Source organism: Microtus pennsylvanicus, chromosome 9 (genome assembly GCF_037038515.1).
Source record: "Microtus pennsylvanicus isolate mMicPen1 chromosome 9, mMicPen1.hap1, whole genome shotgun sequence".
Classification (NCBI taxonomy): domain Eukaryota; kingdom Metazoa; phylum Chordata; class Mammalia; order Rodentia; family Cricetidae; genus Microtus; species Microtus pennsylvanicus.
The window spans coordinates 36,837,387-36,909,475 of NC_134587.1; positions in this window are offsets into that span (position 1 = coordinate 36,837,387).

Genomic DNA, 72,089 nt, shown 5'->3' on the forward strand with positions numbered 1-72,089 from the left:
TTGATTAATTGACTGTATATTGATGAAGCCCTCCTAAATAGAATTACCTAGTTAGTGGTATGTACCTGTAGGACCAGGTCTGCAGTTGAAGTAGACCTGACAAGTTAAATTTGTATTCACGTCAATAATAAACCATTTTAGCTATGAGAGGGTAGTAGAAACTATCCCAAAGTAAACACAGCAAGATTTTTATAGCAGAACAACTTTTAGAAATACATAAGAAGATTGTCTGATAAGATATACATTGCAGGATCATGGGTAAAACCTATATAATTAACAATGTAACATTTTTTAAAGGCAGCCCAGTCCTTTGGGTTATATAGTTCAAAAAGGTGACATGAGGTGTAGGGTTTTTTCTCTCATGGCTGTTTCTTGTTGGATACGGAGCAACGCTGTAGATTTTGAAAATCAAAACACCAGAAATACAAGAGCAGGCTATCTCAGACTCCATGAGCTGCTCAGGGAGCTTTGGAGCAATCTGTGTTAGGAGAATAAATAGGACCTTTTAGAGGGAGATCTTGGGGTGTGGCACAGAGCTGCAACAAGGTGGCTTCCATGGGCAGAGAAAGAACAATCTGTAACAACTTAAAGGATTATAGATCTGGTGGAATAAATATATGTTAATGGAAGAAGATGAAGTTAAGAAATATTAGATTGGAAATTCTATCCCTTAGGTGAATGTTTGGAATTTTTATGTGAACAGTTTTGGCAGATGAGAGAAGGGCATTTTATCCCAGGGAGAGAAAGTTTCCCTCCCCGCCAAAAATAGGCAGGTGGGAAAACAAACTATAGATAAATAAAACTTATTTACGTTTATTTTTTACCAGTGATGTTGGTGGATCTAAATTGATCTGTTGAAGCTCATAAGAACCTTTATTAAGAGGCAAATATGTTAGAAATATCAGCTTATTATTATATGTGGTCTGTATTGAAATTTGTGTTGTAGAATAAGCACGGAGTCTCATTTGAGTCATAATAGAAATTTGGAATCCAAATTTAATTTTGGTTAAAGGCAATAGTTGTCCCTTTCTTGTTTAGAGTACTGTATATACATTTAGAAATTAAAGAAATGTCTCCATCAAAATCAGGAAAACTTTTTTAAGTTTTACATTAAGAAATTTGAAAGGGAATATAAAATACTAAGCTTGTGACTAAACAGTATATCTAGCCATAGCTTTATAGGGGGCAATGATTATAGGTGTTAAATTTAGGCTTGAGATTACTTTTGGAAAGGAGTAACTTGGAGAATTTGCCCTGTCTTTTTAATAGATAAAGGAAGGTAATTGACTCCCAAATATATAAAATTAAAATAAAGTCTTTAGCAGAAACCAGAACAATGCATAATTTTGTTTATTATTTGACCTTGGTTTACAATTATCAGGTGGACTTTTTGAACGGTTAGTTATAAGTAGCAAAGAATACCAAGCACCATTGTAAAGAGAGAAGTTAAAGAAAACTGAGAAAAAAATTCAACCATTGTAACAAGACATTTACTTCCTTCAGATTAGTAGCATTCTACTGGTGAGTATTTTTTAAGGAATTGTCAGTTCAGAAGTATCTCTGGGATGCTTCCAAAAGGGACCTTTTCAGGTTTCCTCTGGAGAGTGTTTAGAGGAATTCTGCTCACCACCCTCTTGGGGACCTGGCTCCCTGAAATCTGCAGCATTCTCCAATGAGGACTCAACTATAGATTAATGCTAGAGAGATCTCTCTACTCATGGATCTCCCAGGAATAGTCTCTTCTAACTAAGACTGTTCAGACAAGTGCTACCTCTTCTTCCTAGATAGGCTTGTATATCTACCTAGCTAGTTCCCTGACTACTCAGTGTCAAGTAAGCAGGATCCTTCAGATTTCCAGCTCTTCAGACACCATCAAGACCCAGCATATGGTACTACTGCCAGCAAATAAAAATGACTAAGGGAAAACAATTTATTGATGGGCGATTTTTCCTCAGTATGTCTCTTTATTGGTCCCTCTTCCTTGTACTCTAGTCTAACTTCTTGTCCTAACTGTCTATAATTTCTTAGTTCTAATCTTCTTTATTAACCCTGATTTCAATTACAATGTTCTGTTCTTTTTTTGCCCAGTAAGGAAGAAACCAGAGAGGTATAAGCAATAACAATTTTTTATGAGGCATAGGTAAATGCAACCATTCTAGTGGTCCTGACTGCCACAAACAGTGAGTGTATACTCAGTAGAAACTGTAACAAGATTTCATGGTTTATTGTAATCTACAGGACAGAGCCTTTGGGAATTAGGTTTCTCTTCAATAAGAGTCAAGGAATTTTTTTTTCCTTTAGGTGTTAACTTCCATGGTGATACACAAATTAATATAAATGGGTTAATTTAAGATATAAGAACTAACTAGAATTATGCCTGACCCGTTGGTAATTAATATAGTTTTTGTGTGATTATTCAGGTCTGGGTATCTGGGAAATAAATGCACAGTATCTGATTTTGGAAATCTGCATGGTATTATGCCCCACATAAGAAAAAGATGGCTGAATTTAGATTTTTTTCCCAGGGGACACCTGATGTCCACATAACAATATTTATTGTTGGATAGGAAATTGTAATACCTCTTGAAAATAGGTTATACCAGCATGAGAAATTAATATGTCATCTATATAGTGAATAAGGTATACATCATAGTACTTTTTACAAAATTGTGAGAGGGCTGGATCTACAAACATGTTTGACACAAGGTTGGGCTCATTATACTGTCTTGTGGCAAGGTTTTCCATTTATACTGTTGATAAGGTCTCTGAAAATTAGATGAAAGTCTACTAAGGACAAATTGCTGACAATCTCTGGGGTTCAAAGCTATGGTAAAGAAACAATCTTACACTTCTATTACAATGATATTAGAATTTTTGGGGAAGCCCACTGCAGATGGGAGACCAGGTTGCAATGCCCTCATAGACTCCATACTTTTATTTAAATTTCTAAGATCCTGTAACAATCTCCCCTTGCCTGTTTTTTTTTTTTTTATAACAAATACTGGGCTGTTCCAGAGGCTGGTGGAAGGGTTAATATGACTCTTTTGAAGTTTCTCTAACACAAAATAAATAACTTCTTCAATCTTGTCTGCAGTTAAAGACCAGTGTTTAATCCAGATGGTAGCATCAGACTTTCAAGTAATGGATCAGCAGTTAGAGGAACAGTGACATCTATGATATACTTTGGTGTCTCAGACTATACCTATAATTTTTTAACTTTGGAATAATGGGCTAAGTTTAGTCTTTGGCATGTTTTCCCAAGATCTTTTTACGATTAAACTTCATCTGTAACATTTGTGCAGGTACAATGTCATTTGAAGAAAGTAATATCAATCCTAGTAGGTCTCTACCCCATAAGGTAGCACAGGGATGACATATGGGTGAAAAGTCACAGAGTTTTCTCCATCAGACCATTCAATATTCCTGAACTCCAAGCAGCAATATTTGCCTGACCTACCTAGCCCTATCACAGAAGAGGGAGTGACACCAAGATTTTGGTTAATCCTTTCCTGAAATGCAGGAAATGTCTGCACCAGTGTCCAGCAAACCAAGTCTCTCTCTCTCTCTCTCTCTCTCTCTCTCTCTCTCTCTCTCTCTCTCTCTCTCTCTCTCTTTCTTGGACTTTAAGGGTTTTAGACACTCTAGAATCCTTTATTTTCTGAAGCCAGAAAGCCATATCATTTGAACCAAAATCAGCAGCTCCCCTTGAAGATTCAGAAACTGCACTTCCTGTAATCTGATAAGGAAGCAGCAGTAGCTATGCTATTCACTGCCCTGCATGAATCTGAACCGTTTTTGTGGGGGATTGTATAATAATTTTATTTTCTCCCATGAAGTCAGGATCAGTTACACCCTGGAATCACTTAAATACCTTGTACAGAGGTGGAGCTCTGACCTATGCTTAAACCAAGCATCCCTTCAATAGGGGAGCTGTAAACCCCTGTGACCCACTGCTTGCTGGAGTAAACAACTTGTTTCCCTACGCTTGCAGCTGCTCTGAGCAAACAACTTGTTTTGTAGATGCTCTGAGCATAAGACCCTCAGGAGTTCCTGATGACAGGAGAGTGGTTTCTGGTGGGCTTGCAGCTGAGAGTTGGTGTGGCCATTCGTTAAGGAGAAACTATATAAGCTGCCCTGGAACACAATAAAGAGGGCATTTGGGGGGCATTCTTGACATTACCCATGTCTGTGTGTGTGTGTGTTTCAATCTTCAGCCCCTTCCCAGCCTGCAATCCATACCACAGTGCAAAGCTCATAGAACAGGTGTTATGCTGCAAGAGTAAGGCATGATTGTTTTGGGGAAGGTTCAATGCCCTCCCTACTATATCTAGGCTGAGGAAAGCATCCATCCAAAGAGAATAAGTACCCTAAAAGCAAGTACAAGCAGGAGTATAAGTCCTGTGTGCCCTATTTTTAAATTGGATTATTTGTTCTTTTGATGAGCGGTTTCTTGAGTTCTTTGTGTATTTTGGAGAGCAGCCCTCTGTCCGATGTGGGGTTGGTGAAGATCTTTTCCCATTTTGTAGGCTGCCCATTTTGTCTTGCTGACCGTGTTCTTTGCTTCACAGAAGCTTCTCAGATTCAACAGGTCCCATTATTATTTTCACTGTGCCACTGGGGTTATATTTAGGAAATAGTCTCTCGTGCCAATGTGTTCAAGTGTACTTCCCACTTTCTCTTCTATGAGGTTCAGTGTGGTTGGTTTTATGTTAAGGTCTTTTATCCATTTCTACTTGAGTTTTGCACATGGTGATAGATATGGATCAATTTTCATTGTTCTACATGTTGATAACCAGTTATGCCTCACTTTCTTGAATTTGTTGAATATTCTTTTTTTTCCATTTTACATTTTGTTTTTGTTTCATTGTCAAAAATCAGGTGTGTGGATTGATTGATATCCAGGTCTTTGATTCAATTCCATTGGACCTCCTGTCTGTTTTTATGCCAATATCAGGCTATTTTTGGTACTGTATCTCTGTAGGAGAGTTTAAAGTTAGAGCTTGTGATGCCTCCAAAAGTTCCTTTATTGTACAGGTTTGTTTTGGCAATCTTGGGTTATTTTGCTTTTATTGATGTTGTAGGGCCCAGTGATGCTTTGGATAGCATCACCTCTGAGCAAGTAGTCCAGGGAACTGTGAGGAAGCTTTTTTGACTTCTGTTGTAGCTTCTGCTTGAAGGTTCCTGCCTGCTTAATTTCCTACCCTGTCTTCCCTCAAGGTTGGACTATTAACTGGAAGTGTAAGATAAAATCAATCCTTTCATTCCCAAGTTGATTTATTTATGATGTTTTATCACAGCAACAGGAACTCTAAGTTAACACCTATAGGTGAGAAAGTCACTTGTTTAAAGGCATTAAGTGTGGAGACTGCTCTAAACATAAGTCTCAAATATCTTCCCTTCTCCCAAAAGTGTTTTTTAGTTTTTCCATAAACAGTTTCTTCAAGAGGATAATGGATCAACCAAATTTGATGCCCCAAGGGCATTTTGCCCCTATGCTCTGCTTCATAAGTAACTTCCACCAGCTAAAGCACCCAAAGTGCACCAGATGCCCACGTCTGTGCACATATGGAGATTTTTATCTCCCTTCAAAATATAGCACTTGAAACACACTGCTGCCTGCTGGAACTGGACTTCAATGCTTTAAAAAATAATTATTGATTTGAAAATTCAGAACTCATAGAGAGTGGTGAAATGAAACTACTCCCCGTTTTCTCTTATTCCCCAAACTGGATCACTCTTTTTGTTACATTATTCTAAAACAAAAAAAAAATCAGCCTTAAGGTGACTTCACCTTGATTAAATTGCAAGTTGCTTGAGAAAAGAGCTAAAGGAACACTTTTCTGTCTTGCTCACAGTATTTAGTGCAACATGATGCTGTCTGGCTCAAGGCAGGCTATGTAGTAGGACTACATGATGGGCAGAGATATTTTCAACCATGCTAACATAATAATAACCTTGTTTGCTATTGTATAAAACATTGATTTAACTCACTAAGCTTATCTACAAGTTCTGAGGCAGAGATGGAGGGAACTGACAAAATTCCACTTATTATGTAAGTATTTTTTACCTTTGTACCGAAGGTAAGATCAGATTATAAAACTAGAATACATAGATATTCACGGAATATCTTTTGCTCTGTGAACTTAAAAATCTTGGTTGCCTTGTATTATGCTGAGGATAAGACGGCCCACAATCAAGTAGTTTTGTAGATGCCCATGGCATCCAACACAGAATATTTGATTCCAGCACATAATTGATACCAGTATTTGTTTTATTGTTCTTGGTGATGTTGTTCTATCATCATTGAATTATTCCCATAACCCAGCTTTTTTAGATACTATATTAAAGAGCACTATCATATATATTTGAATCCCTACATCTTCTGTGAGCTTCTCCTAATTGTATTGTATTCCTCTGTATATATTTTTAGGCTTTCCATCTATAAGCCTCTATACTAAACTGTGTCCAATTCTAAAAGAACAATTCTGTGTATTTGGGGGAAACAGCAATACAATGTTATCAAGTTCTCTTTCCTACAATTTAATTATGTGTAAGTACATCTATCAGTCAGAGGGGCAGTCTGTTTTCTCTTTCGCATATCTGATCTTCAGTGGGGTTTTGTTCTGTTTGATGCTGTCATTTCTGTTTTTTTAATGTTTTTTTTTAAGATTTATTTATTTGTTATGTATACAGCATTCTGCCTGCATGTTTGCCTGCACACCAGAAGAGGGCACCAGATTTCATCATAGATGGTTGTGAGCCACCATGTGGTTGCTGGAAATTAAACTCAGGACCTCTGGAAGAGCAGCCAGTGCTCTTAACCTCTGAGCCATCTCTCCAGCCCCCATTTCTGTTTTTTATGTTGGTTGTTTATTGTATATTTCTGTGTTGTTCAGAAGGCTGTAGAACAATTTTACAAATATCTGAGAAGCACAGAGTAAGGTGTAAGTATAGGTCACCCTTCTTAATCTCTGTAGGACTTAATATCTTTATTAAAGGTTGCTTCGATAACAGTGACCTTGGTTTCAATTCTTCACTTGCAATAAATAAATCATTTATTCTCTTCTTGAAAGTGATGCTTCCAATGGCCCTTTTCTGACTCTTTTTTCTCTTGTTTTGAAGGCTCACAAGGTAAACACAGGAACAACAATCTGGTATATTCCACCCAACATTCTGTAACTCATTATTTTGGGAAAAAACAACACAAGAGGAAAAATACAGATAACCCATTTGTTTGTTGTTAACTATTTCCAGGAAATTGTAGTTACTTTGATATCTAGTCTTACCTTTTACATTTCCAAACAAAGGAAATGTTCATGAGCAGCATCTTCAAGACAAACTATTTATGTCTATTACAACATGGTGGATAACAAAGAACACAATCTTCAGTTCAGGTGCTTTACCCTTCATTGATTTAATAAAATTGTACTCCATTAAGTTTCTCAGGAGAAAAATGATTAGATACTGCAAGACTGGTATTTATGAGTATTCGATATAAATGCCAAAAATAAGCTTGCATTTGTAGTGGGATCCAGTAATTAATACAATTCAAGGTTCATTTATACAGGGCATTGCAAAAATTATGTCATTATAAGTCTTTTTTATTCCTGTTTAGATTCATTAGAATATGTCATTCTAGGCATCTTTTAATTGTTTGTTTATGTGGCTCAGATTTTTTTATTGGTGCCACAAGAATTTCAGGTAAAAACTCAATTCATTATCCTCAAAGAGGTTAAATCTGGTATTCTGTATTTAATACATTTGCAAATGTTTAACGCCCCCTGCTGTTGGAATTAAGACTTAACAAATTGGAAATTCAGAAAACCATATAAATTTGCTTACTCAAAACTTGTATATGAATTTCAAGGAAGCATAGTCAATTGCTGTTATGCCTAATACTTCTTTTCTTAGAATATAGTGTATTCATACAGTAATTACTAGCAATAGGGGCTACAGCACACTGATTCATTTCATTTTTTATGTAATTCCAACTTGAGCAAAATTCTGCATACCCTTGATTAAGATTATTTCTGCTTGTTCAAACTGGCAAGTCCTCAAACAACTGTGGTTAAGATGTTTGTTCTAAATTATTTTGCATGTGCTATTTAATATTTTTTTCAAACAAAAAATATCTGAGTAAATTGGAGCCCTGTAAATAGTTACTTAGGGGGAAAACTAGGGTTTTTGTAAGTAATTTTGAATGTAAGCTATCCCTGTATATATCTCATATTTACCTAAAAAAGACAGAAAATATTATTGAATGTACAGAAAATCTTGCTCACAATTTCTCTGATCACTCAGTTTTCTTTGCTTTCTTTTCTAGGCTTTTACGTATATGCACACACTCTTATATCCATTGTTGACAGAGGTTTCTGTTCCACCTGGTACACAGCCGTTCAATCCCAAAGAAACACACAAAGGTTTATATTAATTATAAACTGGTTGGCCTATTAGCTCTGGCTTTTTATTAACTCTTATAACTTACATTCACCCATAATGCTTGTCTGTGTTAGCCACATGGCTTGGTACTTTTATCAGTGATGCATTTGCATCTTGCTTCTTCTGTGTCTGAGTGAAGACTACAGACTGACCTTTCCTCTTCCCAGAATTCTCCTGTTCTGATCACCCTGCCTATATTTCCTGCCAGGCTACTGGCCAATCGGCATTTTATTAAACCAGTACAAGTGCCAAATCATTACAGGTACAAGACCATTGTGCCACAGCAGATATCCAAGATGTACATAAAATATTGGAAAGCTACAAGTTCTTCAAAAAGCATTTCACTAGATATACAGTCTTTCAATATGTTGATGCTCAGTGAGTACTCAGTTCTATAAGAATATGGTATTTTCAGCTATTACTTGTTCATGATGAATACTCTTATGAGCCTATCATTATTCATAATTGATATTTATAACTTTAATTTACACTTATCAAAAAGCTAGTAGAAGTTTTTTGTATTGTAATCTGCTTAAAGCAACTTCCAAACTTATTTTTAAGTTTGTTTTTTCTTATAAATTGCTGCATTAGTTTGCTGTCAACATATGAAAAGGGCTTGATCCATCTTGACCAGTTCATTACTAATCTTTATTATTTATTTGGTTTTTCATACTTCATTGGTGATTGGTTGAGAGTGGTTCTTACTATGTAGACCTTAAAGTTCTGGAGTTTGTTAACACATCAATATGACCCCAGTCTTCCACAGATCTACCTCACACTTTCTCCCTAGTACTGGAATAAGGGTATTTACCAAAATATCCCGACAAAAATATTTTTTACCAATAATAAAATTGTAAAGTGTTTGGAAAATTGGCCATTTTTTCTTTAATTTACTTCAGTAAAAATAATTAATTAATTGTAAGGCCTTAATATCCTTGGAATTTTGTCAGATTTCTTGCAAGCTAACTTTAGGATATTTAAAATGGAGTATTTTAACCATCTTTAATCCATTATTATAATATTACTGAGTTCAAATCACAACTGAGTACTTTGCAAACTGTAAAAAATAATTGTGCTATAGATACTGTAAACAAAGAGAGGCATAATTCCCCCATGGGTCCATGGCAGGATACCCTTATTTTGAGTGTCTCCCATGAAAGACAGCTAAAATTAAGGGTCATTTGTGGGAGAGTATGTATCTAATAGAGTAGAAACCTTCTAAAATATATACCTATAGCAAGGCAATCTAAATTAAATAATCAAATAACAGGGATTGACAACTGGAAATCATGATACATTCTTGTAACAATAACACTTAGAAGGAAGGTGATTGAAGATAGTCAGTGTCCATTCTGAGCTACCCAGGAAGCTTAAAGCTAGTGTGAGATAAATATTGAGATCCTTTCTTACAAACTAATAGGAAGTACCGGTGATATATGTCCCTTTCTTTAGCAAGCAGAATTAGCTGGCCAGGGCTCTGGCCTTTTCCTTTTAAATTCATCACCTAGACTTAAACCAGACCTATTCCGGGCCAATAGAGATCTACACTAGGAAGCAAAGCTGCTCGCAATCTGTGACTGGGAACAGGTTCATCCATTCACAGTTAGCGATTCATTGATGACTTGAGCTGCATTCTCCTTATCTAATTATAGTCAGTTGATTACATAGAGTATCTCCTTGAACCATCTATTTTCCCTTGAATTTCACTGCACTTGGTTTGCTCTGACCTAAATCAACCAAGGTAAAAGGCCAGAGGCAAAAGTTACGTGGGATAATTTAAGTTAAGGAAAGCTGGCTAGAAAGAAGCCAAGCTAAGGCAGAACATGTATAAGTTTGAATGGATAGGGCGGAGGAGCAGCAGGTGGCTATTGAAGTGCAGGGCGTCAGCCCACCAGGAGGCAAACCCTTCCATGGATAATTCTTGGCAAACCTCCCAGCCTCACAAGATCACAAACCCTGCCATATCTGATTTTTCTGCCGTGTCACTTACATGTTTGCTGTTGTTATCCTTCTCTGATATCTCGAGAATTGAATCAGGTGGGGAGATCCCCCACTGCCTGTAAGGTAATGTGTTTATCTCATGAAAACATCCCATTCTACTGGGCATTTAGAGATGTGGATAATTATGAAGATGACTTTCTTCCTCAGTGTACCCTCTAATTGATAATAATGTTCGCTTATACAGAGATTTAATAAATAAAATATACATAAGAATATGTTACACAGCTAAGGTCTATGAGTTATGCTAAAAGCTGTTTAGGATCACAGTTCAGGCTAATGATTAAAGAGAACCAATGAATTCTCTGTGAGTCAGCCTGGCCCTAATTCTCTTAATGCTTAAAAGATATTAATTTCTTGTACCTGTCCCTGCCCTCAATTTCCTGATAGAACAAACTAATGATAGATGGGTATGCATCCTAAGGATCGAAAGTCCAGCCAACTGATTGTCTTTTATGTTGAAAAGTTTAGGTTTGTGATTCCTCTAAGATTCCTAGTAAGAATAACTTCCTTTGGTAGTGGCTGTGTGCACTCTGCCAGCAGGGGAGTAGGCTATGAAAAGATGCTTTCTGTCTGCTCATATTCTGTTAGCCTGCAATAATTTACATAGATATAAGTAATGTAAGCAAAAATATGGGATATTAGGAGACTTTGTGGCTTTGTTTTTAATCATGTAAGGGAGATGAAAACATGTTACTTGCACTCTGTAGGAATTCAGCAAAATTACATACAGACTAGAGATTAGAATGAGCAGATGTGTTTTAGAAGTACCTTGTCCTTGAAGAATCCTTGTGGAAAACAATGATTGTCTTGGTGAGGGGCCTTGTGACCTACCACAATACAATGGCTTTGGTCATGAACACCTCAGACACATAGGGGCCTCTTGTATTACTGTGTATTACACACAATGCATAATGAAGGACTAGATTCATGGAGGCATGTGACATTCCTCCCCACATTAGGACATCCAAATTAAGGATGAGGACCTTGGTATGAAGAAACAGTCTGTGTAACAATCTATTAACACACTTTTGTATGGCTGTTCCATAGCCAGTTCCTCAGTCAGCCTATCAGAAGAGGCTGGTGAATCAGAAAGGAAACCAACAAGAGAATGTGCAAATGTCTTTCATTATCCCCAAGATAGAAAGCATTTTTGTTTGCACTGGTGCCATGGATTCCTTTCAGAGCCCTGTGCTGCTGGAGGATGGCCCCTCCCCACCCCCTCAGGCAGAGAATGCTTGTTCATTTCCCAGCCACCCAGACCTAAGATAATCACACAGAAATTATATAAATTGCAAACTAACTTGATCAATGATGCTAGTGTAGTCCTAGGAGCCCTTACAACTTAAGTTAACCCATTCCTCTTATTTTTTTTTTTTAGTGTCAGTGTTTCTTTTTTTTTTAATTTATTTATTTATTAAGGATTTCTGCCTCCTCCCCGCAACCGCCTCCCATTTCCCTTCCCCTCCCCCGATCAAGTCCTCCTCCCTCATATGCTCGAAGAGCAATCAAGGTTCCCTGACCTGTGGGAAAGGGATAAATTTGGACTAGCTGAACATAGCGGACAATGAGGAAGAATGGGAACTCAAGAACATTCCTCTTATTTTGTATTTTACCATGAGGCTCGTGGTTTACAGTAAGGTTCCAGAAGCATCTGTCTCCTTCCGCAGCTACATGGCATCTCTATGACTCTGTTGACTATCTCTCTACATCTCTGTTCTAATTTTCCACCTGGCTTTACTCTGCTAAACCATTGGCCAAAAGCACCTTCTTTATTAACCAATGGCAATAAAACATATTCCCAACATTCAGAGGAGAATCCAACATAACACCCTAATACCAGACAGCAATATATAAGAAAGAATAACCCTCCATGTGTGATTATTTGGGAGCTGGGTGGTGGACCCCAAAAGAGTGAAGAGAAAAGAGTAAAAAATTAAGAGTTAAAAACAAACATCTACATTTTGGAATTCCAACATTGGCACATGTTTCTTTGCATGGTCTGAGAAATCTGAAAAAACAAAAAATGGAAAAGGACACAGCTCCTTTAAAAGACCTTGCTGTTCAGTCAGCAGGGCAATGCTAAATAGAATCAGCAAGCTAAGTAAAAAATGCTTGTGGCTACTCAGGTTCTGGCTTCTTACAGTTAGGAAAGTTTAATGCAGTTTTTTGGTCACGGACCTCAATTGGGCCATGAGCTTTAGGCTGGGCTCTCACAACCCAAGAATCGGGCAGAGCTAGCTGATACAGACATCCTAGGAGAACCCAGCTGTGATGGAGGTGGGTCTTCTTTCTATGTGTTGCTTTCATTGGTTAATTAATAAAGAAACTGCTTGGCCTTTAGTAGGACAGAAAATTAGGTAGGCGGAGTAGACAGACAGAATGCTGAGAGAAAGAAGCTGAGTCAGCCAGTTGCCATGATTCTCCCACTCCAGACAGATGCAGGTTAAGATCTTTCCTGGTAAGCCACCTCGTGGGCTACACAGATTATTAGAAATGGGTTAGATCAATATGTAAGAGGCTGGAACTAATGGGCCAGGCAGTGTTTAAAAGAATACAATTTCCGTGTAATTATTTTGGGGCATAAGCTAGCCATGTGGGCGGCCGGTTGTGGGGGACGCAGCCTGCCTTTCTTCAACACAGCTGTAACTTAGAAGTTTAAAGTTTGCTCTCACAGTCAAAAAAAAAAAAAGCTAAAAATATGCACTAAAGAGATATAGGCAAAAAAAAAAAAACTTTAAACAGGTTCTAGTGTCTTTTAGGCTTAGGAAAGAAAGAAAAAGGATATGGTTAAAGAAAGAAAAAAGTAATTTACAAAAGTTAAATAAAGTCTTTAGAGAGACAGTAAAATAATAAGAAGAAGAAATAAGCCACATAGCAATGGGAAATACACAGGGAGCCTGAAACCTATATAGTCTTATATTGATTTTGAATTTTTTGATTGATGACAAGCAAAGGGCATCTGCTCAGAAACTAGAAAAGCCTAAACTTTAAAATGGAAGTCAAAAAATATATTTGTCAAATGGAAATCAAAAATGTTTTGGAGGAGAGGATTTGCTTTGTTTTCATAGGAAATGAGAAGCGGTGGGTTCCTTTGATATTGATTCCACTTTAAGCTAGAAAACAACTATTAATCTCATAAAATTTGTACTGTTATGGTCTTTTGTGCATTGATACAAAGCTAAGATTATATAGTTAGATAGATAAATGGTCTTCAAACACGTCAAAAACCTACAGAATATGACATTTAAAATGTTTTGTTAATGTAAGGTTTTTCATGATGATGAAATACTTTTGCTCCTGGCAGTACCAATTTACTTCAGAGAGACTTATGAACATTGAAGAAATTTCATAAGCATTTGCCTCAAGGTGGCAAGATTAGTCATTTGGGGAAGAATGCGTTCAGTGCTTGACTTCATGCTGTATAAATTAGATATGCAGGATCACAGAAAAGTGACTGGTGAAATTTTACAAATCAAAGTGGAATAGTCCTTCATGGAAAAGTTTGCCAGACATTTTGCAGAACATAGAGAAAAGCATCTGATAAACTTTGCCAATGCACAGTGGAACAGTCCTTCAAATTTATCTGCTTCTAAGAAAAGTCTGCCAGATATTTGATCCCTGTAACATGAAAACGAATGCCCTAATGTTGTAGAGAAACTGTGGTCACTGTCCAGGCAGCAAGATGTTCCATTGTAAGGTATATTACAGCCTTCAGTAGTCTTATATGGAGACCAGATAGTTATAGTGACAGTTTTCCTTAATTATGGCAGAAAGTAAGTTAGGTATAATACTTTTATAGTCACTAAACTGTAGTGAATGGTGGAGTGTTTTCTCTGAAATTGCTAAATGCAAATGGACTGACAATTGTAAATAAATTCCTACTTGATAACTGTTTTCATTGTGTATAGTTTTACTAAATTAAAGTCAAAATGTTTCATTTTTTAATTAGAGAAAAAGGGAGAAATATTGTGAATATTATTTTAAGATGTGTTATATTTGTTTATGTTATGGAATATTTGTGTAATGATGAAAAGATGCGTTGCATCCTTTTATGTTGTATTTGTTTGACTCTGTGAAGCTGTGTAGCTTTGCCTGTCTAAAACACCTGATTGGTCTAATAAAGAGCTGAATGATCAATAGCTAGTCAGTAAAAAGGACAGGTCAGACTGGTAGGCAAGGAGAAAAAAGATAGGAAATAATTGAGAGGGGAAGAAGAAGGAGCGAGAAAAAGAAAGGCCAAGCCATTCAACCACACAATCAGACACAGAATAAGAAGGAAAGAAAAGATATACAGAAAAAGAGAAAGGTAAAAGTTCAGAGACACAGGTAGATGTGATAACTGGAGTTAAAGAAAGCTGGCTAGAAATAAGTCAAGCTAAAGTCAGGCATTCATAAGAAAGAGTAAGCCACCATGTGTATTTAATTGGGAAGTAGGTGGTGGGCCACTCAAAGTGTAATGAGTAATAAAACACCAACAGCAGGATGAAGTAATTTTCTTTTTGTACACATTTTGCATTAGCAGTGATAATTCCTATGTAATGACGTAGGGATAAAGAGGGTCTTTTGAATTTCATTTTATTAAACTTTTATTTCACTCTAGATAAAGTAAAATACTAGTTTTTGTTATTTTTTGATATCAGTGAAAAACCATGAGATCAAAATGTATGCTTTATAAGACATAAAATAAATTCATATTTTTTCAACATGTGTGTGTGTGTGTGTTTGATATCTTTTCCTCTATTCCTAGGATGATAACAGGCCCTGGTGTCCAAGGGAGTAAAGCAAACCTCATATGCCCTTAGATTCCTTTTTATTAACACAGGAGTCTGATAGATACTAATTCTTGTAGAGTGAAATTCTTAGTCATTTTACTGGGAATGTTCTTGTTACGCAGAAGAAAAGGAGGGAAAAAATGTCTTTCATCTCTTGGATCAAACACTGAATCACACACACAAAGGATCAAGTCTGGCAGAACCAAAAGAAAACAAATTACCAAGAAGCTATCACAAACACTTATCTCAGGTCCCACCAGCACTAGAAGACATTCAATAGACCTAAAGACAAAAAAAACAAAAACAAAAACAAAAAACATTGTTGAACAAATGAAATGTTCAGTAGAGTCCTAGAATCATATTTGGTAGTTGAACTAAGCTAGCTCTAGTACTCCAGATATGCCTTAACCACATAAAATATGCTAAAATAAAATTATTAAAAAGATTGAAATAAAAACACTCAAGTTCAAAATGACACTAAGAAGAAAAATGTACTGGGTAAAACTGATATTCTAAATATTAGATTATCTAGTATATCTGTGTGCTGAATACCAGTTTCAGAGGATATTCAGGTCCTAAAAAGGATGTGTAGAGTACTTGGAGGGTGTTGGGATGAAGATGGGGATGGGAGGAGTGGGAAGGGTGAGTCAGAATGGCTTCCTGCCAGCAGCGTTTATTGAAAAAGGAATACACCTTTTCTACTCTATAGGATTAAATGAGAGCGAGAGAGCGAGAGAGCGAGAAGAGAGAGAGAGAGAGAGAGAGAGAGAGAGAGAGAGAGAGAGAGAGAGAGAGAGAGAGAGAGAGAGAGAAAGCTGGGATGTGACTTGACAGCAGGACTTGACAAATCCAACAGTGACTTTGACAATAGACATCAATCATATGCTTGTGAAGGGTCAGAGATAAGAAGAGTAGCTTCCTAGTCTTCTTCAAGGTCCAGAGGGAATGGAGGGAACTTATTCAAAAATCTTACCTTGGGAAAAGGACTTCTGGAACTAGACACCCTGATATAATTTAAGAGCAGTTTTTATTCCTCAAGGGGATAAGCACTGAGCTGCTCCCTAATTGTGTCCCTTTTTATTTTTGTCTTACTGTCTGGGCCTGTTCCCCTCAAAGGTCCTGATGCCTTGCTCTTTTCCTATTCTACTTTTCCACTCTGATTTCTCTATACTCATTGACTGAACTATTGCCCTTAATGGCCTCAGGCTCTGCATCTGAATTGTAGGCATTTTTTCATCCTTGGGATCACGCGTGTCTAGTAAGTCTCTAACTTTCCTGCTCTTGGTGTAAGTAGGAGGCCACAAAAGGATTCCTATTGTGCAGCCAGCTGGTGGGTTATTGTTTTTCAAAGAATTATTTTGTTTAATGAGCCTACCATTGTACACATTTTCATCCTTAACCAAAGCAAGCACAAAATTTCTCAAGGGGAAATGCATTACTAGCGAGAATCCTTAAAAATGAAAGTAAAAAAGTGCCGGAGAAGTGAGATCTGCAATGTCGAAATGCTGGGAATTTGTCAAGCAGCAATGGTTGCTATGAATTCCATGCTATCTATCTAATATTTGGATTATCTGAATACTAGAACTGATTGAGAATTGAAAACACAGCAGCAGTAACCATACAAAATGTAGGTCTCCAAAAAACACTGATTCAGATATGTCTTAAGTTATCATATATATGTATATTATATATGTATATACATAAATTGGAATCTTAAAATAGGGAAATGAGAAAAACTATAAATAACTACTCAATATTGTTCAAATAAAGAAAAAATATAAAATTATAGTAATTTTCATGAAACTATGCTCAAAAAATTACATCAAAGTGTTGGTCATAGTCAAAACCCTTACTACAGATAAAACAAAAACTGAACAACATTCAGTAAATCAGTCATTTTATATGCAGTAGTTGAATATAAGTATGGACATAGGATTCTTTATTTAAAACATTGAAAACAAAAGGCATTGGAGAAAATCTCTAAGTTGTTTAAAAGAAAGAGTAAATATCCATCTATAGAGAAGATCCTACTGTACTAAATTTTCCTTACAAGCAAAGTAAAATAATATTTTTAGAAAAAATATAATTCATGTTATGCTAGAAACATGCTATAGTGGTACTAACTTGGGCATCACTTTGACTACACTGAGAAGATACCAAAAGATAACCAGTTTATTTGAAGTGGGAAGACTTGCCACATAAGAGCAGGGTGGCACCTTACTGTGACAGTCATGGAAAAAATGTTCAATGGAAACCTTGATTTTGCTTTATTGTCTTGTACCTCCCTATCAAGTTCATCCACCCTGTTGTCTGCTGTATTCTTTTATTTATATCGGGATATAGTTTCCCAGATATCTAACATGAACTGAAGTCCAGTCTCCCCAGGGCTTTCACATCAGACTGGGACTACAGAATCACCAGCTGTTTGATTGGGCAGCTTTGAGTTTTTCAGCATTCCCACTGTGAAGACAATCATTATAGGATTACCTAAACCCTACTGTGTCAGTCAATCTAAGAGATCTCATTATAATGTATATCCATTCTAGTCTAACCAAATTGGTCCCTCTAGAGAACCCTGACTAAGGTACATGCTAATATTTCTCAACAAAATCCAAAGTAAAGCCAGATAAAATCCCTACACAGGAGTGAGGAGCTGCATATATAAATAGATTCATTTTAAATGTTTCATTTATAACTGATTGAAGAGAAAATGGTGTATTGTGAAGTTTCTTATATTCTGAAGACAGATTTCTGACAACAATAAAACCCTAATGGAAGGAAAACATTGAAAGGAAAATAGTGTTAATATTCTTGCTTCATTCATGAAGAAACAGCATTTACATGAATGAAGATAGTGATAAATTAAAGCTTCATATTGTAAATCCTCAAATTAACAAAGTTTTCTTTAGTCAGTTTCTGTGTTAATATTATTGAATTATCAAACTTGCAGTAAGAAGAAGGCAGAAGTAGATGGAAAGGAAAAACTAGTGCAGTACAAACAAAAATTTAATTACTTAAGATATTTAAACCCAACCATGCCCGAAATTTCATTAAGAGGGAGGGACTTAAATATCATAATTAAAAGACAGACCAGTTCATCTTTGACCAAAAATGTAAATGATCCTTATAAAACATTAATTTTATTTACAATAGGCATAACAAGTAAGAGTCAAAATATAAAGTGACATATAAGAATAACATTGAATAGCATAAAGTCATAGAAGATACAATAGGTAAAATTTTAAAGCAAATATATCACACAATAAGCATAATTTTAAAAGTAAAGCAGAAAGTCTTGTTGCACAGCTACAAGAAAAGTGTAAGACAATCTTTAGGTTAAAGGAAGTGTTACCTCATTAAAACTTATATTTTTGCAGTACATCCAATTATGTAAATGATAGATTTATGAAGGAGTATAGAATTTGTAATTTCCTCATTTCTCCTGATTCTCCCCTATCATGGTTTTTATCTCAACAGGATTAAGTTTGAGTTTCGAATTTTTAAGAAAAAGGACTGGAAGGGTCCTGATTTATCATCACTTGTAGCCAATTTACTGTGCAAATTTCTTCTCGTATTGCACCAACCTTAACCCGTGAGTATGTTGTCACTGTGTTCCCTTACACACTCATGTTGCAGGACCCTACAACCATTGCATTTGAATTTGTGCCCCCCCCGCCCCACAATGCCTTTGCTAGTGCAGTGTTGTTCCTATAATGCTGTTCAAAGGAAAGTCACGTTGTTGTTTACTAACTGCATCTTCCTTTCACCCATTTCAACTCCAAGGACAAATTTAAGAAGTAGCTGGGTACCTAACTGTGATTATATTTTGATTAAGAATTGATGGAAGCTATACATTTTCAGCAAAGGTAAGGGTTTTATATCTTAGATAGGTGTTGACCATGACAGAATCATGGTTTGATGCTCAGAATTAAGCTTCTTTACTACAAAGAGGATTTTTAACAGGTTCCTACAATAAGATGTACAAGCCAAGACACACAATGTTCCCTCTACAGTTCCTGGTGCTTAACCACATAACATGTAGTAATAAGCTGAATGAATAATTTCATGGTGCCATCCTTCCAGCATCTTCCATTCATTGCTATTATGCCTGCACATTTGAAATAAACCAATAAATACTTTCTCTTATAAAAATTATATTTATTTAAGGGGAATATAATGACAATGTAATATAAGATTTAAAATTTTTGTATATAGGAAGAAAACTGTACATATTATAAATTGTATACGTGAAGTAGGATAATTTTATTGAAGTTGAATGTATTTATTTAAAGAAGCTTATTGGAACTGGGTTTAGTCAAGCACACTATAACTTCCAGTCCTCACAAGGCAGAGGCAGATATAAGGTCAAGGTCAAATTGGTCTACAATGTGAGTTCCATAATTGTCAGGGCCATACCGAAAAACCCTGTCTCAAATAAACAAAATGTTTATTGGAAATTTAAGGGAAAACCAGGAATATGTTATTGCTACTTTAGCCACAGATTGGACAAATAAAATAATTTTTTAAAGCCTTAAACACTCTTTAAGACATGAGTCTGGGTATGGTGATGTATTCCTCTCACCTCAACACTTGGGGAGCTATATCAGTATGGTTGAGAGATTGATACTACCTGGGTGAGTTCTAAACCAGACTGGCTGCATAGTGAAACTCCGTCCCCAAACTCACTGTGTTGAGGCTGTCATGCTCAAATAAACAATTGCATAAGATATGAAAACACCTCCAGTGTTGGGTGGCTAAAACTGTATGACTCAACTAAACACTCCTTATCAAAAATCAAGTTTAAAGAATATAAGCATAAAAACTAAAACCAAGAAGGGAGAAAAGATTAGAGTAAAATTCACTATAAACAAGATATATAATGTCACAGCCAACAGATAACAAAGACTATTCCAAAGATAAATGCGATGTCTCACAGCACTGAAATATTTGATTCACCAAAACAATATAATTCATCTAGAAAACAGAACACACCTAAATATGCATTTGTCCAACAGATCTTCAAACCACAAATCATCAAAACTGAAACAAGTCACAATTATAAATGAATATTTCAGAACGTCTCAGAAATTGATAGATGAACCTGACAGAAAATTGATGAGCATAGAGAAGACCTGGACATTATCATCCTACCTACTGTGATTCCCGTTCATACATCATTTTACCCCACAACAGCAGCATTTACTTTCCACCATTTGCAAAACCAAAAACTACGCCATGCAGCACACGTCTCTGTGCTCTCTCTCTCTCACTTTTTATATTATTTGAGTATTCGTTTTATAGGTAGAAAAACTGAGATGAAGACATGTCATGTATCTTTTAAGAGAATGATGTGATATTGAAAACACCTTCTATTTCAGAACTCATAAGATTTGTATTACTACTATATGGCTAAGGACATTCTGCCTCTAAGAAGCTGGATTGATTTCTAAATCTTTTGGATGGGACTGATTGTTATACTCCTAAATCCTGTCTCTCATTCTGGCATAATCTTTCCCTTTCACACTTTCATTCCCTAATGTGTCCTTGTTTGAACCATGTGATTGCTGTTGTGACTGTCAACTTGATTGTTTCTGGAATGAAGTAGGAGATTCTCCTCAAGTTGGATCTGTGAGAAGATTCCCAGGACAGATTAATGAAGGTGAGAAGGTCCTTCTCCAGAGTAGGTGAAACCTGAAGTCTGCCCTCGTGTGAAAAGGTCTCATGAAAAAGCATTCATTTTTCCCTGTCTGCTCTGCTTCTTGCTGGTGAGGGCTCTCTAGTTGTTGACGGTGCCTCTACTGCCCCCATTATTCACCAGCATCAGTAAGACCCTAGCTACTTTGGACTTCATTTGAAAAGCAGCTTTTTCCTTATAGGAGTACATTTTAAGCTAGCTGTGGATCTGCCTTTTTTACACGTTGAGCTTCTGCCAAGGCTGTCATCCATACAATGTCTTCTGTATGATCACAGTATTATACACAGCTTTGGACCAAGAAGTTCACTTTTCTGTAGTGAGTTTTTTTGATTCTGCCAGCCAGCTCCTGAATAATGGCATGAAGACTTATTAATTATGAATTTAATTATGAAAGTTCGGCCTATAGCTTAGGCTTGATTCTAACTAGCATTTATAACTTAAATTAACCCACTTATACCCATCTACATTCCATCATATGGTGCTGCTTCTCTTCCATCTTCTACCTCCTGTGTCTTCTCTGCGCCTCCCTGGGTTTCTCTCTGGTTAGGCTAGATTCCTCCTGAAACCTCCCGTCTCTGTGAAGATGTACTGCTTATCCCTCCTGCCTAGCTATTGGCCATTCAGCGTTTTATTACACCAATCACATCCATACACCTTCACACAGTGTGCAAAAATCCCACAACACTTTACAACTCAAGAGTAGCAGAAGACCCCATGCTGGCAGAATTCTCTGGGTTGCTGTGGTGTCCACAATCTTGAAGCAGCTAATTTTATAGATGACAGGGATAATGTAGTTATAGTGTCAACTAATTGTTAATGTCTTTGATTGTTGAGGCAGGATTCTCCAGAAGGCTGTCTTCTCTAGAAAGTGTGTGTTCTCTAAACCTGCATCTAATATATGGTACTATTCTTCCCATGACTAGGGTTCAAAGATCCTAGAATTAAAGAATAGAAATGAAAATAGTGTTACTTACCATCACTCCCAGTGAATCACTAGCAAACTCTTTGATTTCTGCTCCTGTAACATCATGGTCTGTCTTTAAATCCTGGTTTCAGGGTGGGTAGTTCTTCAATCAGGAGGTACTAAAAATGTTATATTGAAGCAGAAGTTATTTCCTAGCCACTTCAACCTCCTGATGCCCTTGAGCCTACATGTTAGCAAGGAGTTACAGTGTTGGTATGGATGATTGATCCAAGCTGACAGAGGGATTGTGATTGATACTCCACAATGGAGGCAAGAAAGGGTTTGTCTGCAATGAAGTAGAACCATTAGGGCTCCTTTTCAGTTGACATGTCCTAGGAATAAGGTCAACAGCAAAGCAATTCAGCCCGGAATACAAATGTCCTGACCCTTTAGGGATGAAGGTGTGGGTCACTCTTCCATATAATAACTAGACTTGGTAGACTTGGTTGCTGAAAGTGGGGGAGACAAAATGTTTAGTAGTTATACATAACATATGTACATAAAGTTGTATCACCTCTTACAGAGGCAATGATTATAATTTCCAAGAGTGTTTCTGTTAAATTTTAAAGGGATGTTTACCCTCATTAATTAGATTTTATGTTTTTTATTTCTTTACCATGTACTATATTATCAACTGAGATAAATTTAGTAGCTAAGTGTGGTTGCATGTGTATGGTCCTATTTAAGTTATGCTATATTATTTGACTAAGCCATTTGCTTTGTTTGCTTGCGTTAACTTTTTGCTGATGAGTATACCTATTGATTGTTCCTGACACTTCATCCACCACTATTCCCTCTCATCACAACTCAGCATCTCTGGCATTTCAGTATGCACTGAAGCATAGTAGCTCTCCAGGAATTCCCCAGGTTTTCAATATGAGACTGTGATTATTGAAGAAGCTACATGGACTAATACAATAATGTGTTCTCAGCCTTTCCATGTCTGTTTCTAACCCACCCCAAACCTGCCAAGGTCTGTCCTGTGTTATATAACACTTAGTGAGGCCATGTTTCCAAAATCAAAATACAAGTAATTTTACTACTTTATGTTCTCATACTGAAAAACTGACATATCATAAAAAAATGCAAAAGTCACAGGAATAGCTACATTGCCATCAGAGTATGGGCATGCATTTGTAGCAGGTAGATTCTCCATTAGGGATCTTTCTGATGTGTGTTTGTCTTAATCAACTTTCTGTACTGTCCTGGTCTTTTGTTATTTGCAACTTCAAGTCGATGACATCTTTAAAAATGCTATTTCTCTGTGGTTAATTAAAAAGTTATTCAGTTTGTCCTATATATAGACCTGATTTCCTCTAATTTGTCATTTATTTTCTAAAAGCAAACACTTTATATTCTGTCAACTTATGAGAAAAACAGAAATAAAAAAGAAAACTTCTGAAGTTTTGACTGTTAGGTTAAATTGGTATAAATTTATCTTCCTAATAAAGAACCCAGACTGTTAAAACTACTGTTAAAACAAATGAGTGTTTTGACATGAGTGCTTTCTCTACTCCCTTAACATCTGGGTAGTCACAATCACTTCTTGATGTAGGAAACTGAAGTGTTATAATCAAGGGATCTATGATGAACTTGTTATCATAGACCTGGGAACTCTTCCAGATACATTGCAGCTGATAAACACAATAGCAAGTATGCATTTAGTATCTGGATATCTTGCTGACAACCTGAGTGACATGAACCTGAGCTGCCAAGCCTTGACCCTCATCTAGGACATTTTGATGGATTAGGAAGTTCTTATTGCTGTGTGCTGGCCCTTAATAGCAACCTCTTAGTAAGGTAAAAAAATGTTCTAGAGGATAATGAAATAAGACAATCCAGAAAAGTGTTGCGGAGTATTATTTTAATGGGCGAATGTGTGTTACATTTGTTTATGCTGTGGACCATTTCTTTAATTATGTGAAGAGGTGTTACATTTGTTTCCCCGTACCTTTTAAATGGTGCAAAGATGTGTTACATTCGTCTGTGCTACATTTGGTAACTATGTAAAGATGTGTTACGTTTACTTAATGAAATAAAATACACCTGGGCTCAGAGAGGTAGGCTTAGCAACTGGCTGACAGGAAGAAGCAGGGAGGATCTCAGTGTGGGTTGTTTTAGTTGGGGTCCTGTGGTATCGAGTGGCTTCCAGGATACCAGTAAAGAGGGACAATTAGCCGGGCAGTGGTGGTGCACGCCTTTAATCCCAGCACTTGGGAGGCAGAGGCAGGTGGATCTCTGTGAGTTCGAGACCAGCCTGGTCTACAAGAGCTAGTTCCAGGACAGGCTCCAAAACCACAGAGAAACCCTGTCTCGAAAAACCAAAAAAAAAAAAAAAAGAAAAAAAAAGAAAAAAAAGAAAGAAAAAAGAGGGACAATTAGCCAAGTGCCTCTCTAACTCTCTGAGATCACAGATTTTTCACCCTAGCCTTTTGAAGTGGATTAGAATGATAGAGACTTAATTAGAAATATCTGTAGTGGTAGCAACAGAACCATTGTCTGGTAGAGCAGAATCACTATCCCCCTCGCCAGGATGCAGCCTCAGTAACTGGACCTTTAGCAGTTTAAAGTGCAGCCATTGTAACGAAGGTAAATGACAAGTAAGATCTTCAAATCAATGTGTTTTTTTTTTAAATAAGGGTTTCCTGGACCATTGGATGACACAAAGTGTAGGTCTTAGCTACTTTTTAATAATCCACAATGTGAGTTCATGAAAAAGAAGTATTGGAGGTAAAGAGAGAATGCCAGTAACTAATAGGTCACTTGAAATTCCAAAGAATAAATATGTGAGTGTGACTTAGATAACATAATAATTAGGAAAAAAAGAAAATGCGAGATAGGGATTCTGTGTAAACCTTAGAAGGATATACATGCTATGTAGTGTGGATTTCAAAGCTTCTGTTTTGCTAGGGTTCAAAGCAACATAATTCACCTGGACAACAAACTCAAAGTGATTCTCCCAACTCTTAGTGGTAGTCTTAATGAATCCTCACACAGGAGGGGTAGTGTCACTAGACCAGCCCCTTAATGACTTGGCTAACATTTCAAATGCTGTGCAAAAATATATCTCGACATAGAGATTTTGTGTGAAAGTTCAAAGTTAAAGTCATTGTGACATCGTTGTATTTCCATATTAAAAAAGAAAGGTTGATTCGGATATGTCTACTTATTTATTTATCATCCATTTCAATACATTTTCATGTTTGCCACAGATGTTGATACAAACATCAAAAATATCAATAATCTTTGTTTATCAAAAATGTATTATTTGTTTTTTCAATCTCCCAAAAGCTTTCCACTAAGAGTATAATGGTTATGTAGTATGATGAAACAAGGAAATAATTTAAAAGTTACACAGCTGAAAACTTTGGTGCTAATAGTGCTTTAAAATGATGTAGACTTCGCAGCAGTGCAGCTGAAGGCATATGTCTTTGACTGGTGAGAATGCCTAATGGGTAACCAGTAGCACATAGAAAGATCAAGCCTGAGCCCTGAAGGACAGACAGTGTGGGATTTGTGTAGCATCTCACTTAATCACAGAAGACTTTGTTTTGCTGTTTACTTGCAGCAGTGACCAGAAGGAATGGCAAAGTGTGCACTCAATGTTCACCAGCCTTTCTATTTCCTTGACAAATCAGGAGAGCCTGAAGAGGACAAAGTAAGCAACATCCTTAGAGGGAAAAGGAGGGCACATGTCTCACGATTCTAAATTAATGGTGATTATGGCACACTGACAACAGTAAAACTAACAAAAATGAAAACTGCTGCTTTTGATATGTAAATAGCCCCATCTTACAGTTGGCGTTGCCATCACTGTGTCGATGAGGCTCTGTGAGGTTCAAAGAAGACAGATATTTTTGCAATTTGACACTTCTAAAATATGACACAACACTAGAGAAAAATCTATCTTTCTCATAAGTTTTAATCTTCTGTGATATTTTAGGGAGTTTGTCATTAAGAACCTGAGTAACAGAAACAGGCTCCTGAGTTTTAACTCAATGTTTCCTAGAGTGGTCATATAGGAATTCTGAAGCCTAGCTGGGGAGTCCTAGAATCTTATGATTCACTTAGAGGTTTTTTTTTTATATTCAGAAGTCATAACTATAACTATATTACTATAAGGTAGTTTCAAAGAAGCTGAACATTCAAATCATCAAATTTTGTTTTTAAAGGAAAGTACATATTGTACACAAAAACTTGACTGCCATTTTCTGACTACAATTCCAAGGATAAATAAAATTCATAAAGGTCTAAAAATCTGATTTAGACTCACATCACCAATACAGTTCTAACACTTTTTCAAGAAGATATGGTGATTATGATAACTTCAGAGTAAATTGTTTTTGTTAGGAGAAAATTTAATCCTTTTAATTTTATTACAATTGTACACATTTCAGCTTGCATAAATATGAGCACATGAGATGCATGCTTGTTACCCATGGAGGCAAAAAAAAAAAAAAAAGAACATTAGAAGTATTCGAACTAGAGTTACAGATGAAGGTGTGGAAACTAAACCTGGATCCTATTCAAGGACAATAAGTGTTCTTCACCTCTGAACTGTCTCTCCACCCCAGGGTTTCAATTTTTTGCTTAGAGAAGATATTAAGAACATTTGTTTGGATAAAACAAATGGTTGAACCATATCTTTGCCAACACTCCTGTGACTTTATTTATTTAAGATTTTAGTTAGTGTGTGTGCTAAACTGCACATACGTAGGTCAGAGGCGTTCTCTACTTCTACAGTATTAACCCCTAGGATGGAATTTAGAGCATTAGGCTGGGAAGAAAGTACATTTATCTACTGATATCATCTTCTCAGCCTTATATTTAACTTATTTATATTTCAATTTATTTTTAAACACAGAAATTAACTAGTGTGCTGTTGGGAACGGCAGGCCATCAGACCCTGAATTTTCCAAGACCCCTTCCTGCTGGAGTGAGCAGTTTGTTTTTGTGCTTGCAGCTGCTCTGATCTCAAGGCCCTCATCAGTTCCTGATGGCAGGAGTAGTTTCTGGTGGGTTTGCAGCTCAAAATTCCAGGAGCCAGGGTGTGGCAATCAGTTAAGGAAGCCTATATAAGCTGCCCTGTAACACAGTAAAGTGGGCATTCCTGACATTCTTGAGATCACCCTCGGGAATGGTGAGGGTGAATTGAAGATGGGTATATATCTGTATGTGTTTTGTCATCCCCAGTCCCTCTCCCGAAAGCAGTTTGAGGTGTTAGAGCATCACAACAGAAGGCACCACTGAGGTTGGAAACTAGGGGCACTCTGAAGGATGCCATTCAGAGGACCCGCCAACAGGAAAGTAATAAAGAGGAGGCAGGAGGGTGAATTGAAGGCCTTAAAAAGATGGAGTGTGCACAGCGAATCTGTATTATGTATGTTATTGTGTTTTCTTTCTTTCTTTTTCTTTTTTTTTACTGGAGAAAGACATTTGATTTTGGGGACTGCTAAAAAGGGTATCTTCACTTTAAAATACAGTTCTAAGGATTTGTTGCTTTGGAAAAGAGGCTCTCTTTTTGTTTCCACAGAAGATGATGACTTGTGAATTTCTTTTAGATTAATGTGGTTTGATGGACCCAGATGCCTCTAAAGGTTACTGTGAAAACCCCCAATGATACTTTGAACAACAGGAAGTAGTTTAGAGAGAGTGATGCCCAAATTCCCTAAATGATTGTTTAATGGAGGTTGTGGGGCCAAGGGGGATGCCATAGATGGTTCATGCCTTTAATCCCAGGGCTCAGGAGGCAGAGACAGGCAGACTGTAGTAAGAGGAGCAGGCTACATCCTGCCACCAGGTTAGCTTAACCCCCAAAATAACCATACAGAAATTATATTAATTAAATTACTGCCTGGTCCATTAGTTCTAGCCTCTTATTGACTAACTCTCACATATTAGTTTCACCCATCTCCATTCATGTGTATTACAACTTGACTATGGCTCACCAGTGTCCATCTCGGGCAGGAGAATCATGACATCTGCCTGTCTGTCCTTCTTCCCAAAATTCTGTCCTGTCTTCCCCACCTACCTGAGAACTGCCCTATCAACTAGGTCAAGGCAGTTTCTTTATTCAACCAATGCAAGCAACACAAATACAGAAGGACCTCCTACACCAGCAGATCTTTGTGAGTTCAAGACAAGCCTTGTCTACAAGAACTAGTTCCAGAACAGGTTTCAAAGCTAAAGAGAAAACTTTCTGAAAAAATTCAAATATATATATATATATATATATATATATTCTTGGAATAATTAATTAACAAAGCAAGTGAAAGACTTATAAAAATGGCTTCTTAGGGTGTTCATTCATTTACTCAACTGTATTTGATATCTGTCTCTGGATTAGCCATGTGATGTGGGAGTACCATATATCAATCTGTTGATTTCATTGACTAAGCAATAAAGAAACTGCTAGGCCCATTTGATAGGCCCACCCTTAGGTGGGAGGAGTAAACAGAACAGAACGCTGGGAGGAAGAGGAAGTGAGGTCAGACTCCACAGCTCTGCTCTCCGGAGCAGACGCAGGAGAGACGCCATGCTACCTGCTCCAGGGAAGACGCACGCTATGAAGCTCTGACCCAGGATGGACTTAGGCTAGAATCTTCCCGGTAAGCGCACCTAGGGGCGCTACACAGATGATTAGAAATGGGCTAAATTAATATGTGAGAATTAGCCTAGAAGAGGCTAGATAGGAATGGGCCAAAGCAGTGTTTAAAAGAATACAGTTTCCGTGTAATTATTTCGGGGCATAGGCTAGCTGAGCCAGGCGGCTGGGGTTTTGGGGACCCAGCCCCGCCGCTCATATTACTACAGCCATGCTACATCTGGTGCTCAACGTCTGGGGTACAAATTCATAAAATCTCATTTGCCTGTGGTTTTATAGCCACCAGCAAAGGCTGGAGCTAATCACAATTGGAGTCACCACCTTACTGGCAAGTTTTCCTTTCTTCTCTCCTGGTGGGTTTTCCCTGAACCCCCCTTTCTGGCTGTTGTCAAACCAGGTTAGCTGCTTTGAAATCTAGTCAGGCTTTTATTCTTATATGAAGCAACAATAAGCCTCACATCTTCATCATCTTTGTTAGCTTATTTCATGAAAAAAAATGGGAAACCAGTAAGGGAGGAATTAGTTAAAACAGAGAGTTTTTTTTCCCACAATAAAAAAATGGAAGAAATAATTACCATAGAAAAAAGGTCTCTGTATGATTACATAATGCATGATTTAAAAATGGAACAATGAAATTAATGAATAATCAACTGAGATTGAAATACTGTTAATTATCATTTTGAAAACCCTTATTGACATTTTGATAATTCTTGGTTTATCTCCTAAAAAGTTGTTTGGTTTGACTGCAAAGATACAGTTCTTAGAAAAATTTAATAAAATAGAACACAGATAATCAAAAGTAGACAGAGAAATTTAATAAAGTACCAATTTAAGCATTGCATTACAAGGTTAGACAGGAACAGCCTAATGTTTTCAAATAACCAACATTAATATATCCAGTAACCTTACAGGAATTGTCACGTGATAGAGGCTCTATAAGAACTGAATGCACTCCTGTGCCAAAGTTAAATTTAAGGCGATTAAAGGAAGCAATAATCTCATATGGCATGCATTCACCTTTTGTGAACAAATATTAAACTTGTGGTCAGTTTGCAACAGAATTATCCCTAAAGACTGGATAGACATGATTAAGGGTGTTTTAGAGCCTGGTCTACAATTACAATGGAGTACCTGGTTCAGAGAAAAGGGTAAGACTATTGACCAACAGAGAATTATTTATTCATTTATAACACACAATCAGGAATAGAAATATTCCCATACACATAACACATATCTGATCCCATATGGCTCTGCCTGGTCCTCTAGCTCAAGGTAATGCAGAAATAGATCAATTATTTATTGGAAATGTACTAAAAGCCTTTGAATTTCATAAAAATCATCATGTCAGCAGCAAAGGCTCTAAAAAAAGACTTTTCCATCACGTAGCAACAAGCCAAAGAAAGTATAAGGAAATGTTCTTTAAACAACCAAACACCACTACCTGCTGAAATGGTATTCAATTCAGTGAAATCTCACAGCTGGATGTGTAACATTTTGTAGAATTTGGAAAACTGAAATATGAAATTCACAATATTGATACTTTTTTAGGTTTTCAAGAAAATTAAAGGTTTTTGTAGAGTGTAAAGCATACTACAGTTATACCACACAGTCCTAAAGGGTGGGCAGTCTTTTGGCAGTCCCAGTCCTAGCTCCCTGAACTAGTCCCAATGGCTGACTGTGGGTTTGTGCATATGTTTTCATCAGTTACTGAATGAAGGTTTGAACCTTATTAAATAGAAAGTGGAAAATAGCCTTGAACACATTACCACAGGAGACAACTTCCCAAATAGAACTCCAGTAGTACAGACACTAAGATCAGCAATTAGTAAATGGAGCCTCTTGAAATTACAAAGTCTCTCTCTAAGGTAAAGGACACTGTAAATAGGACAAAATGGCATCCTACAGAATGAGAAAAGATTTTCATCAACCCCACATCTGACAGAAGGTAGATTTTCAAAATATACAAAGAACTCAAGAAACTTGATATCAAAAGAACAAATAATCCATTAAAAATTGGGGTACAGACCTAAACAGAGAACTCTCAACAGATGAATCTCAGATGGCTGAAAGACATAGAAGGAAATACTCAACATTTTTTAGCAGAGAAACACAAATCAAAAGAACTCTTAGATTCTACCTTACACCTTTTAGAATGGCCAAGATTAAAAACACTGATAACAACTTATGCTGGAGAGGATGCGGGTAAGAGGAACAATCCTCCATTGCTGGTAAAAGTGCAGACTTGTTTAGCAACTTTGGAAATCAGTATGGTGATTTCTCAGAAAATGAGGAAACAATCTACCTCAAGAATCAGCAATATCACTATTGGGTATATACCCAAAGTAATCTCATTCGTACCACAAGGACATGTGCTCAACTATGTTCATAGTAGCATTATTTGTAATAGACAGAACATAGAACTAACCTAGATGCCCCTCAACCGAAGAATGGATAAGGGAAATGTGGTACATTTACACAATGGAGTACTATCCTAATGACATATTGAAAATTTCAAGCAAATGTATGGATCTAGAAAACATCATATTGAGCAAGATAACCCAGACCCAGAAAGACAAATATAACATGCACTAACTCATAAGTGACTTTTAGATATAAAGCAAAGAAAAGCCAGCCTACAATCCACAACCCCAGAAAACCTAGACAGCAAAGAGGACTCTAAGAGAGATAAGCACATACGAAGGAGAAAAAGACAAGATCTTCTGAGTAAATTGGGAGCACGGGGGTCATGGGAGAGGGTAGATGAGGAAAGGGAAGGAAGGTAGAGGAGCAGAGAAAGATATATAGTGCATTAAAAACAATAAAAATGATAATATAATAAAATTTTTTAAGAAAGTAATTTTAAATTCTCTTGCCAAAAATAAAGTATCATGATATGCATATTAATTACCTTCATTTAATCATCCATTTATACATAGTTATATAAAAATAGAGTTATATATAATAAATAAATGAAACTTTTATTTATCATATCTTAAAGCACTCATAAGAAAATAAAAATATTCTTGCTAAGTTATGAGAAGTCCATTATTTCTATGTGCAGAGATAGAGATAACATGAAACTTAACTTATAGCTTTATGGATATATAAATATAATAAAAATTATTTCTGTAATCATAACATTCCAGAGACTGAGATAAAAGAATATCAAGTTTGAGGACATCCTCTCTTGCATAGTGAAACTGAGTCAATAACAAAGACATAAATTTTAAAGATAAGTAAAGTTATTCAATAGTAATCAATAATAAAATGATTTTGTTCATTTTTTTAATACACAAATGACTATTCTGCTGAAAATAAGGGCACTCTTGTCTTCCCATCTTTTTATCAGTTTACACTTACTCCGTCTATGTTATGGCTATATTTCTGAGTAGTTTGGATATTAATGATTCTGCTGACTTTTCAGTTTAGTGTTGATGTGGTAATTTCATGTCTTTTACCAAGAATATTGGTTACTGTGCTTTCTGCTATGTTTTATACCTGAACTCCATAATTTTCTGAGCCAAACATGTTTCTTTGTGACTTGGCTGAGCAAAAAGGAAGGCTGAACAGAGTGAGGATGTTGAGAAGTACATAGGGTGACCTTCTATTCTCATTTTCCTTCTGATTTCAGGTGTGCTGAGAGCTCTCATTGTAAAAGGTAAATCTGTATTCCCGCAAAGCCGGCTTTGATTATGTGCAGTAAGGTCCTAGGTGAAATTTCTGCCCAATTTCAAGCCTTCTGTAGCTCCACATTATTCGCTTCCTCGGCAGTCTTCAGCACCATAAGAAAATTCTTTGGAAACATACCTTATCTATAAGGCACTGAATGTCGTCTGCTCTATTTGACACCTTCATTTAAATCTGTAGTGTTTATCTTCCATTTTTTTCTTGTTATTTTTGTAGCTGATGAAATTTAGATTTGATTTGGTTAGTCTAGGAAAGAATAAAGGATAAGAGAATACCGTTAGAATAACAGAATACTGTTATTGTTTATGCTTTTCAGTTATGAATTTTGTCTCGCTTATTTAGGATTCTTTCTGTCATGCTTTCAACTTCAATACTGATAGCAAGATTGAGTCTGAAATTTTCTGACACTGAATAAAAATGACACCAAATACTTGTACAGAGAAGTTTTAGTACACAGCTGTCTAAGCTTTTGTCTTGGGCCAAATTCTCAGTTATTTTGCCAAAGGCAAAGATCAATTAAATGGAGTTGGAACTTTCTGCCATACTATATTGACATTCTAGCTCGCTGGGGACATCAGTATCAACATGTCTAAGTTTGTCTAGTCCCTTCAATTGGTCTTCGACAATTATGTCAGTTGTTTTTGTATTGATATTTATCTGTCTTTAAAAACAAGCGTAGCTTTTTAATCCATGTTGACTTTGTTTTAGTTGGCTCTGGAGTATGTTTAAATTCCAGAGATAACAATATTAAATCACACTGGCATTATTCTGGATAGGTGACAACATGGAATGACACACAACATCTTGTTACCAGAGCCACAATGAATTGCAAGCCTTAAATGGACAAATTTAGATTTCTAACCATAGGCAAGTTTTATATTTTAATTTTTTGTCATTCATCTAACTTATAGTCTGAACAGACACAGAATATTAAAGTATTTGAAAGAAAATGATGCACTGAAGTTTCAGAATGGCCACTTCTGGAAGTCTAGTAGCTTCCTTATGTAAGAGTTTTCTGGTCAAAACAGCATGCAGACTACAGCACATACTACCAATATCAAGGTTTTTTTGTTTTTTGGGTTGTTTTTATACCAGTTTTTCTGTAGCAGGTCAGGGATTCTGAGATTTAAATGTTCCCTGTAGCATGAATAATAATCACCCAGGAACAGATAACCAGGTTCCACCTGAAGATCAGAAAAGCAAAGCAGCCAAGCCACTAGAAAGCTCTTAATTCTAAGAAATCTTCAGACTCTAAGAGAGCAAACTCCTGTCTCATCTCACCTTATATTGCTCTCCAGTGCTTGGATTAAAGGCATGCACCATGACCATCTGTTCTAGACTCCTGGGATTTAAGGTGTGTGCCACCACTGCCAGGCCTGAATGGCTGAGTAGTGTGTTCTTTCGCACTCTGGTCTTCAGCCAGGTTTTATTTATTAAAATACAAATGAAATATCACTTGTATATTTCCCCCAAACTCAATGTTGAAACTCATCCAGCAGAATTCTAGCATTGGACATAGTGTTTTGAGAGACATCTCATCCTAAAACAGAGTGCTCTGTGATCAGGGCATGCAGGGGGTAGGCCTGGCCATTCACTGTGTACAAACTATTTTTTCTCCATTTGAGGATGAGGCAATGAAGTATTTTCTGTGACTCAGACAAAGTTCTCCTTCCTCACACAGGATCTGCTGCTGGCGTCATAATAATGGATTTTCCAGCCTATAAAATATATTATACATGAGTTTTTATTGCTTATGAATCCTTCAATATGAGTATTTTGTTATAGCAGCAAAAAAAAAAAGAAACAAAAATTGTTCCTAATAGCTTTGTCAATCCTTTTAGGCACTGTAGTTAGTGCATGACATGAAGAACACCCCTGGATGATTTCTTTCTACCTATGTCACCAGAGTCAAATCTATCCCTGTAAGTCATTAATATAGGAGTGACTTCTCTGTGATTAAATAAAGCATATGATTTTGTTAATTCATTTTGCTTTGTTTCTTTCTTTGTTTTCTGGGTGCTCTGTTGTGTGATTTAAACTCTATAATTCAAAAACTCTCAGCAGAATTTATAACAGAATTTGCATAGATGATCTAAGGAGGTAAGCATGGAGGATCAGAGAGAAATGTGAAAGCTAATGAACTTCCTTACATGGTAGTGACATATTTGATTAAGCCTGTCAACAAACACATCTTATAGCAAGCCATATATGTAAGGAAAGGAAAAGTATGATCATATAATTAAAACTATTTCCCTGCCAGTTTTGTCAAAGCTATAAAGGCCTGATACATTCAAACATGTGTTTTCATTTTCTATACAGAAGCATTCATTTCCAAAATTCATCTCCTCATCATACTTCCCTGTCACTTTTATCAAGGAACCGCTTCACACCTTCCCCTCAGCTCCAGAGCTTGATGTGTGTCTCCTCATCAACACCTTTAGCTGAAGTATGTAGCCCTCTAAGTGCCTACATGATGTGTATTAATCGCTTCCCTTGTTACGCTACAGTCTCACTGACTGAATAGCTGGTAAACAACAAACCTCCACATCTCACAGGTCTGGAGGCTGGAACGCCCAGTACAAAGGTGTTGGCATCATGGACTTGTCAGTGCCGTCTCCTGTAATGCTGTCCTCACTGTTGAGATGCTACTCACTGTTGAGAGCCTTTAGGAGACCTGTCATCAGGTGCTCCAAGGACAAGGCAGCTCTTGGGAGTATCTTTTAAAGGTATATTGGTTCTGTTTATGTCTCAACAGCCCCACCAATCTGACCATCTTGTGGGGTGAATTTAAATATGCAAACTTTAGGAAGACAAATATTTAAACCATTGCACTCACATGACTATCAATTACTGAATATATGCATTTTCATGAAGATATAATATTTATTTTGTTAATTTCAGCAGAATATTTTGTGAATTTTATTATTGCTGTTTATTTTGTTTTGTTGGATTTCTTCTAGATTTTGTCCAAGGTTGTTTTGTGTCTATGATTTAGTATTTAGAAAATGATCCATCTAGAATATTGATTTATTTTCCAAACTAAAGTAACAGAATTTGCCTGCATTTACTTGTTAAAGATTTATTTATTTATAATGTATACAGCATTCTGCCTGCATGTATGCCTACACACCAGAAGAGGGCACCAGATTTCATCATACATGGTTGTGAGGCACCATGTGGTTGCTGGGAATTGAACTCAGGACTTCTGGAAGAGCAGCCAGTGCTCTTAACTTCTAAGCCATCTTTCCAGCCCCTTTTGTGATTTTTTTTTTTTTGGACTTTTTCGAGACAGGGTTTCTCCGTAGATTTTTGGTTTCTGTCCTGGAACTAGCTCTTGTAGACCAGGCTGGCCTCTAACTCACAGAGATCCGCCTGCCTCTACCTCCCAAGTGCTTGGATTAAAGGCATGCGCCACCACCGCCAGGCCTCTTGTGATTTTTTTAAACTTTTATTTTTGATTGTTTTTAGCACATGGAAGTACAAATTAATGTTTATACATCACTCTTTTACCCAATGATTTTGCTTCAGTTTCAGTCTGCAAAGCTCACCACAGTCTCGTGTTTTTAAACATTCCCTAGCTTACATCACTGTTTGAGATGCAATGGGGCCTTTAGGAGATGGGGTCTAACTAGCTGACTTTGGTCAGTAGGGGAAGTACTTCAAGGTTATACCCACTTCTGGTTCTAGATACAGTCTGCTTCCTGTTCAATGTGATGTGGTCCCACCTCATAACCAGCCAAAGAGGGAGTACTGCCAATCAGTGCCTCTGATTTTGATACACTAAAAACTTTCCGAAGCCGGGCGGTGGTGGCGCACGCCTTTAATCCCAGCATTTGGGAGGCAGAGGCAGGCGGATCTCTGTGAGTTCGAGACCAGCCTGGTCTACAGAGCTAGTTCCAGGACAGGCTCCAAAGCCACAGCGAAACCCTGTCTCGAAAAACAAAAAAAAAAAAAAAAAAAATTAAAAAAAATAAAAAAAATAAAAACTTTCCGAAACTTTAAGACAAAATAAGCCTGTTCTATTTTAGTTGTTTCTATTGGGTACTTTGGTAAAGCCTTGGTTAACAAAACTTAACTAGCACAAACTTTTTATACTTGTTTTCTAATTTTGTCTGTGTATGCTTTTGGAATTTGTTGCCATTTTCATATCTGTATGTTTAAATCTACATACTTCTCTCTTTCTCTCTTTTAATGTTTAGGAGTAGTATATCTGTTTACTGCCTCAATACCAGCTAGATACTCTGACAAAGATTTTTTTTTCTCCTCTATATTGTTAATTTAATGGAGAAGAATGTCAAAACAACCAGAAGCTATGTCTTTGCCACATTACTTTATAGGTTTAAATAAGGGTTTAGATGAATGGATTATCATGCAGCAACTCATGTACCCTTAAAAAGAAAGACCATTATCTGGCTGAAATTGTGAAAAAGCAGAACAAAAGAGAAACTCCCCACTTCAATGAGAGGCCATATGGAAAGCTGAGGCAGCACAGGGGCAGCTTCCAAGACAAATATGTATCAAACTGGCTATGAGGACCAAAGTACTGTGACCAGAAAGGGAATTTCAAACAGCCAAGAACTTGGATGAAGGCAACAGTAGGCTCATCTCTGAGCCTTCAGGAAGAAGCACACCCTAGTGCATTGATTTCTGCCTTCTGAAAGTCTATCAATAAGACTATCAGATAAGAAAGAAAATATGGAAAATAGCATTTGACAAATGAGAACATTAGATGGACATCCTACTCATGGGAAAACAGGGAATACCTATAGTCTTATTTACATTTCTATTGTGATAAGGTACCATGACCAAAGTTACTCATAGAAGAAAGAATTCATTTGAGGTTTATGTTTTGCTTATCTTGGTAGGGTTATGGCAGTAGGCCAGCAGGTGGGCCATTGGAGCTGTCGCTAAGAGCTCATATCTGGATCCACAAATAGGAAGGAACAGAAAGCATACTGGGAATGGCATGAAGATTTTCAAGCCTCAAGTTGCATTCAGTGACATAACCCTTCCAATAAGGCCTCATAACTCCAACATGCTCAATCAGTTCTACCAACTAGTATCCAAACATAAGCAGCTATGGAGTTCTGAAGTGGGACTCTCCTTTGTATGCTGTGAATGTGTTTTGTGACTATTGGGTAGGAATAAAGTTGTTTTGGCCTACAGCAGGGCAGAATAAAGCAAGGTAGGAAATCCATGCAGAGATAAAGGAGAAAGTAAGCAGAGTCAGAGAGATGACTTATAGCTGCCAAAGGACACATGTCAGAACTTTACCCAGTAAGTCCGAGCCTTGTGATAGTACATAGAATAACAGAAATGGGTTAATTTAAGATGCAAGATTTAGTTAATAAGAAGCCTAAGCTTATAGGCCAAGCAGTATTGCAATTAGTATAGTTGCTGTGTGATTATTTTGAGTCTGGTTGGGCAGGAACAAACAAGCAGTCTCCACCTACAGAGACGGTTCTCATTCAAACCACCACACCAATTTTTTTTCTTTGTATCCAGTGGTGTACTTGGCTGAACAGCAGCCAACTATCCACTCATCTCTGCATGTGTCAGAGTCCACTGTGCCTTGAAAAGGTGTTTATTCCTGTTTATTCCTCATTTGTTTGTGATGGAAAACTGGGGCTGCCTTTCTTAAAGATCTCTCTCTCTCTCTCTCTCTCTCTCTCTCTCTCTCTCTCTCTCTCTCTCTCTCTCTCTCTCTCCCCCTCTCTCTGGGTGTGGGTGTTGGTGTGTGTATTGGTGTGCATTGCATGTGTGCGTCTGTGTGCGTGTGTGTGTGGGTGTGTATCAGAGTAATCAGTGCATTGAATTTTGGACAGGAAAGGAATTAAATGCTACTACAAATGTTCACAATTCACAAGTGTAAGTTATTAATAAATGTTTTTCTTTAAAGATTTTACAGCTAAGAATACTGTGAATATATTTCTTCATACATGTTTTTGTAAATGAACCAATAGAAAACAAATATTTTGGTCAGACATAGTTTTTAATGTCTATAGACATGATGAAAATCATAAAATATTTATATCTGTTAACCTCCTAACTTATTCTTACTGTTTAACCCCTCTTATATACTCTTGATAAATTCTTATGAAATTTTTAAATTTTAGAATGTGTGATTTCCCCATCTCAAAAAATTTTTGCAAAAAAATGTGCTATGATGTTATGGTACATGCTCTTAATGTTCATACTCCTAAGGGAGAGGCAGGTTTATACCTGGGTTTAACTTAAAGCAGGTCTATTGGGTGAATTTCAGAGCCAGTTCTATATAGTGAGACTCTGTGTACAGTGGAAAATACATTGTAATAGATGAGATAGACTTCACTGTAATCCAAAAAAAATATTTCAGATAATTCATGAAAATACAAGGAAACAGTAAGATTTCTACAAGTAATAAGTACTAAGTACTTATATAGTGTCTTTTACATGACCTGAAAAGATTATCAGGAAAAGTAAAAGAGATTAATGTTTGTCTATGCATGTATGTTCCCCAGATAATAACTACCTAGCTTCTTTTCCCAGTCAGGCCCTTTATCCTCACTGTAACCAGCTCCAAATACACCAGCAACAATCTCTAAGCCACTGAAATACCTAGGGACAGCTTTGAGCTTGACCTTTTCATACTGTTGTTTTTCATGTACCATCCTGATTCTAAGTTGATGGTGACACATGAAATGAAACAAGATGACATTTTCCTGGCAAAATTACCACATATGTTAGCAACTTTCAAAACTCACAAATGAGCCATTCTCAAGTGCCAATATCTGCTATTCAAGTGTGCCTGGGAGCTCCTGCGTGACACTTGGAGGTCTGTTTTCAAGGTGACACTCTGATGTCACAGCCACACCGTTTTCCCTTTCCTTTGTTGGGGTAAACACGGGAAAACGGCTACCCACATACAGCAAAACGACAAAACTGACATCTTGACAATTCAGCCATCTAAACTGAGTCTGGCGGAAGTGACGGTTCACCAAGAAAGTCTTCTTCACACTTCAGAGACTCGCAACTGTTTAAAATTGAAGCAAAATTAAATGAGCATGAATTTCATTGATAAATAAATGAACAATGAAGAACAAGTGGTTATTCAGATGTAACAAGTTACACCGGAAGTTTAAACATCTATATTTACTTTGTGTGCATGTGTGTGCACACACACATACACAAACCATGGCACATGTGGAGGTCATAGGGCAACTGTCAGGAGTCACTTTCCTCCCACCACATAGGTCCTAGAGATTAAACACGTGCTATCAGCTTTGTTATCAAGCCCCTTTACATGCATCTTATCAGCCCCCAAAACTGTCAAAATAAAATAAAATACAAACTTTAAAAGGGGAAAAAAACTCACAGTGGAAGATTCACAGTTCAGAATATGAACTTTCTGGTTTGAATTCAAGTGTGAGACGCTAACTAAACATTCTATTCAATCTAGGGTTATCTTTCATATGGGTGTTGTCTATGTGACTACAAGTCAACGCAAGATTGATGAGAGTAAAACAAAAAAGAGGTTTAACTTTCCTATACACTTTATCAATGGATGAAATTTCAAAATGGTGCAGGTAATTCAGATTTTATGCTGTTGAACAGTTGAATGATAATATTGATGGTTGGCTCTATGTTGTTATGTGAGCTTATATCCATGAAAAATTATCCAGCTTAAATGTGACAGCCCTTGCAAAAGAAAAATACTCAATTCATGAAAAAAAAATGAGAAACAAACCAAAGTGTAACCAGTGCTCAGTAGAAATCTAGATTGTAGATAGAGACTTTAAGAAAAGTTTAAATGGGCCACCTCAACTAGTCAGGGAATCCTGCTGATGAGAGAAAGGAAGAATTGTAAAAGCCAGAGGGGTCAAGGACACATAAGAAAACCCATAGAAATAATTAACCTAGCTCATACAAACTCAGAGTCTGAACCAACAACCACGGAGCCTGCATATGACTAAACTAGGCCTTGTACATACATGTGATAGTTGTATAACTTGGTCTACTTGTGGGACTCCTAAGAGTGGGGACAGAGGCTATCCCTAATGCTTGTTTTTGAGATCCTATTTCTCATACTCCATTGCCTTGACCATCCTTAACACAAGGGGAAAGGCTTAGTCTTACTGTAACTTGATATGTCATTCTTTACTGATACCTATGGGAGGCTTTCCCCTTTTTAAATATAAATAGAAGAGTAGTGAATTGGGAAGAAGAGAGCAGGGGAAGTAGGAGGAGGGGATGGGAAGAGAGGAGGTAGGGGAAAATGTTATTAGAATTTAAAATAAATAAATTAAATTTTAAAATGTAAGATATACGTAAATATATTTCTATATAAATTAAATTTAAAAAGAAAGAAAAATCATCAATGAATGTCTTTGGTAAACTTAAGTAAATACCCCACCAGCTTATGTATGTTAGCTGAGCTGACTGCCATCATAAATTACTGATTGCATGAGCTGGAATTCAGCCCCATGCTTTGTGTTGACTCCAAAACCCTGCTTCTTCGTATGGTGCTTTATTAAGGATTGCTGATTTTATTAAGAATGAAGAAAAATGTTGGATTAGTTTGCTTTTCAGTTACTTGAAAGTACTCAGTGGGTGGATAAGTGATGGTCTTAAAAACATTACATTTGTTAACTAATATAGTTCTCAGTTTTGTCAACATTGAGAGTAAATATTAGATAAGCAAAATTTATGGTAAGGAAAGAGTCATCTTAGTCCTCAGTTTTAGAGTCTCTAGACCTCTGTTGTGGAGGAGGACAACAGAGTGACTCGCATCGAAAGCTGAACAAATTGGTAGCATGAGAGAGCCAGTGTAAAATCTGATAAAAGTAGCCTTCAGGAGCATGTTTTTAGTGACCTATGTCTTTGACCATGCCCTGTCCTCCACAGCTCCACCACCTCAATTGCAGAGATCAAGAGATAAGTTAGAACCTTCATGATCCCATATCCCTCACTGACTCATGTAGGCAGGTGCATTGCTAATCTCCCAGGCATTCCTTAGTCCAACCAAATTGATAAGAGAAACCCTAACATGAATGCAATTTATAATTAATTATTTCTGTATTTCATAAATCCTGCAATAATTTAAATTCCGGTGGGTTTAATTTCATAAGAAATCTAAATTTATTAAGAAGTATTTATAATTTGTCACATCATCTTTAAACCTTATTTCATCATATTTTGAACAAAATTCACAAAGCTTTCAGACTATTTTTATCAACATTCATAGATAGTCCTAGTTGCCTAAGTATAAATATAAAAGTTTACTCCCAGAATCATGGCTGCTCTCAGTCATGGGAAAAGAAACTTCTATTTGAGGTTGGTTGGCAAAGGCCAATCCAGAGATTTTGTTTTGTTTTGTTTTTTATTTTGTTTTTGTTATTCGAGACAGGGATTCTCTGCAGCTTTGGAGTCTATCCTGGAACTAGCTCTTGTAGACCAAAATGGCCTGAAACTCAGAGATCTGCTTGTCACTGTCTCTCGCATGCTGGGATCAAAGGTGTGTGCCGCCACCACTTCCCGGCAATTTGGAGATTATTAATTGGCCAGTGGAATTGAGGACAAGTGAGTATTGAATACTCAGCCATAAATGAGATATCCGAACAACCACTTCAAAGCTCAGAGATGATAGAAGCAAATGGGTCTGAAAAGCAAGCAAGAGAACCAGAGACAGAGTGGAACTCCATTCCCACTGTTAGAGTGCCACAAGAACATCGGTCTACAAAGTCGTAACATAATGCAGAGGACCTAGGTCAGACCCATGCACACTTCCTATTTGTGCTTCAGTTTCTGTAAGCCCCCGTGAGTGACTGGTTAATTGATTCTCTGGTCATGTTTTTTTTAACAGTCCCTCTACCGCTCTGGTTTCTACAGCCCCTACAATCACTTCTCCCCCTCTATCTGAGGATACTCCTGCTCTGCCCAATGTTTGTCTGTAGGTCTGTTCACCTGCTCCCATCAGTTGCTAGATGAAGACTCTCTTGTAGTGACAATTATCCATGCTATGCTGTAGTCTACAAGTATAGCCGGGTATCATTAGAATCATTTCATTGACTTTTTTTTTCCTTTTTGCTGGTTGTGTTTTGTTTTATCTTAAGACTCTGGACTATCCAGTATCTGTTTCTTGACCTCCAGACAGCAGCAGCCATGGGTTCCCTCATGTGGCATGGGTCTCAAGTGAAAGAGTCATTGATTGGCTACTGTAATAAGTTCTCCACCACCTTTACCCCAGCACGTTTCCATCTTCCAGGAGATTTTAGCCACGATCATATACATACAAGTCTGTTTGAGTCATTTTTTTTTATCTCTGTATGATTGACTATTTAAATAGCAAGTTTGAATAAAGGAATGGTTATTTAAAATATGTAATGATCAGATTATTTTTGAAGTAGCCACTTTGAACTAAGTTTAGGAGGAAGATAGTCAGGTGGTTAGTTTCCATCATTGTTTTATGCAGTTTGACTTGTACAACTTCTACATTCTGTGAGCACACTTCCAATAATGAATATTTTAAGCTGTTTTCCTGCTACTTTGCAAGTAATGCAAGTTTGAAAGACAGAGTCATGAACAGATATAACATGACAGAAAATTTTATGAGATTAATCAGATTCTAATATATATATGTATATATATGTGTGTGTGTGTGTGTGTGTGTGTTCGAAAGTTTGTTGGTTTAATTTTCCCTTGGTTAAAAGTATTCCTTAAATAATATGAACTGTAAACTGTTACTTTTCTCCATCTGAGTTCCATATTATTGAGCTATAGTAATAGGCTCAGTATAAGAAAGCTCAAGTATAATTAAAGTTATGGTACAACAAGAAAATTTGTATAACCAAAATAAAGTATCCAAGTTATTATTCATTGGTTTTCCAAGGATACCTTAATGTTCTGTGTTTAAATAGATTTAATGATTAACAATTACATTGAGTAAGGAAGCAAGTAATTTCTGTAGAAAGTAACTGAAGGTAAGTGGAAAGAATGAGGCCCAAACTGAATTATCTATATTATACTAATAGCCAGACACTTGCAATGTTAATAATTGGATTCAATACAATACCTAGGCGTAATGGCAGTGGCTATTAGGAGGTTTGGAATTAAGTCCCCTGAGAAGCCACTGCGGAAATTTAAGCAAATGGTTCAACATTAGAGTCAGGAACAAGACGGCCTCATCCTTGGAGGAATGTTTGTTTCTTCCTCATAAAAGTTGTATATGCAGAAGGGCTTTTTCTCCACAAATTAGTAAAATACAAAGAAAGAACCATAGTGGTTTCTAAGGGAAGGAAATTCTACGATGTGTGGAAACATCTGAACACAGCTGGAAATCTTCCGGAAATATCATTCATTCTGTGCCACGCACTAATGTGGTTATATAGCTGAGATAAAATAGTAACTTTCCTTACTAAAGACTTATAGCTTATTAGAGTTTCATATATAAAAATACATGAATGACTGAGTTCAAATACCTTCATATGCCTCCAAGTGAATATTAATAGAAGAAATTACTTGTGCTTTTTTGTACACCCTGACCTTTAAGATGACATGTAGTATTCTGTCCAGAATGATTTATTAAGAAGAAGTATAATTCTCCACTATAACCATTGTACCTAGTGGTTGAACATGAAGCAACCTTAGCAAAAGACTCATTTTGATAACATAAGCATCAAACATAAATGGGAGATAACAGCTGTCAATAAGTTTCTATATCTTTTGTGGTGTTTGGAAGGAGAATGGCTGCCATAGACTCGTGGGTGGGAATAATTGGTCCTCAGTTGGTGGAATTATAATTCCTCTAAATAAAACCTCTTTATTCTATTTATAGTCATACTTATGGTGTCTCTTCATAGTAACAGAGAATTAACTAAGGCAATTCCTATCTAGTAATAGTAAGTAGTTCATGAACTAGTAAGTAGTTCTATGTCACCTGAAGACATAGAAGGAAGCATTAGTTTATTTATTTGATTGCTACAATAGTGTAATTTCGTGGCATCTTCCCTTCACTGCCTATAGCATCACAATAAAATTCCAGAATGTCACTCAGAACAGTGACTATCAACTTTTGTCACCATGCTTTTGAATATTTATGCCATTTTTATGCATTTGTTTCATTGAAGTTTCATAAAAATACTGAAGCTGTACCACACTCTCTTGGTCTTTTGACTGGAGGTGAGTTCTTGAGAGAGGAGAAATAATTAAAAACTTTAATTTCCTAAAATTTGTTAAGAGAATAAAAAGTTATTTTTCTCAAATTTTCCTCTGTGTATCTTTTTCCTCTCTGGAATCCTTCCTGAGGGTTCCTGGTTCTACTTGCGTCATCCCCATTTTTTTCTATAACTTTCAATTATTTAAACTATTTGGGCTTTTGTGTTTATAGAATTATTAATAGAGTATGGAAACCCAAATGCCACAATCATATACATTTTCTCAAGATTTTAATATTCTAAATTTTACATTTTTCTCTTGTTTAATAGGATAAAGATAGATACTTCTATTTAGGTCTGTTGATGGTATGAAAAGAGTGGCCTGCTTTTAAGTTCCAATTCTACTTTAACAATTTTTATCTTTATATACATATCCCAACTATTGATTGTTTACATAGCAATCAAATTTTATTTTTGTCCAAAGATATGATAACCTACCTTTTCACCCTGCAATGAATCTTTAGTTAACTGCTGATTATTAGGTGAAAATACAGAAATGTTTTTATTACCCCACTAGCTAATATCTGAGCTTCTACTTATGATTATTTTTCTTATTCATGAAAATGAAATCTCAGAGCTTAATACTAAAATGGCCTGCTTTCATGACTGTCAATTTTTTTGCTTTGCAAAGTATCATTAAAACAATAGGATTTTCTTGGAGAATCTAGAAAAATATTCATGTAATACGCTCTTATTTTAGTGTTTAATATGTGGCTTTTACAATTTCAGAGTGATTGCGAACAAAACATATAGAACCTTGTGGTGGTAATACACATTATATATTTAAAGAAAGAATTCCAAAATAGTCACAGGTAAAGATAATTATTTTCACAATAAACTATATTTAGTCATATATTTTAAAAGATTTCTTTTTTGATTCTTGCACAAGTGTTTTGAAGAAATTCTCAATTACATGCTAGTTCACTTTAACACTTTTGTATTTTTTGGAGTTCTGTTAGAGATAGAAAATTATTGCGCTCCTAAAATTTTTATTATTTTTATTTATTTATACATGTGTGTCTCTGTAAGTCAATGTCACCTGTGGAGGGGTACCCACAGAGGTCAGAAAGTGTTATTGGGTCTCTTGAACTGGAGTTACAGAGGTTGTGAGCCAAGGTGGGTACTGAGAATCAAATATATTTTCTCTAAAAGGGCAGAAAACTCTGAGCCACTTTTCCATCCATAGGGTTCTGTGCATTGAGAAAACAAGAAAGTTGGAAACTAGAGATGATCATCAGTAAAATGAGAGAAGCTGAGAGACTGAAATTCTGGACAGCAGAACTGGGGATGGGAGGGAACACAAGGAGGACCACTTTCAAGTGAAACCTTAAGGTGAATAAATAAGATCTCTCTTCTGAACCCAATAGCTTGTTTCTTTTAGTTTGTCTTTTAATTCCTGTGATAAAACACCATGACCAAGGTAACTTTTAGAGAAGTGGATTTATTTGTTTTCATGGTCCCAGAGGGTTAGAGTCCACAAGCTCTATGCAGAGAGGGAAAGGTAAAAGTGGTTAAAGTTTCTAAACTCTCAAAGTCAGCCTAGAATGACATGATTCATTTCAAAGGGCTACACTGCTTAAGCCTTCCAAAATAGAACCCTAAGTGGGGACCATGTATTCAAATGTCTATATGGGGCATGCATTCAAAACGGTGGGGACATCTAATTCAAACCATGACAGTAAGACTGGCTGTACAATTGAGATCACTAATGTGAGCTTCTATGGAAGCTTTTGAAACTGAGATACTAAAGATTAGCCTAAACTGAGAGACAGTAATAAAAACAACAACAAGAAAAGTGGAGCATTTCTTGCCTCCATGTAATATCATAAGCGATACCAATAAAATCTCATCAACAAGACTGCCCAAATGTGAGCTAAACAATGATATCAATGAGTATGGCGAACTGGAAGGAGGAAAGGGCATGAGGCCTCAGCTATACACAAAGAACTATGGAAGAAAACTGAAGAAGGCTGGGAATGGGAGAGGTGGCCTTCCAACAGGGAAGAGCACACCAATCTATTGTTTTCATGTAATATCATTTAGAAAAATGAAAAGGCTATGAATTTGGAGGGGCATAGAAATGGGTACAGGGAGTGCTTGGAGGGAGGAAGAGAAGAAAGAAATGCTAAATTAAAGCATAATTGATAAAATAAAAAATGGATGATAGGTATATTATTTAATAATTGTGGACCAGCATTAGAGATTTATAAACTGTGTTAAAGACATTCTAAAAAAATTGTGATTAAAATGCACATGATCATCAAACCCATCATGGTTCTGTCTTAACTTAAGTTTCCCTGGGAATAAACAATTGGAACAATACAACTACGCACACTCTCTTCCACTCCAATAGAAAAAAAAAACTTACTTTATAATTTTAAAGGGATAATGAGACATTTCCTTAAACTTCTATGACGAAAAACATTAATCATAGAATATACATGTCATTACTAAGTAAAAGAGAGGAGAAAAAAATTAAGCCCTGTGAATACACATTGCAGAAGGAAATTGGCAGAAGGAAATTGGAAGAGAAAGAAGAGGAAAGAGAAAGAAAAGGAAAGGTAAAAGAATTCTTTAATTAAAGTTATATAAATATACTTCAGAAGGTCAATCAAGAGAATACAGTGAACCTCTGAGTCATGGACCACACATTGCATTTCACTTGGCCATAGTGCAAAACCCTGACTATAACAATTCCTAATTTAGACACAGATTTATATAACCTTTAGCTTCCTTCTTTCTATTGTAGATACTGAAGGAAGCATGTGCCACAGGAATGGTATAGTAGTAGGCAGATACAACGAAGGAAACAGGCATATGGTCTGGACTGACTTAAGGTGACCAGGATTATTTGTAATCATGATTGCTCTCTGTAAAAAAGCTTACCATCTCTAAATGTCTTGAATTTATAAATAAGTGTACACATAAAATATTTTCCAAATGTTTAACTTTATACTTACCAGTTGATAAACCCATAAAGTTTTGAATCTTTGTGTCTTGTACTTATAAATTAAACATAGTGCTACAGATAACTCTCTTAGAATATGTTACCTTGGAGGAGAACTTGGGGTTGTGTTTTTAAGTGAAATACTTTTTCAGAATTTGCTTCCAGGAAAACATGCCAAGGGGATAAAAAGGCAGGAAGAAAAGAAAAATGAGCCAGAGAAATTGGCCTGCACAGGGGGACTCTAATAACAATAAGAAGCATTCTTCAGTGTCAACCCAAGCAGCGAAAGGAGGTTGGCATTCACACTCCTTGTATCACAGACCAAAACTATCTTGAGAAGCTGTCACTCCATAAATGTACTCAAGGGAGTCTACCAACTTAAAGGTAATCTTTTATCATGAATATTCAAACATTCGTTGTCATCTTCAATACACAGGGAAAGTGGTGTGTTAGAAATAAGTGATGAGCATGACATGTTTGAAAGCCTCATGATAAATTCAAAGTCTTTCATATAGTATGAATAGCACAATATATTGAAACATACATGGGGAAATTCACTTTCTGGCCTTTGGGCTATAATCAAGTGTAAAAATACATAAAAATGAATAAACACCATATATCAGTTAACCAGTATTAGGAACAGCAGCAGGAGTTGAGTTATAAAAGAGTATCTCAACAAAGTACATGATGTAAGATGAGTAAAATACACTAACAAGAATGTCTTTGTCTCTATCTCCATCCATCGCCAGATGAAGGTTCTATGGTGATATGCAAGATATTTGTTAGTATGGTATAATATGGGGCCATTTCAGGCTCTCTCTCCTCAGCTGCCCAAGGACCTAGTTGGGTACATCTCTCTGAGCCCCTGGGAACCCCTCTAGAGTCAAGGCTCTTGCCAACCCTAAAATGCTTCCCTTAATTAAGATATATACTTCCCTGCTCCCATATCCAACCTTCCATTATCCCAACCACCCCATTCCCCTAAGTTCTCCCTATCCTCCCCTTCTCACTTTTCTCTCCCCATCTTCCCTTTCCCCCATCCCACCCTACCCCCCAGTTCCCAAATTTTTGCCCAGCAATCTTGATTACTTCCAATATCCAGGGGGATAACTATATGTTTTTCTTTGGGTTCACCTTCTTATTTAGCTTCTCTAGGATCGCGAATTATAGGCTCACTGTCCTATATTTATGGCTAAAAACCAATTATGAGAAGTACATCCCATGTTCATCTTTTTGGGTCTGGGTTACCTCACTCAGGATAATGTTTTCTATTTCCATCCATTTGCATGCAAAATTCAAGAAGTCATTGTTTTTTACCGCTGAGTAGTACTCTAATGTGTATATATTCTACACTTTCTCCATCAAGTCTTCCGTGGAAGAGCATCTAGGTTGTTTCCAGGTTCTGGCTATTACAAATAATGCTTCTATGAACATAGTTGAACAAATACTTTTGGTAGTTTGATAGGGCATCTTTTGGGTATATTCCCAAGAGTGATATTGCTTGGACTGAGCTCCAAGGTCCAAATGAGGAACAGAAGGAGGGAGAACATGAGCAAGGAAGTCAAGACTGCAAGGGGGGAACCCACCCACTGAGACGGTGGGGCTGATCTATTAGGAGATCACCAAAGCCAGCTGGACTGTGACTGAAAAAGCATGGGATAAAACAGGACTCACTGAATATGGTGGACAATGAGGGCTGCTGAGAAGCCAAGGACAATGGCACTGAGTTTTGACCCTACTGCATGTACTGGCTGTGTGGGAGCCTAGCCGGTTTGGATGCTCACCTTCCTAGACCTGGATGAAGAGGGGAGGACCTTGGACTGCCCACAGGGCAGGGAACCTTGACTGCTCTTTGGACTGGAGAGGGAGGGAGAGGGGAGTGGAGCGTGGGGAGTGGGGGGAGGGGGAGGGAAAAGGGAGGTGGGTAGGAGGCGGAAATTTTTAATTAAAAAAATTAATAAAAAAGATAGATAAAAAGAATGTCTTTGGCTGAGCGGTGGTGACATATGACTTTAATTCAAGGACTTGGGAGGCAGAAGCAGGTGGACCTCTCTGAATTGGAGGCTAGTCTACAGAGGTAGTTTCAAGGTAGCTAGGGCTAAGTAGAGAAACCCTGTCTCTTTTTTTTTTTTTTTCGAGACAGGGTTTCTCTGTGGTTTTGGAGCCTCTCCTGGAACTAGCTCTTGTAGACCAGGCTGGTCTCGAACTCACAGAGATCCGCCTGCCTCTGCTTCCCGAGTGCTGGGATCAAAGGCGTGTGCCACCACTGCTCGGCGAGAAACCCTGTCTCAAAAAAGAAAGAAAGGAAGGATGAAAGAAAGAAAGAAAGAAAGAAAGAAAGAAAGAAAGAAAGAAAGAAAGAAAGAAAGAAAGGCAGGCACGCTTTGGCAAAACTAGAAATGAGGTTTGAGAAGGCATTACTACATTACTAGGCAGAGAAATCAGGAAGAAGTGGGAGCAGCAGAGTCCCTTCTGACTCTACAAGCAGTCTATTCAGTGTTCAGTTTATTGTTGTGTTAGAAACAGGAAAGTAGATAAAGAAAATGGAAAATGCTGCAAGACAGGTAAGAACATATAGTGACTGTCTCGGATGCTAGAGCAGGCTCTTCACTTTCAAATGATGATGCACAGTAAATTATGCTGGAAATATGGACAATTGTTTTCAGGTTGAAGTTAATACTTTTGTTTCCCATTGTATATGGATAGAATAAATTACAAATGAAATAATAATATTTAAATACCAAAACAAAATATAACTATTTGTGTTGTCATATACTTATGATGCTGTTTTCAATGATTAATAGACTTGACAGCATATTTGTGTTATAATATATATAAATAATGTACCAAGATGAAGTATTTCAACGACATGATGTGGTCTATTTATCAAAACACAGGTGGTCAAAGACAAATGGACTTAAAACCATGTCCTTCATTCTATTCCATTAATCAATGTATTTACTTTTAAGCTAATACCATGCTGGTTTAATGGCTATAGCTACTCTGAAGAAGTTAAAATCAGAGATAGTGATACCTCTGACCATACTTGCATTTTGACTACTCTGGCTTTATTGTCTATTGCTTCCATATGAAATTTAAGAACAGGATTTAAATTTTAATGAAGAATTACATTGGAATTTTATGAGGATTGCATTTAATCAGCAAAGAATTTTTGATAGGATGTCCATTTTCACAGTATTAATCCCTTTAATTCATCTTCTATTATCATCGTCCTTATTTCTTCAGCATCTTAAAGTTCATATTATAAAAGACTTTTGCTTTGTTAGTTGAGTTTATTCCAAAAAGTAATTTCATATGCTTTGTCTGCATGAAGGGAAACAATGTAGCACAGTGCTTACTACTTCACATCTGGGTTTATGAACTCACGTGGAAGGATTGCCAAGATATACTAGCAAATAAAGCAAGTTTTTAAAGTATTAGTGCATAGCTATTTATTTACTAGAAAGCACTCAAGCATGAACATGTGTATTCACATCTGTGTAAGGGCGTATTCTGTTATACGCACTCACCATATTCACTGTATAGAAAATACATCAGGCAGAAGTCTCAATAATTTTACTAATTTACAGGCACATATTAGTGTTTGATGAGTGGTTGAAATCTGTACAACAAACCCCCAATCAAAATCATGTCCACTGCAATAATTTGCTAAACTTTTTAATTGTGCAGTTACTAAATGATGCATTTTGAGATCCGTGTAAAAAATCAGACTGGAGCCTCAGTCTTAACCATTAGACTTCAAGAGCAGGCAGGAGTTCAGAAATTGGGGTCAAACTTTCAAGTCTCCCCTCCCCCCAGTCATCTGTACTCACTCTTTGCTTGACCAGTCCAGTTTAGGAAATTTTGCTTCTTTGACTGAAAGGCTATGAGTATCCCATTCACTAAAAAATGACACTAGAAAGTTTTATATCTCCTTGGTCATGTTCTTTCGGATATACACAATAATATCTTTATGTTCATTTCAATGAACAAAGCACATGGGGTACCCTGCCAATGAATGAATGAAAAAGTGAAAAAGTAGTTGTGACACAGAGAAGAATAACTGGTTAGAACCCCATTCTAAATTGCTAAATGATGGACAAATGCTCTAAAGGAGTTGCAGTTTAAGAGGAAATGTGATGCCATTAACTTTCTGTAACCTCTCAGTAACAACAGAAGTATCAGTTTGCTAGGTAACTTGAAAGAGTTAGTTAGCTGATTTTTATGTAGATGAGAATCAAATTATTAGACAGAAAATAGAAACAAGCTACTTGTTATGTAGTCCTGTGCTGCCCAATAATTGGGTAATCATCCAGGCTCTTTATGGTCATTTCCTAAGATGAGATGAAGAGCTTGTCTTACTCTTTTAGATTCTGGAAATTTTTCTGTTAACTTGAAAATTATTAGATTTGAAATAAAAAGTTATTCATACTCCACAGTATTAGTTGACTCTACTAACAAACTGAGCAACTGACAAGAGGTTATATTCCCTTCAAATAGAATTAACTGAAATTCATATGCCTCTTAATTTAGGCTACTAATTTCCTAAACATAAGATTTAATTGACTAAGGAAAAAAGGATATACATGACCTAGCAAATAATTCACTACAATTTTGACTTGAATCTGATAGCATTTCTAAATTCAAAGAAAGCAAAGTACTAACTCATATTTTAATATTTACATCTGTCATTTATCTTTCTCCTCTAAGCTAAATGGCACTAGCATTCACTTTTTTTTCACTTGAAAGAAGGTGAAATCTTACTTTTTAAGTCCATCAAATATGTTAACAGACTAGGAAGAAATTTGTATACAATAGAGAACTGTTAAAAATCTATAAATAAATTGGTAACTGTATCTGGTCTTTCTGTGCCACGGATTTTGTTAAGATTGGCCTGAATACTGCAATGAAATAAATATGTTCCTGAATGATGTAATCAAGTGTTTCAGAAATTCACAAGAAAGCAATTCCTTAAAGTACCTAACTCACTAAATAATTTTTTTGTTTTGTGTTTTCAAGACAGGGTTTCTCTGTAGCTTTGGAGTCTGTCCTGAAACTAGCTCATATAGACCAGGCTGGCCTCAAACTCACAGACGTTCACGTGCCTTTGTCTTCTGAGTGATGAGGTTAAAGGGATGCACCACCACCACTACCAGGTTCACTAAATAATTTCAAAATGTTCAGAATTGATAATAGAATCATGAACTGTTCATAGAATACGAGATAAAGAATTTAGTACCTACCACAATTATGGTATCATTAAATTCACTTTAGTTGACATGGTACTTTTTCTGTAAAATACAAATCAGTTGAGCAGTGTACCACTGTGTGATATTGCTATAGACATCACACTGTTTTTGCCTCCTACCTAATCCTAATTAATGAATGGTTGCGTTGTCTAAATTAAAGCTTTGAGGATTCCATTTTGTCATCTAACTTATGAGTGTTCATAATATATAAAATATATGTGTTGCTTGTAAGAACTTTAATTTAATGCAGATAGAAAAATATCAATGTAAAAGCTGTACTGTAAGAACTTTAATTTAGAAACAATATCAGTGTAAAAGTAGATATCCATTGCTACTAACTATATTTAAAAATATATTTTTCTAGGGCTATTTATATAAATATTTTATGCTATGTTTATTATCTTTGTGAAAAGACGAAAATGAGATTAACAAACTATAAAGCTAAAATCATGGTGCTTATAAGTTCTGGGTCTTTCTGACATTACTACACTCTATTAGGGGTTGAAGACTATGACCAAGTTCCACACTATGTTTTAACTTTTTACATTTATAATTCATCATTGTTTTTGTTCCCCTTTCCCTGATTTCGAAATGTTATATGAACTTCCATATAATAGCATAAAGTATTCTTATTTGCATAGCTCTTAACATTAGATTTTAAAAAGTCCATTGAAAGAACACAAATGCATTACTTCTGCTAAAATTGAAAAACTTGTTAACAATTATAATTTAAATTTATAAAAATAATGTGTTTACCCCGTTTTTGTGGTTGCATAGGTAATGTGCAATCATCAAAATTGGTAATATAATTTAAAGGAGGTTTTATATTTATTTTAACTGAACACAATTTGAATTCTAGCTTCAGGGTACAACAAGGAAGTGAATGGATTACATGAAGTAAATTAAAGACATATAGTTATCCAGGTAAACCATACACAAGGCGTTTTTCCTCAGTCTTACACATGCTTTGGAATTTATTTTAATCAGTGGATATTTGCTATACCTATAGAAGTTTCAAAAATGTATTTTCAAACAAACTTATCATGTTCCTTGACTAAATGATCCTATTTTCTCATATCCCTTGCTAATTAATTTCATATCCTAAGATATCTATCTATATTTATGTCACAAACTAGATAGATAGATAGATAAATGGATAGATAGATAGAGACATTGCTGATACACATATATAAAATTTTATGATACATAAATGAAAGAAAATGTTTTTCTTTGTCTGATGCTTTTCACTTCAGGTTTTCTCCAGTTTATCCTGTAAATGAGCAACTTTATCTTTCTTTATTGTTGAACATACCTCCACTGAGCTCTTCTTCCATCATCTATTGCTGGGCACCTAACTAATTTTGTAAATTTGGCACTAGGCATAGTACTGGGGTAACACCCATGTTGTATGCTGAGTTAATAGTTCTTTGGTTATGTAGCTAGAAATGGGTTAACTAATTCATCTGTTAGATTCATACTCAGCTTTTTGAGGAACTGCCACACTGTTTTCCACAGTGGTTAGACTAATTCAAACCACCATCCCCACTATGTCACAACTGACTTCTCTTAATATTCTAACCAATGTTTTTTTTTACTGATATTCTTAATAATAGTCATTCTGAATGGAGTTAGAAAGGATCTCTAAGCAGTTTTCATTTATATTTCTGTGATATCTGAAAGTATTGATCATTTTGTCATCTTCTGGGGTCCATTTTTACTTCATTTTATGAGAACTGCCTGCTCATTTTATGAGCCTATTTACTACATTTTACTTTAGTTTCTATGCTACTGGGAAAATTAGAGATCCCTTCATAGTTTGCACACTATACTAGAGAAACTGTGGTTTCACTTCTAAGCTCTTAGTTTCATTCATAAGAGAATTTAAAAGAGACTTAGAAGGAATCTCTATTTTATTAGAGTTTGAGAGAAAATAAACAGTAAGATGATGCTAAGAATCTCAGCAGCATGTTAGCTACAGAGGTCAAGTAAATAGTGAAAAAGCCAGGATATCAAGACAAACAGTTAGGAATAGATATGGGGAGAGCTTATTTTAAAAGAAAAAAAATCTCTAGAGAATCAGGGTGGTCTAGAGAGCTGAGGGAAGATCCCAATGGTGTGAGATTCTTTTCTGTATGCTATGAATATGTTTGATTGTCAGTAGTAAACAAAAAACCTGCTTTGGCATATGACAGAGCAGAATATAGCCAGGTAGAAAATCCAGGCAGAGTTATAGAGAGAGTTTAGGTGGAATCACAGAGGCTCCACATAGCTGTCAAAAGAGAAAAATGCTGGATTCTTACCATTTGGCCACAGCCTCATGGTGATACACAGATTAATAGAAATGGATTAATTTAAGATGTAAAAGCTAGCTAGAAAAACGCCTAAGATGTTGGCCAAACATTTTTTGTAACAGCAAAAGAAGAGGCTTCCAGGCTGATCCTCCTCTGGCACATCAATTAAAGTAGATGTGCAAAGTAGGTGGAGGCGGTACAAGCCTGTAATTCCAGTACTTGAGTGATAGAGGCCATAGAACCAGGATTCACAGTCATCCAGAGCTACACAGTGAGTTTTGGGACAACTTGGGGTACATGAGCCCCTGTCTCAACATACAGACAAAGCTTTATCTAATAAAACAAACAAAGTGGCTATCTGAAGTAACTCATGAGCTGCTGAGTTTGCCTTGCTAAGGCTGTAACAGTGCCATAGCTGAGGCCCATGTGTCCTTTCCTGAGTGGCTTCCAGTTTTCAGGATACTGGATTTGACCCCATGATCTGGGCAAAGCAAAAAAGCAAGCAAAAGTTAGAACACACATTCAGCTAAATCAAGTTCTTTAGATTGAAAATAAAGTCACCAATAATATTAGTTCCCAAGAAGTTGAAACAAAGATTTTAATTCCCGCAAATGGAAGTTAGCCACTGTGTAATGAGGTGATGGCTGTGCCAATTTTCCTCACTTGGAGGCAATGGAGAAGATTTCAGAGTCGTGCTCACGTGCTCACCCTAATAAGGACACAGCTGTGGAGTGACTCCTGCCCCACCTCAGTCTCTTCTTGATTGAGTTTATGCTCTCTGAGGGAGGCAGTAAGTCCCTAAGTACAGTTAATACCCGTTATTTACTCCAATCACTTTACTACATGTGTGCTTACAATTTACCCTCAAAATGACTAGTGGTAAGGTGCTTACACTCTTTGTGGTAAGGAGACGAAGGGACAAAGCACCGTGCTGTTTGTTCAGAGTAACATCAAATGGACACTCAGGTTTCAAGTCCCTGGAGCATATTAGGAAGCCCCTATTCTACTCCGTCCTGTGCATCCACTTGTGGAATTTCCCCAGAAGAATGGGCAAAGAGTACACTGAGAATGAAAGAGCCACACTCAAGAAATAGCCAGCACAGAAAAACCCGGGGAAATAATGGGAGTGGAGGTGGCCGAACAGGTGTCAGCCAAATACGTAACTATGTAACACAGTTTCTGCATCATTATTCCAGTCTGAGTAGTCAAAAAAAAAATGAATGAAGGAGCAGTCTAGCAGTCTCCGCTTACAGTCCAAAGCATATCCTGCATCCTTTAGAATTTTATAGGTATATTCTGATTTGTATCTCCAGGCTTTTTATCCCTTTTTTCCTTTTATATAAAATACATTTTTCATACAAAATATTCTGAGTATGGTTCTCTCCCACAACACTAGAGTCTGGGTGTCTAGGATTTGGAAGATTACAATTGTAGGGGCTGATATCTGATCTTGTATTTTTGGGGTGTTGGTGTTTTATTCCTTGTTTTCTGTTTCTTCTCTGGCCCTTAGAAGAAAGTGATGGCTGTGTATTATCTAATAGGATAATCTTCAGGTGCCCTGGTTATTGTAGGGTCTGGGTGTTGCAGGTAAAATGAGCTCCTGAGGACTGAGAACTGACACTTGGGAATGGAGATATGGGGAGTGTGGTAGATGGACTTCTCCAGGAAAGAAACACAGAGTGTTCCACCAGAATGTTCTAAGTTAGTACTCTTGGAATGGGTACAATCGGAGAGGAACAGCCACACAGAAATTCTGCCACAGAACTTGGGGTTAGACTGGAACATTATAGTTGTTTGTATGAGAAAAAGGAGAGGTGAAGTTCTATAGTTAGCCAATTTGCTTTCCTCTTTAGAGCAGCCTGTGGGATCCCAGGGGGGAACTGATGAACTTGTGGGCTGGAATAAAGCAATGGGTCCAGGGAAGGAAGTTTGGAGGGGAAGGCGTTTGTGATGCACTAGAGATGTGTGCATAAGGAGCTAGGAGGCTGTAGCATTTCTGCTGCAGACCTGTGGAAGACACATGGATATTAGATCTGGAAGAACAGATGAAAAGGTAAAGATCTGCCATTAGCCTACTTATTTCCGTGACCAGAGTGGATTCTCTGGGAGTGCTTGCAGGATTTGGGGGCTGTGAAAATGCAATGAGTTAGGGGAGAGTGGTTTGGAGGAGAAGATCTTTGGGTCACACTAGAGATGTGGGCATGGCTGCCATAGGTTTTCTGCTGCAGAGCTGGGGATTGGACTGGGGAACTGGATGTGGAGGAACAGAGAGAATGGTGAAATCTCCAGTCTGCCTACCTGCTTCCCTGCCCAGAAAGGTCACTGGGCTTTTTATATGTTAATGTGTGGTATCTTGGAGAGATATTGTTGCCCTATTTTAGGGTAATGCTATTTTAATTATTTCAGCAGTTTGTAGAGCATTAGCTTTCCATCTGAGTTTTTAAAAGCCCTTTAGTGGTACTTAAACCTTGCTATATTCCCTCCCTGAGCTAGTTAGTTTCCTGCCAATTTGACACATTGTAGAGTTGTTTGGGAAAAGAGAACCTCAATTGAGAAAATTCCTCTAACAGACTGGCCAGTAGGCAAGCCTGGGAGGCATTTTCTTGATTGATGATTAATATAAAAAGGCACAGCTCACTGTGAAAAAAAGCTAACCCTGGGCAAGCGATTCTGGGTTGTATACGAAAGTAGGCTAAACCAGCCAAAAAAGAGAAAGTAGCATTCCTCTGTGGCTTCTGCTTTTTTTCCTGCCTTGAGTTCCTGGCCTTAATTCTCTCAGTGTCAGTGTGTCCTGAGACTTATAAGATGAAATAAATCAATTTCAGTTAGCTTTGGCCATGGTGTTTTATCATAGTATTAGAAACACTAAGACATGCTTTCCCTCCTCCCAGTCCAATTTAAGCAATTTTTAAATTTTTTTATACTTTGCCAATTTTATATACATATACATTTTATTATTATTATCTGCCCCCATTTGCATACTCCATTTTTGCCCAAACACAGCCAATTACAACTTCATGTACTTTTCTTAATATTTGTTTGAAGATTAAACAAATATGTGTGACTTTTGTATAGTTTTAAACTATACCAGCCAGAAGAGACCTTAAAGAACTCATTTCTTCCACATATGGCTTCCCTTATTTGGGAAACTAGACATTTTGAAGAGACTGAAATTATATTTTGAAGTCTCCAGGATGTCTTAATCTAATGATATATATTTTAAGCTTTGCTTCTTCAGTGTTTCTCACGAACTTCTAAAACATCATGCATATCCCATATAGATTTTCTTTAATAAATAATTAAAAGTACTCATATCCTAAGGAATAAATTACTTCTTTGTAAAATAAAATTGTGAGAAATATTAATGTTCTATATAACATTTCTTTACAGAGAACAAATTGAAACATTACAAATTAAAATTTTTTTTCAAGGATGTAGTGGCTAATGAGTGTAAAATTCTATCTTTGCAAGGTATTGACAAAGCAAGATCATCTATTCTTATTTAACCAACAGTTATTGGAAGCTGAGTGTCATAAAATAATTTGATAGTTTTTTTCTCCAGAAGGCTTTAATGTGAACTGAATGCTGTTTTCCTACTTGAATAAACTTAGAATAATTTTCAAAAAATATTTGTTAATGGTTTAGCTCGTTTTAAAACAGCCTGGAAGACTGTGCTATAGAGTCTTTTAGACATGTCGAGAATAAAAAAAAGAGGAGAAAAAAATAACCATAACCCAAACTTAATTCTTATCACAGTAAAGGGAAAGTATTGTATTGATTTTGTCAATAGTAAATCACATTCCGTGTCCTTGACCTGGGTCTCCTGCCGTCTGTTTTGCAGGTGGAAAGCAGGTGTGCCCTGTAGAAATACATGCACATGCTGTTCACATTTATACTGATAGCAGAATTTGGTGCCAAGAGGATGCTGTCCAATTCCAGTTGAAGCTTGGCGTTTAGTCCTGTAAATTAAATTTGACAAGGTAGAGATTTCTGGAAAATCCACTGTGTGTGTCTTCAAAAACTCTTTCATTTGACAGTATTGTATTGAAAATTGAACTGTGTATCTGTCCATGGAATATACTAACTATAGAATGTTTTTATTTATTTATTTATTTATTTATTTATTTATTTATTTATTTATTTATTTATTGTGTATATAACATTCTGCCTCCATGTATGCCCACACACTAGAAGAGGGCACCAGATCTCATTACAGATGGTTGTGAGCCACCATGTGGTTGCTGGGAATTGAACTCATGACCTCTGGAAGAGCAGCTGGTGCTCTTAACCACTGAGCCATCTCTCCAGCCCCCTAACTATAGAATGTTATGGGAGACTTTGAAACTATTTCAAGTATATGGTTTAGAAATTTACATGATTTTCTATAAATCCAAAACAATGGTTCAGGAAACTTTCTGTAGATATTTTCCTTCATTTTCAATGAAAAGATGTTTGCTTTCTACTAACTAGGCATTTGAACTTTAATGGGTTCAGGAAATAATAATCAAATCTTGTATTAGAAGAGAATCCTGTATTAGAATACTACCAGACGTATTTGATACTGTGGGGGAAGCCCTCATATATAGAGACATGGTTTATTGAAGTTCAATTGTGATGTTTGGTGTTTATATTTGACTAGCTATTTGTAAATGACATTTTTTAGTGATTCTGATGGGTCCATCTCTTTTCTTTATGCATACCAATGTCCAGTTTGCATTGAACAAGATAAACATAAGCTCTTATAAATCATATTAAATTTGCAATATATTCTGTAAAATCATATTGTCTTAACTACAAATAGGAAATGCAACTGCCAATACATCACTCTGTTTACTTTCATGTTTTTTAAGCAACAATTATATATCTTTATTTTAGCATATAACATAGTCAGCATATTACTTTGAATAGAAATAAAATTAATAAAATGGTTAATGATCCTTTTGACTATGAGAATGATAACAAAATGGAAATATTTTAAGACAATAACATGTGTAGTGAATCTTCTTTCAAAGAAAATTTATTTTTAGGTAAAGTTTCTCTTTGCCAAGCCTAATGATCTGGATTCAAATCCCTTTATGAACTCATTAAAGGTTCCTTGATCTCCACACTTACCTCATGTCACTGGAACTCTGGTACACACAGAGACTCTCACACACACACACACAGAGAGAGAGAGAGACAGACAGAGAGGGAGGGAGGGAAGGAGGGAGGGAGGGAGGGGGAGGGAGGGAGAGAGAGAGAGGGAGGGAGGGAGAGAGAGAGAGAGAGAGAGAGAGAGAGAGAGAGAGAGAGAGAGAGAGAGAGAGAGAGAGAGAGAAAATGAGCCACTTTGACCTAGGTAACAAAATAACCCAGATCTGTGGAACAATGATGATGTAGGTTTCCACTTATAGTTTTTGTTTGTTTGTTTGTTTGTTTTGTTTTGTTTTTGATTTTTGAGACAGGGTTTCTCCATAGCTTTTTGGTTCCTGTCCTGGAAGTAGCTCTTCTAGACCAAGCTGGCCTCGAACTCACAGAGATCCACCTGCCTCTGCCTCCTGAGTGCTGGGATTAAAGGCGTGCACCACCACCGCCTGGCTTCCACTTATAGTTTTGATTTCTGCCACCTTCAAAAGATAACAGTAAAAGGAAAGAATGGTCAACAAAATTTTATGTACCCCGAGTGTGCTTGAAAATACAATGAAATTCAAAAATAGATAATTTTGGGACTCACCTTTCCTGTTACATACTCACTTATCTGTGTCCCTTAGACTTTAACCTTTAGCCCATAGACTTCTAAGGGTCTTTGGTAATTTTATTTTTTTGGACTACATTTTCAAATTTGATAATTTACTCCTGATTTTTGTGGAAGTTACTTTCCTCATAGAAGTCAGGATGTAGAGATGGAGAGATGGGCTGGAGAGATGTCTCAGCGGTTAAGAGCATTGCTTGCTCTTCCAAAGGTCCTGAGTTCAATTCAGCAACCACATAGTGGCTCACAACCATCTGTAATGAGGTCTGGTGCCCTCTTCTGGCCTTCAGGCATACACACAGACAGAATATTGTATATATAATAAATCAATAAATATTAAAAAAAAAGAAGTCAGGATGTAGAAAAGACCACTAATGTCTAGTGACCACAAAGAGCCAGACTATGTGTGAGAGAGGGTCAGCAGATGGGACAGCTCTACCATTACATTAGCTATCAGGTCACAACCATGGTCAGGTATGGTGGTATGGGAAATGGAGCAGAATTCTAAGACAACCATTAAGTTAAAAAAAAAGATTTTTATGTGGATATTTTTGAAATTGTATTTTCCCAAAAGTTGAATCAAGTTATGATAAAAGATTTTAACAAGTTACATTTATCAATGAAGCCTCCTGATAAGGTTACTGCATTTTGCTCAAATTTAGTCCTGATAGACTTTAAAGGATTAAATTTCCCTGGGCAGCCTAAGAGACAGCAGAGTTTCCCACTGGCTCTTTTCAGATTGCCTGCATCAGAATCACGCAAGTCCTCTTAGGTGCACCTCAGAAATATCCTTTCTAAGAAGAATGGATGTTTATGATTCTATGTATAAAGATCAAAAAAAATTTGTTCAACCTTTTTCTTCTCATTAAACACGAACATATCAACCAATGATCAGTCTTTCACAATGCCCATACTGCATGAAAGAAGACCAATATTTTGCTTTCAATGCCCACATCAAGCAACTCACAACTACCTGTAACTGAGGGATCCAATGCCCCTGGCTTCTACAGGAACCTGCACTCATGGATCCATACCCTCTTACAAACTACATAAGAATATACATATTTTAAAATAAAATTAATTTCTACAAAAAGACGTACTAGTGCTAGAATCCAAGAAGAGGCTATGAGATGTTTTCATCACAAGTGATGTTTTCCCACGGAAACATTTCCGAACATGCGAGGCTGCCAGTTGCAGTTGCCCGCACATCGCTGTAATTTCTCTAAAGTATGGCATTTGAAGGATACCGTGAATCTTAACAAATAGAATACTTACAATGTAAGAGTCAGTGAAAGCACAAGCTGATAATATTTATTTTAAAATATTAATTCTAGAGAAGTAATACAAACTATGCTACATTGTTAAAATTTCCACAAGATGGCTTAGTGGGGAAAGGACTTGCTGCCAAGCAGGGATATCTAAGTTTGGTACGTGGGTGCTGTTGCAATTCAGGTATACCTGGCCCGCTCCTTGGAGACCTAGCAGAGAGCACCTCCCCTGTGCCCATGCCCAGTATGCAGGCAGTACTTTAGCCTACTGTGTGGTCTCTGTGCACATGGTCTGTGTCCTTCCTTTAAAAGGCAGAACCTGCTCAGTTTCTCACTTTCTCTGTTCTCTCTCTCTCTCTCTCTCTCTCTCTCTCTCTCTCTCTCTCTCTCTCTCTCTCTCTCTCTCTCCAACCCCTATTGCTCTCTCTCCCCTGTCTCTCCATTCTCTTCTCCCAATAAAAAAACAAAACAAAACCCAAAACTCTCCAAAGGAGCTCTGACTTCTGGTGTCTCATTCTCTCTCCCTGCTGCCATTTTTAAATTATAACAGGTATCATGAGGTAGAAATAGAGAAATGATTCAGAAAATTGTCCACATACAGCCATGCACTGTGGTCCACTGCACATCTGCGTACACATACCTAAAGTAAATGAACAAGTGTAAAAAGTTCTTTTAAGTTAATAAAACTAAGTGAAGATAAAGTGAATTATTGCTCGTTTATAGACATTTTATTTCCTTTTTTATTTCCAAAGGAAAAGTTTTGTATAAAGTTTTTGATATTTTATATTTCTTTGATTCCTTTGATTGTGATTACTACATTAGATTAATATTAACATGTTTAAGGTTTTTCAAGAAAGAGAGAGTTCAGCCAGTAAAAGTACTTGCTGGCATAGGGGAAAGAGAGAATCAACTACTAAATATTGTCTTCTAACTTCTACATGCACAGAAAAAGAGAGACAGAGAGAGAAGATAAAGAGAGAGAGAGAGACAGAAGAAAGAGAGACTGAGACAGAGACAGAGAGAAGCAGTGATAATTTAAATAAATTTCTAACAATTATGAAAAGTAATATTTTCTAAGATACAAATTAGAGAAGCAATTTTTCAGAATACCTTTAAACACAGTAGGAATAAGACTAACCAATAAGAGCAACACATATACAGAAGGACTTCCTACATCTGCTATTGACATTTCAAATGTGTATAAAAAGTAAATGAGGAAATGGAGATGTAGAAAATATATGAAGATTAGTAGTGATCTACTAGGTTACTCACTATGTGAACCCACTTGGTCTTTGTCTAAATGTATGTTCTTTACCAGTTCAATCATTATTGCTAGTTCGATATTTTAAGCTTATATTAGAAAAGCTGATGCAGGAGAGAGCTCATTGTAGGTAGCAAGGGAAAAGTGCCCATGGTGGAAAACTAAAACTGGTTTACGTGAATTGTAATGAGATCAAAGATTAGGGTTAAAGGAAAATGGCAGGCAAAAAAAAAAAAAAAACGGCAGTGTATGGAGCACTGGGAGTGTGTAGCCATGTAGCCTGGTATAGGATAACCGAGTTAAGAAAGTAAGAGAAGGAACAGGCTCTGCTCACCTGTTAACCTGTCAAGAACTTATGTATTTAAAACACTATTGTTCTTTCCTATAATCTTGTTTCGAATGCAGCAGTTTTTACAGACTAAATAAAAGTAGCTTCTTAGAATGCCTCCACTGTTGTCAAGAGACACCAGACCATCCCAAGCTCTAGTAATTACTTAAAAAAAGACTGCAGTTACTCTCTACATATGAAAAAAAAAAAAAGAATCTCAGATAGTTAACAGCACTTGAGACACTTGCAAATTCTGAGGTAGTAATGTTGGACAATCTGGCAGGAACTCAAGATGGATTATGAACAATGACAGAGACCAAAAAAGATAATATGGGGAGAGGTTGTCACCTGTAACTGAGTGGGAAACATATGAACAGAGCATAATTACTTTTATGGTGGGAACAGGTACACAAATATGGCATGTGGGCCCTTCTTTCCCTTGACCTATGGTAAGCCAGAAGATTTATCAACTTAACAGTAAATACTTAAGCCCTTTGCTGTTTCAGCCATACCCCTATAAATACTCTAAATGAGAAAGTTTAAGGATTTTCCAAACCATAAACAAAAAAATAAATGGAGAGTTCTAAAGCCCAGTCGCATCTACAATACAACTCCAACATCCACATTTCTTGATCTTTTCAGGAGAGGGAATAGAAAGACTGTGAAAAGTCAAAAAGAAATGAGGTGGGGGGAAGGTGAGGGTGTGTTGTGTCATTGTGTCTCCTGTAAGGGTAGGAAGCTACACTCATAAAGTCTCATCAGCATGATTGGCTAAACATGAGCTGAACACCAATAGACTTGCCAACAATGGCAGCGATAGCTCAGGAGATCTCAAGCCTAGGAAAAGAATTACAGGAAAGCAAGGAATACTGAAATTAGAAAGTCTTCCCCAAGAAGGAACAATTGATTGCTTATCCAATACCAAATAATCAGCCCTGAAAACATATCTAAACAAGTAACATCATACAGACTAAGCAAGTTGTATTTAAGAATATATATATATATATATGTGTGTGTGTGTGTGTGTGTGTGTGTATGTATGCATATATATATATATATATATATATATATATATATATATATATATGTGTGTGTGTGTGTGTGTACATATCATATAAGTACATAGTGAAAAGGATGACCATAAATTAGAAAGAGAGCTAAGGTGGGCATATGGGAAGGTATGAAGATATAAAAGAGAAGTGGGAAAATGATGTTATTATAATAAAATATCAAAAGATTTAAAAAGAAACATGGTGTCATACAAACAAACTCCTGCTTAAAAACTCATAAGACTATAATCCATTTACCATTAAAATATTATAAAAATTCCAGTTGATCTGTATCTTTTCCCCCAGTGACTACTATGAATAAATAGCAACAAAATCCTTAACATCACAGCAATTACAAATATTTTTCTCGTAATAACAATATAACATACACATAATTGCACACACTCACTTTTTATTTCAAGATATTTTACCAATTAAATCTTTTTTCTTAAACTCACTGTCCCATCAGTAAAAATGATTTTATAGACATAGGAGTTGACCTCTGACAAATAATTTATAGATCACTGTTTTTATAAACTGTATACAAACATTATTAACCCAGGATTTTTGTTTTACTTTCTTCATTTCAAGAAATTTGAATTAATTAAGTTATTATAGAATTGCAATTTAATGCTGAAACATACTTGTATAAAAAGGGATATTAAAATATGCAAGAAATACACATATTTTACTGCATATGATTATGGCATTGTCTTGTGTGATTATAATTTGCAATGGCTTTAAAGAAGAAAGTCATATTCCACTCATTTGATATGTTTTCTTATCATTCCAATAATTGTTTTCTTAAAAGGAAAGAATTTGTAAGATTTTGCACTTAGTGCACACAGCTTTTTCATTTGTTTCAGTGCGCTGGAATTACCTATCTCCTACCTTGCAAAACTGGCAAACAAGTGCACACACTGACATGAAGTGCCTTATCTTCATTGTTCCAGTAATATAGAACACACCGGCGATGTTTTGGAAGCCAATGACAAATCTGATGATACAGATAGAAATGCTGAAGGTGATAATGATTTCCTGAAGGGTGTGAAAGTCACCTGGGAAAAGTCTACTTCTATGTTTCATTATAAGATTCATTTTAGCAGAAAGCCTCACAGTGAACACGGTTCTATGCCCTTCATTTTACCTTTTAATGCAAAAGCATGTTAGCAAAACCCCAGCTAACATCAGGGGATTGTATTTCTTTATTTTTAGAGTAAGAGCCTGCTTGTTTCTAGGAGAAAAGCTCATTTCCCTCTGCCCTGCTGAGTGTTTCATCCACCCACATGTACTACATTTCAAAATAAAAGCTAAGCAAGATTTGAAAATCCTCAGGTCAATTGGACATCAATAAATATATTTGTCTGCAAAGGATAGAAAACACACATTGAAAGAAAGATTTAGATTAACTCAGTATAGTAATGAAGTATATACTGTGTGAAGAACAATTTAAATAAACTGTTTAAAATTCCCTAATATATCCAGAAACAATATTTTCTTGATATTAACACCTTAGCAAGGGTTCCTAAACATTTTCTATAAAAAGCCAGATGTGTAATACTTTAGAATTGTATTGTCATTTATTGCCTCTTACAATGTTTCACCTCTACTATTTTAGTGCAGAAGCAACAATAGGAAAGTGTATAAATAACAGTTCCAATGTCTCTGAAAGTCCCATGTACTCATACTATTAACTATCGATCTGAAAACACCTACAATACATATAATTTTGTGTATAAATATGCATATGCAGTCTAAGAGAATTTTCTCATCTAGGCTATAAGTGCATTTTCCAAGAACCAAAACAAACTAATAAAATCTCAACACCAGGCATGAGAAAGCCTTTTTGAGTTGTTTCTCATGACTGTCCAAGAGAGTCTCAATATGTATTATTGTTCTTTCCATTGGTTGTTCCCAGAGACTGGTAAGTCCTTGTTACTGAACACACCAAGCACTTGAGACAGGACCCAGACTCCTGAATTGGAATTATTTGAATTACTCCTCCCTAAAGACAAGCTGTTTGGTGCCAGAGGACACTGTTGAAGCTTTAAAAGGAAGAAAGCAACCAACAGTCCTATGCAACTGTAATGCATATGAGCAAGAACACCTGGCAACATTCAAGATAACCCTAAGGTTGAGTACCTTGGCAGTAACCAACAGCATTCTAGTTGGATTTACGATCCAACCCAAAAGAGGGAAAACATGTCTGCTGATAGAAATCTAACAATACCCAGGGCAAGTGATGTCATGAATCTTGAAGGAAAACCTACAACCAACATTTTACTAAACAAGAATAATCCATAACTCCATTATAAATATTTGTCTGTATAATCACAGATAAGTATAGTTTTCACCCCCCAGAGAGGAAATTTCTCTTCATAACAGAGACCAATACAGAAAACAACAGCCAATAAGTCATCATGGATACATCTCTAAAACACTCTGATACCTAAAGCTTTGAGAACATTGCAGTAGAGGGACAGAAAGATTGAAAAAGCCAGAAGATCAGAGATTTTACTGTGAGATTATGCCAACTCATAATGACAGAAGCTACAATAATAAAGTCTCACCAACATGAGTCCAACAAGGACAACAACAAAAAGACAAGTCAACTAGGAAACCCACGAGACCTCAACTCTATAAAAAAAAAAAGAACTATAAGCAATTACAGACTTCTGACAGTGAGAAAGAAACCATCGTCCTTAGGAAGAGCATACCAACTGATTATCCAATACCAAATGGTCAGATGTGACATTCACCCAAGTAACATTATATAGACTGAGAAATATATATTTAGGAAAGTAGATGTACATATACATGTATGCTTAATTTTCTAATATATAAGTATATATGCTTATTTATACATATAATGATGTATATACACATACACACATAAAATTGTACATATATGTGTGTATATATACATATATATGCCTACTACAATGAAAAAAGAGAATCTAAACTTGGAAAACAGAAAGATAGGCTATATGTGGGATTGAAGAAAAAAGGAGGATAGGAGAAGTAAAGTTATACGATATAAAATATAGTATCTCAAAAATATAAGAAAAATTAAAGAAAGAAAAAGACATGAATGAATGTAGATGGATTGTAATACAATAATGTTTGCTGTAACAGGTAGGGCACAAGATCAATTCCAAAGGCAGAAACTTTCCAAGTAATAATTTATAGAGTAGGTAATGAATCTATTTGAATCTGGGATTAAATCATATTTAAGTTTAGTAGTTGTAAGAAAATTCAGGGCAATGTTTAATAAGATGAAATAAGCAGTGGTGAAAATTGCTTCTTCCATTCTAGTTTATTTATTGTGATATTACTTAAGAATCTCTAACATCTTCATATGTATTCTGGCCTTATTCTGGGCTGAAAATGTCTTACAGACATTAGTTGACAACTTCAGTCTTGGCAAAACCAAGCCACAGGTTGGTAGAGGTCCTAAAGTATAATTTCTCTATCAGCACAAAACTCAAGTCCAAATGGATTAAAGACCTCAATATCAGTCCGAACACACTGAACCTGATAGAAGAGAAAGTGGGAAGTACCCTACAACAGATGGGCACAGGCAATTGCTTCCTAGGTATAATCCCAGCAGCACAGACATTAAGGGCGACATTGAATAAATGGGACCTACTAAAACTGAGAAGCTTCTGTAAAGCAAAGGACACTGTCACTAACACAAAAAAACAACCTACTGACTGGGAGAAGATCTTCACCAACCCCGCAACAGACAAAGGTCTGATCTCCAAAATATATAGAGAACTCAAGAAACTAGACTTTAAAATGCTAATTAACCCAATTAAAAAATGGGGCACTGAACTGAACAGAGAATTCTCAACAGAAGAAGTACAAATGGCTAAAAGACACTTAAGGTCATGCTCAACCTCCTTAGTGATCAGGGAAATGCAAATCAAAACAACTTTGAGATATCATCTTACACCTGTCAGATTGGCTAAAATCAAAACCACCAATGATAGTCTTTGCTGGAGAGGCTGTGGAGGAAGGGGAACCCTCATCCATTGCTGGTGGGAATTCAATCTTGTGCAACCACTTTGGAAATCAGTGTTTCGGTTTCTCAGGAAATTCGGGATCAACCTACCCCTGGACCCAGCAATACCACTCCTGGGAATATACCCAAGAGATGCCCTATCATATGACAAGAGCATTTGTTCAACTATGTTCATAGCAGTATTATTTGTAATAGCCAGAACCTGGAAACAACCTAGATGCCCTTCAATGGAAGAATGGATGAAGAAAGTGTGGAATATCTACACATTAGAGTACTACGCTGCGGTAAAAAACAATGACTTCTTGAATTTTGCATGCAAATGGATGGAAATAGAAAACACTATACTGAGTGAGGTAACCCAGACCCAAAAAGATGAACATGGGATGTACTCACTCATAATAGGTTTCTAGCCATAAATAAGGGTCACGGAGTCTACAATTGGTGAACCTAAAGAAGCTGAGTAAGAAGGTGAACCCAAGGAAAAACATATAGTTATCCTCTTGGCTATGGGAAGTGGACAAAATTGCCGGGGAGAAAATTGGGATCTTGGTGGTGGGGTGGGATGGGGGTAAGGGGAGAAGGGGAGAGAAAAGGAAGAAGGGGAGGATGGGGGGAACTTGGGGAAAAAGGATGATTGGGATAAAGGAAGGTTGGATAGGGGAGCACGGAAGCACAATTCTTAGTTCATGGAGCCACCCTGGGGTTGGCAAGAGACCTGACCCTAGAGGGGCTCCCAGGTGCCCAAGCCGAGGTCCCCAGTTAGTTCCTTGGCAGCTGAGGATAGGGAACCTGAAATGACCCTAGCCTATAGCAATACTGACGAATATATTGCATATCATCAAAGAACCTTCATCTGGTGATGGATGGAGATGGAGACAGAGACCCACACTGGAGCACTGGACTGAGCTCCCAAGGTCCCAATGAGGAGCAGAAGGAGGGAGAAGATGAGCAAGGAAGTCAGGACCACGAGGGGTGCACCCACCCACTGAGACAGTGGGGCTGATCTATTGGGAGCTCACTGAAAAAGCATGGGATTGAAAACCGGACTCTCTGAACGTGGCTGACAATGAGGGCGGGCTGAGAAGCCAATGATAATGACACCAGGTTTTGATTCTACTGCAATGAGGGCTGATGAGAAGCCAAGGACAATGGCACGGGGTTTTGATCCTACTTCATGTTCTGGCTTTGTGGGAGCCTAGCCAGTTTAGATGTTCACCTTCTTAGACATGGATGGAGGGGGGAGGATCTTGGACTTTCCATAGGGCAGGGAACCCTGACTGCTCTTTGGACTGGAGTGGGAGGGGGAGAGGAGTGGGGGGAGGGGAAGAAGGGTGGGAGGTGGGGGAGAGAAATGGGAGGCTGGGAGGAGGCTGAAACTTTTTTTCTTTTTCTCAATAAAAGAAATAAAAGAAATTAAAAAAAAGAATGTGATGGCTCCTTTATTGTTGATGAAACTCAAATGATGGGCAACTCCTCTCACAGCTCTCTACATTTGATTAAAAAACAATGTACTCATGTCTAAAATACAAATTTGCAATTCAGATGTTGTAGGATAGGGATGGCAACCTGAAAATGCCCACAGCTGCTTTCCTGGAAGAGAATAAACTTGCATGATTCTTCAAGGCCCTTATTGGCTTTATAGAAAGGGTAAGAAACGTTCAGCAAAGAAGACTGAGTAGCTGAGTGTACAGCAAGTTGTACAGAGAACTCTAGTGTTTTTAGCTTATGTGAGTCAACCTCACTCCATGGTGGAGTTGTGTTTTGGCCAGCCCAGCCCAAACAATGAACTCTAAGTTCAGTGAGAGACACTGTCTCAAAAAAATAAGATGGGCTACAGGAGCTAGTTCTAGGACAGGCTCCAAAGCTACAGAGAAACCCTGTCTCAAATAAACAAACAAAAAAAATCCCAAAAAACAACAAAAACAAAAACAAAAAAATAAGATGAAGTGATACAGGCAGACACCCAGCATCACTCTCTAGCTTTTCCTTGTGTATGTACAAGCAAGCTCCTCTTCATGGACATGTGCCAAAACATTCATAAGCAAAACAACCTCCAGAGACACACATACCTCCCCACTCATACCCTCAATAAAAATAACTATCTAGTAAGATAGATATCATTAAAATGATGAAACTAAAAATAAATGAAACAGACTTTCTATTAATAAATGTATATTTTGATTAATAAATGTATATTAGTAAATGTGATAATGATTAATACAATAACTAAATGTAATAACATACATTTATTAATAGAAATACCTTCAATGTGCATAACTTAAGAAATTTACAATTGACCACATGAATAATGACTGAATTTATCAAAATCATCTCTTGATTCTATGCCTGAGTTATAAAACCTAACTGTGACTTCAAGAAACTTCAGATGAGATGCATAGCCTGTGACAAAATTTCTAGTTTCACACAATTCCCAGGTGGAACTAATAGCTCAGTTGAAGGACATCTGAAGACATAAGTTCTCATGTATCATCAATAGTCTATTGCTATTGCAGGGTTGTTCGGGGACAAACAGTCAGGTCACTCAGTTACTAGGAAGACATAAACATTTCAGGACTGATTACATATAAGCTGTCAAATTACACTGTAAAATATTTTTATAACCTTGTTTCCTTTGAATTAAGAGACTCCTCATTTACTCTCATAAGCAAATGTATTCATCTAGGGCATCTAAGTCCACTTATTTTGCAAAAGTGTCTCGCAACATGAAATCAAAATCATAATATTGCAGTATAATGGATGATGCTTTCTTAGAACAAGACAGTCTTTTGTTGACACATGTTTTTGGTTGAAACGAGTCTCTATATCACTTCCGAGGGTCCTTAAACAAAACTAGCTATGAAAATTGATTGCAATAAGTGTGAGAATTAATTGCAAAACTCTGAAGGAAAGGATCTCTTTCTTTACTAAAAGAATTATAATGCACTGCACATGAAATATGAGATAACCTTTAAGAAAGTGATTATACATATATGCAAACATAGACTGAATGGGCTCTGACAGGCTTGAGTTAGGCAAACATGGTGTTGTCAGGCCTTGCCCTCCAACCTTCCCTCTCCCTTGCTAAACCATGGATCACAGCCCTAAAGCCAGCCACCAGGTCTATTCTTTTATTTGGCTACTTCTTCCTGACATTTCAAATCACTGAAGTCTAGCAATCAAAAGTCCCTCTTTGGCTACCCTAATTAACATGTCAAAACCAAGCAAACCAACTCATCCTAACACAGGTTCCCCTCTCACTTTCTGTTTATAAACTGCTTTTTGGCTATGGGTCCTGTCTGTCTCTACTTTATCTGGAGGCAATTCTTTGTTCCTCCAGGGAAGATATCCCTTCCCCCTCTCCCTTTCCCCTTTTCTCCTCTCTCCATTGTCTCCTATCATCTGTATTTATCCCTGGGCAGATAAATCTCCTCTGTGCTAAGAACTTGGTCTTTGTGTGTCCTGTGTGGACTTCAGTCCTTCCATAGACACTATTTCTTTCATTCTTCTATAGATTCACAGTCATCTGAATAATGTCTGATGAGAAAAACTTCCAACCTCTGCTGTCAAAACTCATCTTTCATTATTAAG